Source organism: Enhydra lutris, unplaced genomic scaffold, assembly GCF_002288905.1.
Source record: "Enhydra lutris kenyoni isolate GAN:26980312 unplaced genomic scaffold, ASM228890v2 scaffoldscaffold82, whole genome shotgun sequence".
Lineage (NCBI taxonomy): Eukaryota > Metazoa > Chordata > Mammalia > Carnivora > Mustelidae > Enhydra > Enhydra lutris.
In genome coordinates, this window is record NW_019154166.1 from 1,801,872 (window position 1) to 1,868,719 (window position 66,848).

At 55.6% G+C, this 66,848-nt stretch overlaps 6 protein-coding genes across 9 annotated transcripts; 5 read left to right on the forward strand and 1 right to left on the reverse strand.

Moving 5' to 3' along the window:
* Positions 1 to 20,055: 20,055 nt before the first annotated feature.
* LOC111161172 (arachidonate 12-lipoxygenase, 12S type) lies at positions 20,056 to 31,235 on the forward strand. The gene is made up of 14 exons (XM_022524717.1): positions 20,056 to 20,190; positions 20,658 to 20,859; positions 21,756 to 21,837; positions 21,940 to 22,062; positions 22,177 to 22,280; positions 22,527 to 22,687; positions 23,543 to 23,686; positions 24,472 to 24,681; positions 27,015 to 27,101; positions 27,334 to 27,503; positions 27,988 to 28,109; positions 30,225 to 30,325; positions 30,447 to 30,617; positions 30,738 to 31,235. The coding sequence occupies exons 1-14, from the start codon at positions 20,056 to 20,058 to the stop codon at positions 30,915 to 30,917; spliced, it is 1,992 nt and encodes a 663-aa protein (XP_022380425.1). The 3' UTR covers positions 30,918 to 31,235.
* A 1,234-nt stretch (positions 31,236 to 32,469) lies between these two features.
* Positions 32,470 to 34,444, forward strand: LOC111161173 (ribonuclease K). The gene is made up of 3 exons (XM_022524718.1): positions 32,470 to 33,102; positions 33,729 to 33,805; positions 34,166 to 34,444. The coding sequence occupies exons 1-3, from the start codon at positions 33,025 to 33,027 to the stop codon at positions 34,305 to 34,307; spliced, it is 297 nt and encodes a 98-aa protein (XP_022380426.1). The 5' UTR covers positions 32,470 to 33,024; the 3' UTR covers positions 34,308 to 34,444.
* A 124-nt stretch (positions 34,445 to 34,568) lies between these two features.
* LOC111161126 (chromosome unknown C17orf49 homolog) lies at positions 34,569 to 37,404 on the forward strand. 4 transcript variants are annotated; one of them, XM_022524621.1, is made up of 6 exons: positions 34,570 to 34,822; positions 35,018 to 35,112; positions 35,609 to 35,710; positions 36,375 to 36,565; positions 36,771 to 36,875; positions 37,127 to 37,403. In XM_022524621.1, exons 1-6 carry the CDS (start codon positions 34,802 to 34,804, stop codon positions 37,189 to 37,191), a joined length of 579 nt encoding a protein of 192 aa, XP_022380329.1. In that variant the 5' UTR covers positions 34,570 to 34,801; the 3' UTR covers positions 37,192 to 37,403. The 4 variants fall into 4 exon arrangements, with proteins under 4 accessions (XP_022380332.1, XP_022380329.1, XP_022380331.1 ...); XM_022524623.1 differs by having other exon boundaries at positions 34,572 to 34,822; positions 37,131 to 37,404; XM_022524624.1 differs by lacking the exon at positions 35,609 to 35,710 and having other exon boundaries at positions 34,569 to 34,822.
* A 5,651-nt stretch (positions 37,405 to 43,055) lies between these two features.
* LOC111161199 (B-cell CLL/lymphoma 6B) lies at positions 43,056 to 46,996 on the forward strand. Its single transcript, XM_022524776.1, has 9 exons — positions 43,056 to 43,150; positions 43,627 to 43,817; positions 44,061 to 44,282; positions 44,393 to 44,740; positions 45,000 to 45,124; positions 45,900 to 46,064; positions 46,148 to 46,278; positions 46,395 to 46,532; positions 46,880 to 46,996. The coding sequence occupies exons 1-9, from the start codon at positions 43,148 to 43,150 to the stop codon at positions 46,994 to 46,996; spliced, it is 1,440 nt and encodes a 479-aa protein (XP_022380484.1). The 5' UTR covers positions 43,056 to 43,147.
* A 4,719-nt stretch (positions 46,997 to 51,715) lies between these two features.
* On the forward strand, positions 51,716 to 54,741 carry LOC111161200 (solute carrier family 16 member 13). The gene is made up of 4 exons (XM_022524777.1): positions 51,716 to 51,914; positions 52,058 to 52,201; positions 52,816 to 53,553; positions 54,261 to 54,741. The coding sequence occupies exons 1-4, from the start codon at positions 51,716 to 51,718 to the stop codon at positions 54,455 to 54,457; spliced, it is 1,278 nt and encodes a 425-aa protein (XP_022380485.1). The 3' UTR covers positions 54,458 to 54,741.
* Positions 54,742 to 55,597: 856 nt separating this feature from the next.
* LOC111161245 (solute carrier family 16 member 11) lies at positions 55,598 to 57,510 on the reverse strand. Its single transcript, XM_022524842.1, has 4 exons — positions 57,294 to 57,510; positions 56,898 to 57,041; positions 55,914 to 56,681; positions 55,598 to 55,827 (listed from the first exon to the last, which is right to left on the reverse strand). Exons 1-4 carry the CDS (start codon positions 57,493 to 57,495, stop codon positions 55,598 to 55,600), a joined length of 1,344 nt encoding a protein of 447 aa, XP_022380550.1. The 5' UTR covers positions 57,496 to 57,510.
* Positions 57,511 to 66,848: the final 9,338 nt, after the last annotated feature.

The following is a 66,848-nucleotide window of genomic DNA, read 5'->3' on the forward strand; positions in this document are numbered from 1 at the left end:
CCTGCCTATCTCCGTAATGGCACCCTCCTACTGTCTTCGACCATGAATCCTACACCGCATCCCACAGACCACTTACCATCTACCACGAGCATGTGACGTATCAAACTTCTCCATCTTTGCACTTGGACTTTTCTCTGTCAAGGACACTCTTTTCTCCTTATGTGGCTGGTGAGCTATGATCATTCTTCAAGAGTCCGTCCAAACATAAACTCCCCTCTGAAGACTCCCCCTGACTCCCCCATCTCTGTGCTTTGACACCTTTATTAGAACTCTTGGGCATTTTATTTTCGTTGTCACTATCGGGCTGCTTCCCCCAGTAGACAATGGTCATAACAATGTCTCATCACGTGCTAACCCAGTGCTTACTAGTCACGAGTCCCGTCACTTCACATATACTGACCTTTGATCCTTAAGGAAAGTCATAATGTAGCTGCTGTAATTTCCCCAGTTCTACAAAGGAAGAAATGGAAGCACAAAGGAGATGAAACAGCTTTCCTCGAGCCACATCCAGTAATAATGGTAGAGCAGACGCAGATAATCTGGACAGTCCGCACCTTTATGCTCAACTCTCCCAAGACTGCTCTTTACTACAGTGTTCTCCAAACTGCTTTTTGTGATGCAACTGTTTCAAAGCCTAGGTCCCTATACATTCCTTTATGTTTTTTTTAATTTTTTAACTTTTTAGGGGCGCCTGGGTAGCTCAGTGGGTTAAAGCCTCTGCCTTCAGCTCGGGTCATGATCCCAGAGTCCTGGGATCAAGCCCCGCATCGGGCTCTCTGCTCAGCAGGGAGCCTGCTTCCCTTCCTCTCTCTCTCTCTCTCTCTGCCTGCCTCTCTGCCTACTTGTGATCTCTGCCTGTCAAATAAATAAATAAAATCTTTAAAAAATAAATTTTTTAACTTTTTAAAGTAATGTCTACACTCAACGAGGGGCTCAAACTCACAACCCCACGATCAAGAGTTGCATCTCTACCAACTCAGCCAGCCAGGTGCCCCTCTTCATTGTGTTTTCATCTGCTGATTGATGTGTGCCCTGGTGGGGAGCCAAGCTACAGCCCACCCTGCCTTATGTGGCTATCCTCTGCCGCCAGAAGGCCAAAGCTCACAAGCTGGTGGGGCTGTCAGTGGAGAAGACCCACATGTTCCTTAATTCTAAAGAACTCTGTAATGGCCAGGGACATTGTAAGAAATACGTAACGGATAATCTCTAATCTCGTTAAATACTTTTATCCCCTCTATCATTAGGTAGCATCTGTTTCTCTCCAACCTGAAATTCTCCTGGGACTGCAGCCTTGGATCTCCAACTGCCTGCTGGATCTCCTTGCCTACTCCTTGCCTTGTATCTCTACTGCCTACATTTGGATCTCAAAATAACAGTTGTTGATTGTCTCCCAAAAATGCAATCGGAGAGGGGCACCTGGGTGGCTCAATGCTTAAGCGGCTGACTCTTGATTTCAGCTCAGGTCATGATCTCAGGGTCATGGGATCAAGCCCCATGTTGGGCTCTGCCCTCAGTGCACAGTCTGAGAGTCTCTCTCTCCCTCTCCCTCTGCTCCTCCCCCAACAACTATAAATAAATAAATAAATAAATAAATAGGCACGCAATCCGAGAGATTCCTGAGTCGTGGCTGGGCACACAGACCCATCAGCCTCCCCTGCAGGGAACTGTGGTCATATGGCAGAGTGCCCACTCCTAACAGTGATCCCACACTGCCTCTCCCACAGGAGCAACCTCCACGGGCTCCGGTGTGAGGCTTCCCGGATGTGTCTATCTACAGAACACATTGTCAGTTTTAAGAAATTCATGAAATGACCACAGGATTCAAGATGTGTACTACATGGCCAAATTTCTAAAGGAAAAAGGAATTAAAGGCCAAAAGGAAGGGAGAAGTGAAAGAAACACAGGGAGGAAGGAGGAAGGGAGAGATAAAGAGGGACAGACAGAGTGAGGAAGGAAAAGAAGGAAAACTGGTCCCAAAATGCAAGAAAGGACCAAATCTGAAAATTAAAATCTACAAAATATTGTGTGCAACATTACCTAAATGAAGAGGTATACCACGTTGAGAGCTCAGAAGACTCAGTATAGTGATGTCAATTCCCCCAAATTGATCTATAGATTAACACAATGCCCATAAAATACCAGACAGCTGTTTGTTAGTTTGTTTGTTTAAATATTTTATTTATTTATTTGATGGACAGAGATCACAAGTAGGCAGAGAGACAGGCAGAGAGAGAGGAGGAAGCAGGGTCCCCGCCGAGCAGAGAACCCGATGTGGGGCTCGATCCCAGGACCCTGGGATCACAACCCGAGCCGAAGGCAGTGGCTTTAACCCACTGAGCCACCCAGGCACCCCAGACGGCTGTTTTGAAGAACCAGACAGCCTGAATCTCAAATTTAAATAGAAAAGCAAAGCATCTAGAATGTTCAAACAATCTGGAAAAATAAGAGCAAAGTTGGAGCACATATACTACCTGACTTTGAAGACTCACTACAGAACTGGCTAACCATAAAGCTAATCTACTCTGTTATTATGTATTAACATAAGTTCATGTACGGAATAATAATATATATCATTAGCAATGTGATATAGGCACAAGGATGGAAGAGAGTCCAGAAATAGACTACACAAAAATAGTCAATTGATCATCAACTAAGTCTCCAAGGTAATAAGAGTTACCTTTGCAACAAGAGGTGCTAGAATTATTGGATATTCAAATGCAAAAGAGTGGATCTCACCCTTACCTCATACCACATGCAAAGATAACTCAAATTAAAAAACCTCAACGCAAGAGTTTAAACTATAATACTTTTACACAAAAAATATAAGAGAAAATTTTTTAAACTTTGATTTGGGTGAAGTTTTCATAGGACAAAAAATATCAACAATAAGAAAAAAAAACTGATAAACCAGACTTCATCAAAATTTTAAAAACCTGCTCTCTTCAAAAGACACTGTTGAGACAATGAAAAGCCACACCACAGACTGGGAGAAAATATTTGTAAAACGTATATCAAATAAAAGAATTGTCTCCAGAAAATACAAAGAACTTTTACAACTCCATAATAACAAGACAAACAACTCAATAAAACAAAATGGGCCAAATATTTTAATAGACACATTACCAAAGAAGATCTGTGAATGGCAAATGAGCACATGAAAAGACGTTCCACGTCGTCAGTTACCAGGGAAATCAAATTAAAACCAGAATGACTAAAACTTAAAAGCCTGTCAATACCCAGTCTTGGTGAGGATGGACAGCAACTAGAGCATGGCTGGTGGGAAAGGAAAATGGCACAACTGCTTTGGAAAACAGTTTGACAGTTTCTTGTAAAGTTAAACATACAATTACCATATGATTCAGCACTTGTACCCCGAGGTGTTTATCCTGAGAAATGAAAACATATGCCCACACAAAGACTTGACGATGTATGTTAACAGAAGCAGTAAATCACGTTCAAAGCCAAACACTGGAAACAATCCAAATCTGTGTCAACAGGTAATCAGATAAACAAATTGTGGTATTTCTATACAATAGAATATTACTCCCCCCCCAAAAGGAATGGACTAAAGATGAAATAGAAATAGATACACATGTCCCTGTTCTTCCCACTAAGTATGAACATTATCTAGAAAACACACATGCACAGACTCTAAAAGGTAGAGATAAGAAGAAAGACTGGCTAGGGACCTCGGGACCTCAGAAATGACATGGTAGTGAGTTCTGGGGGTTTTGTCTCATGTATCTGAGTCTGGATGCTGGAGAAACTGCCAACCTGGGAACACCAACAGATACAAACAAAAAAAATCCCCAAGAAATTTCTCTGGCCAACGGAAAAAGAAAGGGGCAAACTAGCAAGATGGAAAACTTCTAGACACAATTGGTCTACGCCAGCCGAACACCATGAAAAGGACCACAGCCCCATCACCACCCCCATCAGCAAATGCTGAATGGACAGCCCCAACCTCTACTCTTGTCTGGCTGTCACAAGCCATCTCTAACATCCCCTCCTGTTGGGGTATCAGACAAAACTGGGTGGAGAGTGGGGACTTTCATCCCTACTTGGTGTTGATAAGATTGCCCTTCAAAAACATCAGGGGAGACCACATGGGGATCCTAGACTTCCACCCCCACCCAGCCTTAACAAGGTGCCACTCCCACCCCACCAAGTCCGAGGAGGCCGACTGGATTGGCGGCGTGGATGAAAACACATGCCACAGAACCACACAGACCCATTGTACCAGCGTCAGCTTCCTTTGTGAAACTGTCCTGTAGCTAACATCAATATGTACATGGGACCACTTTGTCCCATCTTTGCAATTTCCTATGAATCTATAAATATTTCAAAATAAGAAAGCCTTTTTAAAGAAATGAACAACTGATACCCATAATAAAGTGGATAAATCACAAAGACATTATGTTGAGTGGATACAAAAGGATATATGAGGGCGCCTGGGTGGCTCAGTGGGTTAAGCCTCTGCCCTCAGCTCAGGTCATGATCCTGGGGTCCTGGGATCGAGCCCCACATCGAGCTCTCTGCTCAGTGGGGATCCTGCTTCTCCCTCTCTCTCTGCCTGCCTCTCCACCTACTTGTGATCTCTCTCTCTCTGTCAAATAAATAAAATCTTTAAAAAAAAAACCCAAAAGGATATATGATATATGATTCCACTTACATATAACCCTAGATACGACAAATCAAATCTATGGTGACAGAAGGCAAACCAGTTATTGCCTAGGGCCAGGGAGGTTGGCTGGTATGGGGCACAAAGAAAGAGAAACATTTTGAAGTAATGAAAACATTCCAGTGTTTATGTGATCATAGATATAAGAATGTGTAAGTCTTTCAAAACTCATGGGAATTACAATACCTGCATTTTATTGTACATAAACTATACCTCACCAAAGTTGACTTAAAATTACTTCACAGTAAGACAAAAACATCCTGTCATAATTTCATGAAGAAAAGAAAAAAATTCTAATATACAGTAAAATATGTAATTGTACATTTTTGTTATAAAATACAGCATACTTGGCCATGTGAGTACCAACCGGCTGAGAAATTCAAGTCCAACTGTAATATCCCATATGCCACAGAAGCCTTACTAACATAGGTAATTGGTCTGTAATACCCTTCAAAGTCTCATCCATACACTGGATACCCTCCTGTTATCCTCGAAGACTGACAGGTGGACATTTAATGGCCCATTTGCGTAGAGGGGCATGCAGACGTGTACCCCACCAGACACCAGAAGGTGACCACAGCTGCAAACACAAGGAGGGCGAAAGGATTCCTCAATATGAATATTTCTCATACAATCCGCTCAGATCACAAGAGACTGAGATCCCACTACTGCTTGAAGTATTCTACTTATCCAGTATACAAAAGTACAGGGTCACCACACCAAGTAACTCCAGAGAAAACCCCCAACCTAAAAAATTTCAAACAAGTTTCAAAATATGGGGGACAGATTCTCTGTACTATCTTTGTGATTTTTCTGTAAATCTGAAACTATTTTAAAATTTAAAGTTTATTTTTAAAAAAGAAAAAATTCTTGGGGTGCCAATTCTTGGGTGGCTCAGTGGGTTAAGCCTCTGCCTTTGGCTCAGGTCATGATCCCAGGGTCCTGGGATCGAGCCTCGAATTGGGCTCTCTGCTCAGCAGGGAGCCTGCTTCTCCCCCGCCCCACCTGCCTCTTTGCCTACTTGTGATCTCTGTCTGCCAAATAAATGAATAAAATCTTTTAAAAAATAAAATAAAATAAATTTAAAAAGAAACAATTCCTTTGTGGGTTTTTTAAAAGATTTTGTTTATTTTAAAGAGAGAGTTGGGGGAGAGGCAGAGGGAGAGGGTCTCAGTCAGACTGTGCACTGAGCACAGAGCCCGATGTGGGGCTGGGTCCCACATCCCTGACCTGACCTGACCAGCTCCCTGACCTGAGCTGAAACCAAGAGTCAGGTGCTTAACTGAATGTGCCACCCAGGCACCCCAAGAAATGATTCCTTTGTAAAATAAACCGCTGAGTTGTCTTTTCGTTGTTTGTTTTTTTTTTTATGTTGGTGACACTGTGGCCTGAGCAGGAGTTGTGACATTTCTGGAACACACATCAGTGGAACCTTAATAATGTCACTGACTTCACATGCCACTTTTTGATGCTAGGTGGAAACCACAACTGCTCACGGATGGATGCTTTCGAGTGGATTTGTGAGAAGGAGATTTGGAAAACTGTACCCAAAATACACCCCCAAAAACATACCGGTTAGCTACTGCCACTGCTCACAAAAACACTTCCAGATGCCAGGAACAATGGAAAAGGCAACAAATGTTACTACAGAATTAACATAAAGGAGTTGGCCAGTGGACAGGTGCTCTCTTCCTAGAGATGTCTTTATCTGTGCACAAATACAAACCGAATGGGAGAAGCCAGATCAAGGTGACCTACTTTGTTTTTTTAAAAGATTTTATTTATTTATTTGACAGACAGAGATCACAAGTAGGTGGAGAGGCAGGCAGGGAGAAGGGGAAGCAGGCTCCCCACTGAGCAGAGAGCCCAATGCAGGGCTCGATCCCAGGACCCCGAGATCACAACCTGGGCCGAAGGCAGACACTTAACCATCTGAGCCACCCAGGCGCCCCAACGTGACCTACTTTAAATGACCTCCTCTAGGAGAGCAGATGGACACCCTTCCCAAGCTTGCGGGGGCAGGAAGCAGGACAAAACTTGACCCCCAAAAAACAATTCTTCAGGGGGAAAAAAAACAACACAGGATTTCTCCTTCCAAATACATAAAGAAAAAAAAGTGAAAATTTAAGGCCAATCACTGGGCAAACAGTTTTCTCAGACCCAAATGCACTGTCCTTTAAATGCCCCAACTCACCCAGAGAGGTTCTAGAAACATAAAAAAGCCAGCAGATGCCAAATTCCTGCCCCTGAGAGAAGTTCCCAAGCAACTAAGAGAAGAGAACCGTCAGGAAAAGGACGGCAGGAAGATAGCAAGAAGTTCACTTCACGTCCAGACTCACATAGACCCCAGGGCCGTCTGGGGAGAGTACTGCTCACAGGCTGGCACACTGTTTTAAGTCTGATTTCTAGGACCCAGGACCCCAGTCCAGAAATTCTGCCCCTGCCTTACCCCTTGCATTATTCAGGATTCTTTTTCACATGTAACAGAAAGTCAATTCAAAGTGGCTTTAAAAAAAGAAAAGAGATTTATTGGTTCCCATAATTTAGAAAGTCAGAAGTAGTCTGACCTCAGATGTGGGTGGATCAAAGGGTTCAAATAATATCATGAGGACTCAGTCTTTCTCATCCATGACCCAGCTCTGCTTTCCTCTACGTCAGCTTTCTTCTCTACAAGTCTCCCTCCGAGTGGAAGGCACTGTGGTCGGCTGGCCTGGAGTCTAAAAGCTCTGTGGAAACACGAAGACTTCATTCCTCCTATTTCCATCAAAGTCTCAGAAGCCTCAATGGCTCCAAGGAGCCCATCCTGGGCCATGTGTCCCCCTCTTGGCCAATCCTGGTCTTGGAGGACACGGGACTATCACTGACTGGTGTTCAGTGACTCGGTTACCAGTAGACAAGGAGCAAAACCATCGGACACCCTGAGATCTGCCAGCCATCCACATTCCAGGAAAGGCAGCAAGAGTCCGAAAACAAAACAAAAACAAGCAAACACACGAATCTCTGGCAGACGAGTAGGTTTCCGGATTTGTTCTCCTCGAGAAGAGAGTAACAAGCACTGACACGTTAAACGTCGTAAGCTCCTTTGAGGAGTCTGGAATTATGGGTTCAGATGTAGAAAAAGTGCACAGATGAACGTGTGGCCTGGGGTCTGGGAGGAACATCATCAATGTGAGCGTTACGGAACTGTTAACTAACATCGCAGAAGCATCTAGAGAAGAAAGGAGACCATACCCTAACAGGTAGGGTGGAGGTGAAAAATAGTTTGATCCAAATATTTAAAGAAATGTACATCAATTTTGTAACAAACTGGTGAAGCAGGATATATTAGTTGAACTGCTTTTGCTTCTTTGATTCATAGTTTGAGAATCATAAGATGGTTTCAAAATATCTTTTCAGTCCCCAGTACGAGGGGGGTTGGTAAGGAGGAAATATCACTGGCGATGACAAATTGGCAGGCTCAAAGAAATGGGGGTCTACCTGCTACACCGAATTCTAACCAGGGACACAACAGGAAATATATTATAGATAAATAAATACCTATGCTCCAAAATTGGAAAGTGAATGGCTGGTGGGGAAGAGAGGGACAACTTGCTAAAACACAGAAGTCAAACTAGCTTGAAAGGGAAAAGCAGCCTAGAACATCAACAAGAATACAGAGAGAGGCGTAGAGTCCTTTCCCCCGGGGAGGAAACAAGACTGGTGCCCTGAAGTGTGGGAGCCGTGTGGAAGCCGCCATAGGGAAAATGGAGCAGTCATGCTCTGCACCTCACCAGCAGCACATCCATCCACTTCAGCTTCCAGTGGAAACAAATATGGAGTGCCACCCTGACAGCGACACCAGCCCCTCCCCCCAGCTGGTCTGTGAAAACCAAGACAGCACGCAATGGAGTAGATGCCATCAACTGTGAAGAGGACTGCACAGAGAAAGAATTAGCAGGCGGTTGAGAAGCTTCTAGCCTCAGGAGACACACACTCGAAAACCGGGAGAACTCACCGAACTCTACCTCTGAAACTAATACACTAAATGTCAATGAATTGACTTTAAAGAAGATAAAATTTTTTAAAAAAATTGGAAGAACTTAAACCCAATGAAATACAATTAATAAAGTGTCAGAATGGGACTTCAAAATAAGTGTAAACGGTATCTTCAGAGAAATACGGGTGGGTGATGCAGTCACAAAACAGGAACTGAAAACTACTAAATGGAGCAAGTAGCAGAGCTGGAAATAAAAAAGTGTCATTGAGATTGCAAGTCAGTGGCAGAACGGACAGAGCTGAAGACTGGCTTTGTGAGTTGGAAGACTCAGCCAAGGAATTCTCTTAAAGTACAAAACTCAGTAATATCACTTTTATTACAAAGTAAAGAAGAAATATTAAGGAACATGGAGAATAAATCCAGAAGTTCTAACATCCACCCAAAAGTTCAAGAAGGAGAGGTGAGAAAAAAATGGAAGAGTGGCACTATTTAAAGGAAAAAATGTTCTTGTAAGCAATCATGAAGGACAGGAGTTCTTCCCCCTCTCTTTGCTCTCATTCCTTTCTCCACTAAAATGCCAGTTAAGGGACATTTTTAAAAGCATAATAATGGGATGCCTGGGTGACTTAGTTGGTTAAGCGGCCACCTTCGGCTCGGGTCATGATCCCAGGGTCCTGGGATCAAGTCCCGCATCAGGATCCTTGCTTGGCAGGGAGCCTGATTCTCTCTCTTCCTTTGCTGCTGCTCTGCCTGCTTGCACTCACTCTCTCTCTCTCTCTCTCTCTCTCTCTCTGTCAAATAAAATCTTTAAAAATAAATAAATAAAAGCATAAGTACAAAAGGAACAGGAGATTGCTGGTTTGCCAACTGTATGCAGAGGGGACAGGGAGAGACAGAAAAAAGAGGTAGTTTACCCTAGATTGGTAGGTGGCAGTTTTAATAAGCAAGGGAACTTACTTACGAGGCTTGTCTTGGGTGGCAGCAAGATGAGCAGATCTCCACACCCCGCTGCCAAATCTTAAAAGTTTATAAAGAAGCCGTAAGTGGGTTCAGTCCCGTATACTCCCCAGATGGCGTCAACAACACATTACTCTCTGTGTCCCTGAAAATGGCTCCCCCCACAGGAGTGGTCGGGAGAATATTCATTCCAGGGGAGGTGGGAGGAATCTCTGATTGCCTGAGTCCAGCTCTTGGGGGAACTGTGATCACATCTCTCGATCACCTCTCCCAACAGAGATGATGCAAGGGTAGATAAGAGACACTTATAGCTTGGAAGCCGAAAGCACATGGACAGGTGATAACCAGGTTGGCAGAATAGAGAAAGTTGAAAGTCAAATGCCTACCGGGTGGGGGTGGGCCCATCAGCACCGATCCCCCAGAAAGGCTCAGGAACTGGAATACCAAGGAACCTTGCCGTTATGGGTGTAGGTGAGCCTAAGCACAGCTGAAATGCCTGAAAATCTGCATGGGAAACAAGCAAATGGCCTCCCCAGTCCTTCATCAGCCCCCTCGGGCAATTCTCTCTCCTTCTCCCCAAGAGAAGACTAGAAGTTTACCCTCTTATAGGACAACAGGACTCTGGACTTGGGACACCAGGTGGGTGTGCCCTACTGAAAACAGAAAATCTAAGAGAAAGCCAACATGCCAAACGGTGAGTTCCCCATCCTCTTTCTCCAAATGCTGCCAAGACTGCTGATGGCCAGGCTTCCACACCCCAAACAGGAAACTGGAACACTGCTCTCCGGAGGAGCCAAGCATCCCACTAGTGAATGTCTAAAGATAATGATGCTGAGGTCCCACTCCAATGGCCAGGTCTCTGCTCCTTCCTTTGAAAGCCCCACAGTGGGCACATTGACTTTCTTAGTGCCTCAGACTTAAATGTGAAGAGAAAGCCAAGGATCACCAGACATTTAAAAAGAGAAAGGGACCCAAAAAACAGGAATAGTACAGGAATAGAAGGGTTTTTTTTTTTCAACTATAATTACCCTGTTCAGAAATGTTAGTGACTTAGCATCCTTGAAACAAGAGGAGGGTGGGTTTTCTTAAAGTTTTATTTAACTTCCACTTAGTTAACATACAGTGTAATGCTAGTTCCAGCTGCACAATATGATGATTCAGCACTTCTACACACCCAGCGCTCATCACAAGTGCACTCCTTACTCCCCATCACCTCTTTCACCCGTCCCTCCCCCACAGCCCCCCCCCAACCGTCAGTTTGTTCTCTACAGTTAAGAATCTGTTTCTCGGGGCACCTGGGGGGCTCAGTCGTTAACCATCTGCTTTCAGCTCAGGTCATGATCCCAGGGTCCTGGGATCAAGTCCCGAATCAGGCTCCCTGCTCGGCGGGAAGCCTGCTTCCCCCTCTCCCACTGCCCTGCTTGTGTTCCCTCTCTCGCTGTGTCTCTCTCTGTCAAATAAATAAATAACATCTTTTAAAAAAAAGTCTGTTTCTTGGTTTCTCTCTCTCTCTCTCTTTTTCCCTTTGCTCGTTTGTTTTGCTTCTTAAATTCTGCTATGAGTGAAATCACGTGGTATTTGTCTCTCTCTGACTGACTGACTTAGCATAATACTCTCTAGCTCCATCCAGGTCACTGTGAGATTTCATTGTTCTTAACAGCTTTGTAATACTCTACTGTAGCTGTATCCTGCATCTTCTTTACCCACTCACCAGCTGCTGGGCACTTGGGCTGTTTCCGTAATGCGGCTGTTGTAGGTAACGCTGCCATAAGCATCAGGGAGTGTGTAGCCCTCAGAACCAGTATTTTGTACATTTGGGTAAACACCCAGTAGTGTGATTGCTGGGTCCTGAGGTAGCTCTATTTCTAACTTTTTGAGGAGCCTCCACACTGTTTCCCACAGTTGCCGCGCCAGTGTGCACTCCCACCAACAGGGCACAAAGGTTCCTTTCTCTCCGCAGCCCTGCTAACACCTGTTCTTCCTTGTGCTGTTGATCTCTTCCGTTCTGACAGGCGTGAGGTGACACGCATTGTGGTTTTGATGTGCATCTCCTTGATGACAAGGGATGGTGAGCATCTCCTCACGTGTCTGTTGGCCCTCTGGATGCCTCCTTTGGGAGAATGTCTTGTCATGTCTTCTGCCCATTTTCTAACTGGATTATCCATTTTTTGGTGTTGAGTTTTATACATTCTTTATATACTTTGGATACTACCCTTTATCAGATGTGTCACTTATCAATATCTTCTCCCACTGCATAGGTTGCCTCCTAATTGTGTTGTTTCCTTTGCTGTGCAGAAGATTTTATTTTGATAAAATCCCAATGGTTTATTTTTGCTTTTGTTTCCCTCACCTCAAGAGACACGTCTAGAAAGAAGTTGCTACAGCCGATGTCAAAAAATTACTGTGTTCTCTTCTAGGAGTTTCATGGTTTCAGGTGTCACATTTGGGTCTTTAATCCACATTGAATATATTTTTAACGTATGTGTAAGAGAGTAGTTCAGTTTCATTCTTCTGCACGTTGCTGTCATGTTTACCCAACATCATGTGTTGAGGAGACAGTCTTTTTCCCATTGGACATTCTTTCCTGCTTTGTCCAAGATTAGCTGACCATAGAGCTGTGGGTCCATTTCTGGGCTTTTAAATTCTGCTCCATGGCTGTGTATTTTTGTGCCAGGGCCGTACTGCTCTGACAACTGCAGCTCTGTAGCAGAGCTTGAAGTTGGAACTGTGATGCCACCAGTTTTGCTTTTTTTTTTCAAGGTTGCTTTGCCCAAGGGGTTTCTGGAGTTCCACACAGACTTTAGGATTGTTTTTCCTAGCTCTGCGAAAAATGCTGATGGTATTTTGATAGGGGTTGCACTGAATCTGTAGATTGCTTTGGGGAGTACGGACATTTTAGCACTATTTGTTCTTCTAATCCATGAGCATGGGATGTCTTTCCATGAAATTTCTTTCATCAGTGTTTTATGGCTTTCAGAGAATAGGAGTTTCACCTCTTTGGCTGGATTTATTTCTAGGTATCCCTGTTTTTGGTGGAGCAAAGTGCTTTTTAACAGTAACAAAGAACAAGACAGAAAAGATTCAATAGGAAAAACATTTTTAGTTTAATAGAAAAAGTGGAGATGAAGTTGAGGAGAGCTCCAGGAGATCAGTAAAAAAGAGCTAGAAATTAGAAGAGGCAATATGTGGACTATTTCCTTTTTCTTTTCTTTTCTTTTCTTTTTTTAAGTAGGCTCCACACCCATCCAGTGTGGAGCCCAATAGACAGACTATTAATTGAATGTTTAAGTCACTGTATTTGGAGATTTCTTTGTTATGGAAATTAGCCTATACTTATACTAACAAAAATACCTTCCAAAATCTAAGGAAGTTCATTTCCCATCCTGGAGTCTAGTCCTAGGCAAATTACCAAGCAAGTGTGAGTTGAATAAAGACATTTTCAAATATGCAAGATATAAAAAAAAATGTACCTTGCGAGTCCTCCTTCTCAGAAAGCCCCTGATGCCAGATTCCGTGTGCACTGGCCGCCCAGTAAATAAACATGGAAGGACTGTCTCACTAACCACGATTCCATATATCACTGAGAAACCACCCTATCCTAACCGGGCCCATGAATTCTGGAATACATTTTTAATCAAATCATCTATACAGATTGTGGGCCTGCAGAAAAGTATTTCCTTGAGACCCTGCACCCCCCAGAGGCAGCCCTAATGGAGACTTTTACAACATTGAGGTTGTAAGTAATCTTTGGGGAGGGATTCATGACAGGGATCAGGGCGGAAGGCGACACTGAAAGGTCGAAGAGAATGGGTGATGAGCCTGTCAATCATGCCATGACTGTTCCGGGGCTGTTCCACCTGCTCGTTACATGTGTGTGGCTTTGAGGACATCCCTTCCCCAACTGAGCCTTACTTAGTACCTTCATTTACGAAAGAGGAGCAATGACACCGACTTCTCAGAGTCTTGTAGGACTGATTAGACGCATGCCTTTTCTTACGTTCTTCAAACACACACACACACACACACACACCCTGATTGTAGCCAATTGTCTGGGGCCGGGGAGGGCAAGGCATGAATCTTAAGAGGGTTGGTCTCTGCACTCTTCAGTTTACAGACACTCATGGTAAAGACAACGATACCTGAGAATTCCACCTGGGGAAGTCATTTAGGTACGTGGAAAAAGAAGCAGATGGACTGTTAGTTACAAAACACCTTGAAGACGCATTTGGTTTCAGAAAGCCAGGAGGCAGAGCAGAGTCTGAAGAGGAGGTGAGACTATGAGAAAAAAGTGTTTTACACAGTAAGAAAAATGGGGATTTTTCCTCAAGCACGCCATTGCGGAGGAGAGGGTGGAAGTGGGGAGAGGAGGTAAGAGGGCCTGTGAATAAACAGAAATAAGATCAAGTAAGAAAATTCCAGAACAAGATACCTGTGGGTTGGGTATGGGGGTGCCAAGGATCAGGTCAGTCCAAGAGAAGTTTCTAGTGGAAGGAATGACTGCAAAAAGGGTTAAGAATATAGATGACTAATACTAAGTCTTACAGGTGATCCTGGCTTTATTTAAAATGTTGATAAATTTTGATTTAAAATTTGATAAAATTTCGATAAATTTTGATTTGTGTTCATCCCATATTTTTTCTTTGCATTCCTTTTGATCTTTTAAAATACTGTATCAAGAGGCACCTGGGTGGCTCAGTGGGTTAAAGCCTCTGCCTTCGGCTCAGGTCATGATCTCAGGGTCCTGGGATCAAGCCCTGCATCGGGCTCTCTGCTCAGCAGGGAGCCTGCTTCCCATCCCCTCTCTCTGCCTCTCTGCCTACTTGTGATCTCTCTCTCTCTCTCTGTGTCAAATAAGTAAATAAAATCTTTAAAAAAATAAAATAAAATACAGTATCAAAATATATTATATCTTGATTACTGAGTCTTGGGGGGGCCCTGAAATGTTGTGCCCAAGGTGAGAGTCTCACTCGCCTCACCCTGGTCCCTGCCCTGGCTGTTACTGTTCAAAGCTTCAGTACCAGTCTGTTACATGGAAGGAACACCTGAAAGCCCAGGGACAGAAACCATCAGGCAAGACATGAAAACTTTCTGGGAATCAGCGAGTAAGAAATTTGAATAATGTAGGATTACACGATAAACATTAGAACCAAGAGAAAGGCAAGCAGTGGCTGGGATCCCAGAGAAGGAGCGGGATTTCCGTATCCCCCACGGCAGACCCCACACTCATTTGTCCTCTACCCTTTGTTTCTCTGAGACGGAGCGGAGGGTGCAACATGCATGGGGGTGACCCTCCAGGGACGTCCTGAAAAGATCAGCCAGGAATCGGAGTTTGGTGTTCTAAGAAACCAAAAGTAGCAGTTAGGGGTGGAGAGGGGTCCCAGGATTAACTTCTCAACCTCTTTACAGAAATGCAGAGAAGAGCCAGCTTTGGACCAAGTAAATCCAAGCAGTTTAAGAGATGCCAGTCTCATTAAAGTGGGCCCAGGAAGCTACCTTGACCCCACGTTTGCTTAAAATGCAAGTTGACAACATGTGAGAATGGGGCCCGGTGTCCACGCCTGCTGCCTACCACTGACGCAGGAGCGGGAAGAGTGAGGGAGGGGCTCACGTCAGCCTGTGACAGAGCCTCGGGATCCCTGTTCCAATGATTAACAATCTGGATGATTGCAACCTTTTCTCTTCCTTGTGTCTAGCAACCAAGCAGTGAGCACTGCTGAGGAAATCACAGCCCTGAGTCACGTTTCTCTACCTTCTCCATTACCACCCCCTGACAAAACCCAGAAGACATTGGTTTCTTCATTGCTCTTTGTCCCTACTGCTTGAAATGTTCATACCTTCACGTATCTGTTCACCCATGTGGTCCCTTGGAGGGCCACAAACCACCGTTAACATCTGAGACGTCGCGTGGGCCCGCATGAGCACGCAGCGTCCACGCCGTGTCCTCCGCGTCTTGCCCGGATTTTATCTGCCCTCTCTGGGTCTTCCAGAGCAAATGTCAGATGAGCCACCACTGATCTCCAGAGGCTTCCATGAGCAACATGTCTTAAGTGAGAACCGCAAGCTGCAGGAAGTGTGGACAGTAGGGCAGAGATCTTTCTAAACAACCCAAACCAAGCACCCCTCGAAGCATATTCATGATCGCAGATGATTCTCGAACACACAGAAACCTGAGCAGACCCTTGGGGCTCACCGCGGGCGTCCCTGCTGGGATTGGGGTAGTGAAATCAGTGGGAAAGGAGGCAGCTAAAGGGTAAAAATATGCCAGCTTTTTTCCTCTCTGAATGGACACGGCTCCCTGAGAGCAAACCATCTTTGACTCTTCTCTGAGCCTAGAGCGTCCCCCTCTCTGGCCCCCTCTGAGGTCCCCCAAAGGCTTGTCCTTCCTGGCCACACCCTCCCCATCTCCCATGCCACCCCAATCTCCCTTGGTCTGCAGAATGGGTAGGTGGGGAGGAGGGGGTAAATTTGCCTAAAGGGCCCAAGACACTACCTGAAAGAAAAGAGACTGATTCAGAATTTGTTTTACACGATTCAATAGTACTCAAGTCCTCTGTGGAAGCCTGAGAAGGTTCTACCACAGATCTACCAGCAGGAAGGAACACAAGGGGTCCCAAAAGGGGCCCTCTGTGAGGAAAGTGGCCGCTCAAATGACCAAGCTCAATGCCAAGACCTGACAGTTTCAGAGGCTAAAGCTGGACACAGCCTTGTTTCAGTCCCCTCGCACCAGAGTCACTCTTGGGGACAGTGCCCGAGCCCGTGTGAACTAAGAGCTTGGAAAGCCCAAGCGTCTATCACTATCGGTGGCCTATGCGGGGATCCCCGCACCCTTTAGACGGTGCAGGACAGAGTTTCCACAGCTACAGCCCCGCACAAGGACAGAAACAAGCGATGACACCCAGAGAGAAGTGCCGGGCGTGAGCGAGTCCTCAAGGGACTGACTGGAAAACCGGGTATCGTTCCTCCCCTGCAGTCAGGTCCTATATCTGCACAGCCTAACGTGACATGGTTTATAACATGACGTCCGCATGTCCCAGTCACCCTCGAGGAACAAAGAGACATGTCTAGAGCCCTGTGCTGAGTACGGGCTCAGACACTGCTGTGCCGGGCGCAGTGGGGTTACCCTCTCGGGGGGCTGCAGCTAGGACCATGCCGGCACACAAGAAAGGAAGGGGATGAAATCATTCCTCAGTTTAGAAAAACACTTGCACAAGCCTTTCTGGCCATAAAACCTCAGGGCGACCCCCCACCCCCAGGCCCTGGCGGTGACCTAGTGAGGGAAGCTTTGATCAGGAAGTTGGCTGCCCTGCTAGGAGAGGTCACGGGAACGTGGGAGCCGCTTGGCTGCTGGCGCGGGGAATGGGGTCTGGGAGTCTGGAAGAGGGGGCGAGCTCAGCCTCGGGGTGCTCATGGGGCTGATGAGACCTTCCTTCCCGCTGACAGCGAGGCAAAACCCAGCGTTTGGCCCTTCCAGCAGCATGCGGAACAGAATGGTCACATAAGGAAAAAAAAAATTAAGTAAGAGGTTTAATTCTCTGTATTGAAACAAGAGACCGCTCCCCAGTGCCCTTGTCTGAGGACATTTACGTTACAAAACATGTCATTTGGGGCAGTTCATCGTCTGCCTTGGGCTCAGGTTCCGCTTTGGGCTCCCTGCTCAGTGGGGAGCCTGCTTCTCCTCTCCTTCTGCCCCTGCTCGTGTTCCCTCTCTCACGATGTCTCTGTCAAATAAATAAAATATTTTTTTAAAAAAAGAAAACATGCAATTTTACACTCTTTCTCTGTCTCTTTGAAATGTGTGTGAATCTTCTTAGAAGCTAAACAAGCTTCTTGTCTGCTTTATGATCCAGGAATGTCTTTCCCAAGGGCCTGGGATCTACCTCTTTGAAATGTTCACATCAAAGGAGATAGTGCCCCTCTCTCCTGCTTCTGTGGGAGCCCAGGAGCCTAACCCAGGGGGGCTCCATGCTCCAAGCTGCAAAACCGCCTGTCATCGTAAAGATACAAGAACTCTGGGGCGCCTGGGTGGCTCAGTGGGTTAAGCCTCTGCCTTCGCCTCAGGTCATGATCTCAGGGTCCTGGGATCGAGCCCCGCATCGGGCTCTCTGCTCGGCGGGGAGCCTGCCTCCCCCTCTCCCTCTGCCTGCCTCTCTGCCTACTTGTAATCTCTGTCTGTCAAATAAATAAATAAAATCTTTAAAAAAAAGATACAAGAACTCTGTGCTTCTCATGATCAAGCCTAGCAATCACATGGACGGTCATACATTACCAGGCGATGGCAGGATGAACGGTGCAAAAGGTGCCGTCAAGCCTCTTCCTTGAGGGCCGGTTCCTGGTTATCTTGAGGGGGTGGAGCGGGCTGCGCCTGCCTGTCCATAGGGAAGGGGGAAGGTGTCTTTCTGTCTTTGCGGTCTCATCGTGGGTTACCTGGGAGGCACGTCCCATTCTGGTTTAATGCTTCTTCAGAAAGAAAACTGTTTTTCTCCGCTACCTTTGTTGGAGAGGTTTTTCGGGGCCAGGAATTGTATTCCCGCAACATGACGCAAGTGCTTAAAAAGGAAAAAGAAAAGAAGTGGGAGGAAGGTTCTAGAGGAGTATGACCCCTAGTGGGAGTCTGGGGTCTCTGGAGGGACCTGGAGAAACTGTGTGGTGGTAAGGCAGAGGAATTTCTAGAAGGGACGCAGACATTCAAGTGGAAATTGTTTCCCATGAGTAAATAACAGCATAATCGCAGATAAAACACACCGGCTTCAGCTAAGTGTTTTAAACATACTAACTCACTTCACATATGCACTAACTAGGGTGATTCTCGATTATTCCTTCCCCCTCTGCCATGTGACCCTGCTGTGCACTAGACAGGGCAGAAAAGGTGTCACAAAACAGCGGGGAAGCAGGTTCAAGGGTGGACTGATTTGGCGAGTAGGTCTCAAACAGCCTCTCCTACAGGCAAAAGCAACCTTTTGGGGTCTGTGTGGGAAAGGTCAGATACAGCTACTACATAGGGGTAATGTGAGCCATTTTACTGGGTGAGCCCCAAAACTGCGAGAACTGGCAGACACCCAGTCCTGAGCGCAGACGATGTAGGGAGGGGTCGGCCTGGGAATATAAAAGGGAATGGCAGCCTGGAAAGGACCAGACACTTCTGTGAGGTTGGGAGGCTGTCCTGCGGGCCTAGAAGCCCTCTTATCCCCAGTAACCACCATGCCATATCATTTTGAGGTTCAGGCTCAAGAAAGAAGCTTTAACTTGCCCTGCCCTAGTGCTACCATGCATAACCTGGGAACCAAATATTTCTAAGGGACCTGGAGCAGGGCCTAGACAGGGACCTGCCGGAGGCTTTCTCAGATTCCTGGGCAGGGGTGAGCGTGACAAAGCCTGAGCCCGGAATTGGCCTCCCAGAGTTTACAAAGTCCCTAACCAGCACTGGCCCCCCGTTTCCTGCCCTTAGAGCCCCGCAGGAAATATCTGGGGGGAGGGGAGAGATAAGGACAACCAGGCTGATGAAAGAAGTGGGATTCAAGGCCCAGTGAAAGCTATTTACATATAACTTTTCAGGAGAAAACAATTTGGGTAGGGGAAGAACTCATCAGGGTCAGTGAGACAAATTAATCTCAAACCGCAGGGCACGGGGCTGCATTCACCTGGCAAGGACAAAGGTCATGGGAATCACCCTTGTATGCTGGGTTCCTACCTGACTCCGTGCGGCAGGCACCCTAACACTTGAGTCCCTAATATTTTCTGCACCCACTGAACGCCGGACAAAAGGAGCTTTGACTGCCCTACCTGTCAGGCCTGTTTCCGGTGTATCTAGGATGTGCGAAACTGGGCTGCAGGACAGAGGGGAGCAAGTCCCTGAGCTGCTACTTTTCCAGGCTCTAGGGAGCCCCTGGTCGTTTCCTGCAGGGCTGGGCTCCGGTGTGGTAGAAATTAGGGACCCGAGGTCTTATGGGGGGAATGAGGGTGGGTCTACGGGAGCCCAGCACGGCCTTCCAGGGCAGCCTTCCCCAGATGCCAGCCCAAGAGAAGGGGCGACTTCCTCCTCCTTTGGAAGACCCACTCACCCTCTCTTCCTCCCGCCTCCCCAGAGGCCAGTATCCTCAGCCTCGCTCCCAATAACCCCGGGGCCACCGCGACCGCCGACCCCCGCCCCTAAGCCCAGGCGGGGCGCCTCCATCCTCTCGGCCCCGCCCAGGCCCGGACCCCTTTATCTTCCCGCAGCTACGCCCTACCCGGGGCAAGGCCCTGCCCACAGCCCGCCACCGCAGGTTCGGGCTAGTCCCGGGCGGGGAAAGGGCAGCGCCGGAAAATCGTGAGGAGGGCGGGCACGCAGAGCATCTTTAAAGGCCCACGACTCCCCGGAGGCGCCTCGACAGCCGCCGGCGGCCCCGGGCGATCCCCACCAGCGCGCAGGACCCGGCTCCGCGCCCGAGCTGCCGGGGGCGCCATGGGCCGCTACCGCATCCGCGTGGCCACCGGGGCCTGGCTCTTCTCCGGGTCGCACAACCGCGTGCAGCTGTGGCTGGTCGGGACGCGCGGGGAGGCGGAGCTGCAGCTGCGGCTGCGGCCGGCCCGGGGCCAGGTCAGCGGACGGGGAAGGGGACCCCCGACCTTGGCCCGGCCTGGGTTCGCGGCGGTGGGGCGGCGGGGGTCGCGGGGGCGGGGGGGGGGGGCGGACGAGGGACAGCCCCAGCGCGCCGGAGAGGACTTGCCGGGGCAGGGAGAGGATCCAGAGCCAAGGCCCGGGCTGGACTCCAGCCCCTCCTCCCTTCCGCCCGGGTCCTCACAGCCTCCACGGCTTCCCCAAGTGACCCCAGGGCCAAGGTCGATGCCGGAGGAGGGGTCTGGTCAGAGGCTGCTCAGGAGAGCACCTTGCAGGGACAGCTCAGGGATGGACCGAGCTCGGTGACGTCGGACCCTGGGGCGCAGGTGTCCAGAGGAGGGAACAGGTGTTGTCTCTAGAGGCCTTCGGCAGTGGAGGCTCAAGCGCACCAAAACGGCCTCTCCGGGGCCCCTGGTGCTCAGTGTCGTGGGCTGTGGTCCCCACAGGAGGAGGAGTTTGATCGCGATGTCCCCAAGGACTTGGGGCCCCTACAGTTTGTGAAGTTGTGCAAACACCACTCCCTGGTGGACGACGCATGGTTCTGCGACCTCATCACGGTGCGGGGCCCGGGAGCCTGCGAGGAGGCCGCCTTCCCCTGCTACCGCTGGGTGCAGGGCCAGGGCGTGCTGAGCCTGCCCGAGGGCACCGGTGAGGGCTAGGGGGGCAGAGGGGTGGGGACGCGGGTGAAGTGGTGGTCCGAGCTGGGCACAGTGGGTGCTGGGCACATGAGGTGGGGACAAGACAGGGGTCAGGGCAAGGTCCCTCATTTCCGGAAGTTACAGCCAGGATGAAGGGCTGCCAGGGAGGCTGGAAGGGAAGGTCGCGATCTGGAGACGCCCTCTTCCAAGAAGAGGACGGGCCTGGGGTCCCAGCAGTAACGGAAAACGGGAGAGCAGAGAGAGGGGAAAGGAGATCCGTGCGTAGCCAGATTAATGGGGGGGGGCTGTAAGGGTGGCAGGTGCAGCAGGAGACAGGGACCCCTGGGCAGGTGGCAGCTAAGGGAAGAGGATAAACGCTCCGAGCCGTGAGCCCAGAGCGGGTGTGGTTGGGGAAGCATGGGAGGAGACTGTGAGGGACAGGGAGCATCCCGACAGCAGGGCAGGGACCTAATGTGGGAAACAGGAGATAAATCGGGAGACACACGAGGGCAGTAAGGATGGAAACGTGGAAGATACGGCTTTGACACAGGCAGGGACGGGCCCAGAGAGCAGGAGCAAGTCAACAAGGACTGTGGTGGGAAGTCTAAGGAGGGCGGCCCCGGGAAAGACAGCCGGCACCGCTGCGCTCAGCAGCTCTCGAGGACAGTGGAAGGTGTGACAGGCGAGGCTGGAAACCTGAAATCGAGCCAGGCGGTACGTGGTAGAAACAGGTGTGATCCCATGGGTCATTAAGACGGTCTCAGACTGATGAAGGGGATGAATCCGACCACAGGTAGGATGATTAGGATCCGGTAGGGACAGACAAATCGAGGAAGAAAGGGGACATAGAGGGGAGAGCAAGGGCCACACAGAACCGTGCAATCATCTTAATGCCCGACCCTCCAGCACGCCTGCCAGAAGACAATGCCCTGGACGTATTCCAGAAGCATCGAGAGAAAGAACTGAAGGAAAGACAAATGCTGTACTGGTGAGCACTGGCCCGCGAGCCCCCCAAAGGTCCCCCCTTCCCTGGCCCTGCCCCCCTCGCTGACCTACACACCCTCCCTGAAGCCTGGGCCCCATCTCCTAGCTGGGACACCTGGAAGGAGGGGCTACCCCTGACGATAGCGGCCGGGTGTCAAGATGATCTGCCTCCGAACATGAGGTTCCATGAGGACAAGAGGCTAGACTTCGAGTGGGCGCTGAAGGCAGGGTGAGGAAAAGCCTGGGGCTCAGAGAGGAAGAGGGCCAGGAGACCCAGGAACGGGGGCGACAAGGGAGGGGCCGAGGGCTCGGCGACTGGGTTCACATCTCCACGCTTGTTTAGGGCGCTGGAGATGGTCCTCAAACGTGTTTACACCCTCCTGAGCCCCTGGAACCGCCTGGAGGATTTTGATCAGATCTTCTGGGGCCAGAAGAGCGCCCTGGCTGGTCAGTGGTTCCCCAAGATCCCTATAGACCCCTAAGGGCCCCTTTGGATGACTTGACTGCCACACCCCAGAGTCCCCCATGACTCCTTCCCTTAGGAGGCCTGAACATCTCACAGAGGCCTCCGGAATGAAAAGCCAGGGGCTGGAGATAGGGTGGTTGTGTGCCGGAACCGCTGGGCTAGGGCCTGGGGGAGAGGGACCTCTGGGCTGTGATAAGCACCCCCTCCTCCCCCACCTGACCCCACAGAGAAGGTCCACCAGTGCTGGCGGGATGACGAGATTTTCGGCTACCAGTTCCTCAACGGGGCCAACCCCATGCTGCTGAGACGCTCCGTGTCCCTGCCCTCCCGGCTGGTGCTGACCCCAGGGCTGGAGGCACTGAGGGCCCAGCTGGAGAGCGAACTCCAGGTACTGCCTCCCATCCTGCTGGTTCCCCTGGCCATACAGCGAGGAGACGTGCTGAACGGGGGGTGGGGGGGCACCAAAGATGAGTTGGGGGAGGGAGGCTGTGGGCATCCGCCCTGCCTGGGTGCAGAGTCCCGTGCTGGAAAAACCTACAGGTGACAAAGCGTGCAGGGGAAACTGTGAGGCGCTCCCAGGGTGAAGGGCAATGGCGTGGGTTCCCAGGGCACAGGTGGGGCCAGCGATGGTAACAGGGACAAGGACATTCGCTGGCTGCTGTCCAGACTCCTGACCCAGCGACTCAGGCAGGGGGGAAGGTGAAGGAGGCGCTGCCAGGGGTGGAGAGCGGGGAGGTCTCTTGGAAGAGAGCTGGGTTCGGAGGAGAGAAGCCAGGTGTGAGCGTGCGCGGGCCTGGGCGGGTGTGTGCTGGATTCCGCGACAGTGGACACTAGGGACCCTGGGGGTGGCCGGCAGTAGAGCAGAGGTTTGGACACGTGGGGAAAGAACTCAGTTTGCTGAGCTGGGGGGTCGCTGGGGGCAAACACAGGGAGCAGCCATGGAAGGGTGATGGCAAGGGGGCCGGCCAGCCTGGCTGAAGGACGGCTTCCAGCACCGGCACTGTGGACAGCACTGTGCACAGGCTGGGTCCTGACCCCGGGGCTGCTCCCGCACACGGGGCACTGTTTGTCCGTTCACGTCTATAAACCAAGAGGTGCTGGCCCAGATGCTCTAGTCCCGCCAACAGGACGCTGGTACTGACACAGGATGGCGGCCAGAAGCTACATCAACGTGTCCCCCTTGGTCCTGGCCCTGGAGGCGTGCTTTCCACTCGAACCACGGGCACCTTCCTCCTCTCCCCAGAACGGTTCCCTGTTTGAGGCCGACTTCATCCTGCTGGATGGAATTCCAGCCAACGTGATCCGGGGCGAGAAGCAGTACGTGGCCGCCCCCCTCGTCCTGCTGAAGATGGAACCCGACGGGAAGCTGCTGCCCATGGCCATCCAGGTGAGGCGCCCTGGGCGCGCCCCACCCCGCACTGCTCTCTGTTCGCCCCAACCTCCGCTCCTGGGGATGCAGCCCCCACTCCTTGGCTCGCAAGCGCTCCTCCTCACACAATGAGACCTGCCTCCTGTCACTGTGTGTGCCTGCAGTCTGCTTTCCCCTGACTCACCCAACTGGGAGTTCTTGTTCTGCTCCAGAGCCACAATGGCCTTTTGGATTCTCACCCTGGACCGGCTGGTTCTCAGACTTTAGAGGGCATCGCAGTCACCGGCGGGCCCGTTAGCGTACGCGGCTGGGGCCCACCGCCGGACTTCCTGATTCCGTAGGTCTGGGCTGGGGACGGAGCGTGTGTATTTCTAACAAGCCCCCGAGTGATGCTGGTTTGGGAACATACTTCAAGAAACACCCTAATCCCCCTGGAGCCTTTCTGACTCCAAACACCCACCATCAGATGAACACCCTTTCTCCCGCGGTTCTCAGCAGCTACAAGTACTGTCCACTGTCTCACCCATCCGGCTTCCTTTCCCACTGGCCAGCCCCCCCACCCCAGCAGCATCTCCTCCCTGCAGCCCCCGCTTTGATGCTCCTGCCTTCACCCCTCCATCCGGGCACTGGTGTGGCGACACAGCCAGCGAGAGGCAGGGCAGAAGATGGCCTCAGCCCTCCCCCTGGATTGTAACCCCTGGGGAGCAACCGTCTTCCTCACTCCCCTGCCGTCCCCACCGACCCCCCACCACCCACCAAAGAAAAGCAAAGGCTTGATAACGGGCTTGATTTCCTGCTTACAGATCCAGCCCCCCAGCCCCAGATCCCCGACCCCACCGCTGTTCCTGCCCTCGGATCCCCCACTTGCCTGGCTCCTGGCAAAGACCTGGGTCCGAAACTCTGACTTCCAGCTCCACCAGCTCCAGTACCACCTCCTCAACACTCACCTGGTGGCCGAGGTCATCGCTGTGGCCACCATGAGGCGCCTCCCGGGGCTGCACCCCGTCTTCAAGGTACGTGCTACGCTCTACCCTCTGTGTCCCCAGGGACAGGAAACAGCCCGAGAGCCAACGACATGGCAACCACAAAAATGTTTCTGTCAGTTTGTGAGAGCAAGAAGGGAGACAAGACGGAAGACTGCCTTCCCCCCAAATCCCCATTCAATCGCGTCATTTAGGGTTCCTTGAGGACATCTTACTGAAGGAGCCCCCTGAAATTCTCAGAGAGCTGCCAACCTAGCAATGGGTCTGGATTCTAGCAGGAGTGTTGTTAGTAAAACAGCAGCCTTGATCCTGCCTTAGGAGCCTCTCTGTGCAGCCAGAAGGACACGTGATGCCCATGAGACCATCCAGAGACCAGTGTCTGGAACTAGAAATTACAAGAGACAAGCCACAGACACCAGAGAACTGATGGGAGAATGTTCTACCCCAGCCAAGGAGTTTGCTAAGTAGGAACAGATCAGAAGGCAAGGGACACCCCGGGAGGCAGGTGGAGAAAGACGCACGTTGGAAAGTTGGTGATCTGGAAGAGAAGTAAAAAGAAACCAAGGACTTGGCTGGGGGTGGGGAGCCACAGTGCACCTGGGCACCAGACCGGAGAAAGAAAGGCAAGAGGGCCGTGCTGTGGCAGCATCCAGCAACCCACAAGCTGTGGGTGTGCTAAAGACCTAGAAATACCGAAATTTGATAAAAGAGAGAGCTCAGTATCCACTGCTAAGCAGAAGGCAACAAAATAAGACTCACAGTTGTGTAAAAATGTCCTCAACATCTTGCACAGGGACATGGCCGAGAAGGGACAAATCCAGGGGTAATTGCCAGAAACAGCCCACTCGGAAGGAGAGCCAGTCTGGAAGCAAAGAGCAGGGCTTCCATTTTAGGTGCCAGGAGTGGAAATGTTGGCAAGATATGCACACGAGTTCCAGCGCTGGGGTTTCAGCTGGGGGCTTCCCGGCACCCCCACCCCTAAGCCTGGCCCCCAGTAGCTATGGCCCCTCTGAGTCTAGGGTAACACAGACCAGACGGATTTACGGCTCTCAGGGTGCTCCTGCATCACAATCTTCTGGTCTTCGGGAACAGGTCAGGCTTCTCTTCAGGCTCACGCTCCCCCATCATGAGGTCAGCCCTGTCCCCACCTATGTCAGCCTTGACCCAGGGCAGACGGCTGGGCTGTGATCAGTCCCACGGGGGAGCAAAGTCTGCTCACTCACAAAGATTCCGTGCGCGGGCTGGCTCTGGCCTCGGCTGCTGGGGTGCGCATCCAGAATCCTGACCTCCTGAGTCCAGAATCCTGAGCGCCACGGCGGGGTTGTAAAAGGACAGAATGACAGAACACAACCCCATGACACTGGCTAAAAGCTATGAAAGTCCTTCGTTCCTGCAAGGACCACTCCTGTCATTAGGGGCTGCTTGTCCTCAGGTGGCCGCTCTGCTCCCGTGGACTCTGGGCTTTCTAGGACACTCGGCGTCTCTCGGGAACTTTCTGGAAAGTTTTGGGCCAGTGCGAACTGCCTTCACATCTTGACCCCGGAGGTCCCACTTGGGTCGTTCCCTGAGCATGGCACCTACACGTCAGACAGACAGCAGCACTGCACGACGGCCGCACATACGCTGGGTGCAAATAAGACAAGACAGTCGGGGGTCAAAGGCCTTCCTGCAAGGACCAGACGGCCTTTTTCCATAGCTAGCACGAGTGTTTGCTAAAGCTATACAACAGAGGGATCTGACCGCCCAGCTCAGGGTGGCACAGGTCTGATGTCAGTCCCTCTGTGGGGTCAGCAGGAGGCTCAGTGGGGTCCCCCTAAGTGACTCACAGCACCCACCCCGAAAAGGGGCCTCGCATCACAGCCCCCAGCAGGGAAGCGGCCAGAAGACAGCTTCAGCTGTGAGGACGTGAAAGACAGAAACATAAAGGCCATCACAGGGGATGGTTCTTGACACCAGCACTCAAGGTGGGAACAGAGACAAATGGGAACGGCTCCAGCACAAGGGGCTCCGGGGGGCCTGATGGCCAGCGCGCTGCAGCCCCAGAGACGGGAGGCCCCGTCATCACCCCCAGTCCACAGATGCAGGGAGGGACGGGAACTGACACAGGTCAACACTCAGAGGGCCCGTGACCCTGGACGAGCACGGAAGCCAGTGGTTTAGTACAGCGTGATGGGCAGCAGGGGGCAGGGAGAGCAGGAGAGGGAGCTACGGGAGTGACAGGAGCAGCGGAAAACCAGACCTGCGGGGCAGGCGGGGCAGCAAGGAGAGCCTCCAGCGGGGAGAGGCCACGAGGCTGGGCGCCATGCCCCGTGAGGCAGGACCCCGCGTGGACTCCATAACCACCCCCACCCCCTCCACCCCAGCTCCTGATCCCGCACATCCGCTATACCTTGGAGATCAACACCCGGGCCAGATCCCAGCTCATCTCGGAAGGAGGGATATTTGATAAGGTGAGGAGGTAACAGGGCCTTGCGGGGGCGGGGCCGCTCGTCACCTGGCTCTCCGTGACCTCCTGCCACTTTCAAGATCCCAGACCAACCCGGGGGAGTGTCCTGGCCCTTAAACCCACGAGCCTGTCCCTTCCTCCCATGTCTGTCAATGAGCAACCCCACCTCGGAGCCCCTTGCTCGGCTCCATCCTGTCGTTCAGGGCCTCCCCTCTCTGCCCTCTCTGCCATCGCAGGTGGTGAGCACGGGTGGCGGGGGCCACGTGCACTTGCTGCGTCGGGCCATGGCTCAGCTGACCTACTGCTCCCTCTGTCCCCCCGACGACCTGGCTGACCGGGGCCTGCTGGGAATCCCAAGTGCTCTCTACGCCCATGACGCTTTACAGCTCTGGGGGATCATCGCCCGGTGGGTGACGGTGGGAGCGGAGGGGGAGAGTGGGGAGAGGGGGCTCCCACCTGACTTCAGCATGGGCCCAAACCCCACGTGGAAGCAAGAAGGGCCGGACAGGAGGGGCAGGAACTCAGTCCTGGGCAGAGAAGGAAGAGTCAGGAGGCAGCAGGGAGGGTCTGAAGCCGGGGAGACCGAGACAGGAAGTGCGGGGAGGTGAAGCCGACGGTGGCTAAACCACAGGGTCCCAGGGCCTGGATGGGGTCAGGGGAGTTTGTCAGGAAGAACACCTTTCAGCCATGGGGCCAAAATTCATTTAAAAAAAACTTAAAATGTTTCCTTCCTTTCTAAACCCATGTTTTGAAAGAGCTAAGGGATGTCCCCAAAGACAAGTCTTGTAAAATCTGTCCCCAGACACAGCGGGAGTCACCTGGGCCCAGGCCGCCGGAAAGCAGTCGAGGCTCTTCTCGTGGGAAGCTCACCTCCCTTCTTCCCCGGGCAGGTACGTGGAAGGCATCGTCCACCTCTTCTACCACAGGGACGACGTTGTGAGAGGGGACCCGGAGCTGCAGGCCTGGTGTCGGGAGATCACCGAGGTGGGGCTGTGCCAGGCGCAGGACCGAGGTAGGACCCTTCCCCAGGGATGGGGGCCGTTGGGCCGCTCTGCCCCTCTCGGTTCAGGACCCCAACCCCGCATCCCACCTCCCTCTCCAGCCACGTGTATAGCATCTCATTCCCATTCCCACCTGCTAAGACCACTTCTAGACACACCCAGGGGCTGTCCTCCTCAGAGACCCTGGCCATCACCCTCTACTGCCATCCCCAAGCCCCAGGCACATAGTGGGGCCCAAGCATGGGGCCCCATAAGACCAGAACCACAGCCAGGGCGGGATCTGCCCAGGCCCTGCTGGGGCTCCTGTTCTCCTCCTGGTTGTCTGTTTTCTCACATGAGGATAGAGATACATGGGAAGAGCTTCCAGCAAGGGCCATGATGTCCCACACTGCTTTCCCTCCCTGCCTCTCCCACCTGCCACTGTCCAGCACACACACATGTCCAGGGAGCACAGCGCATGTCCCACACTGCCCTAGTCCCATCCTCTCCCATCCCAACTTAGTACTGTACAGGTTCATGCCAACTGGGACCCCGCGCACGGCCCCTTGGGGCCACATTTCTGGGGCCAGTCCAGTTCCCCCTCCCCTCGGCTAGGATCTGGCTAGACCTGGGGCACCCCAACCTGCATTTTAACCTCTGGGGGAAGGAACAGCCTTTCTCGAGCTCTTGCTAGGTTCGTCCTCCCCTCTCTAGCACACATGGGCCTGCGGGGGCTGCTTTAGATCATTCTTGGGGTACATGCCAGCACCTCTGGCTCTCTGGGACAACTCCAGATGTTTACTGGGGAGAGCCAGGCCCCAGGGATGCGGCCAACACTCACATTCACCCTTCCGGGCCCAAACTTTGTCTTGGACACCTCAGAACTGTCTCTCAGATCCCCCAGGCCCCTGGAAGACCCTTCCTCTCTCTCCCTGCTCAGCTTCTCCCCAACCACTCTCTACATTGGGAAAACAAAAATAAACATTCACGTGTCAGCTTTAATCTCCACCAACTGCCTCTCATCCTCTCTTCCTCCGCTCGCCTCGGTTCTCATCACACACTTTGCCTAATTTTCCCAACAGCCTTTTTAGAGGAAGTGTGCTAAAATTAAAAACAGCTTGAGAGCAGCAGTCAGGAACCCGAGTTCAAGGTCAGCCTCTGCCTCTTCCGGACCATGTGATCCTGACAAGTAGTTCTCTCTCTTTGGTCTTTGATTTTTTTTTTAATTGATAGAAAGGGAGTGATTATATTTGTTCCACTTAACGCATAGGCTTAGTGGCTCTAAGTCACCATCTCCACTGTAGAATCAGTGGCCTGAGATAACCTTTGTGGAAAGCCTCTCTTGGCCGTGACACTATAAATACACGACTTCTTCTGTTCCTCCCTTTATAACTCAGGCATTTACAACTCTCTATTGGGGAACAGGAGGAAAAGTCCCTAAATTCCTAACCACTTTTTGAGGCAGAAGATATTCAAGCACTCAGCGTTTTTCAGACCCAATAATAACAATTCCCTAATAATTCCATAATAACAATAATCATTATTTACCGAGCCTTTGTCACATATGAGGTGATTTCAATATGTTATCACCCACATTTTATAAGTGAAAAAATGGAAATTCAGAGAGATTAAGTAATCAGCCTAAGACACCCAGATTATATTGCTTGAACCTGAAGTGAAACTTAGGTCTAATGCCAATGTATTTGAATAAATAAATGAATAGACACCCATCAAAGCCAAAATACAGTGGACCCTCAAATGGGGTGGGGGGGGTAGGGACGCTGACCCTCCCCCATATACACCGAGCAGTCAAAAATCTGCCTATAACTTTTGACTCCTGAAAAACTTAACTACTAAGAGTCTACTGTTGACTGGAAGCCTTCCCAATGACATAAAGAGTCAATTTACCCCATCCTGTGTGCCGTATGCGTTGTACGCTATATTCTGACAGTAAAGCGAACTAGAAAAGAGAAAACATGAAGAAAACCATACAAAGGAGTAAATACATGTCTGTACCCACTATAAAAAAGCCACACCTAAACGGACCCACGCAGTTCGAGCACGACTAGTGTAGACACCCCCAAGACGACCACCTGCATTTCTCTCCTCTCGCACTGGAGCCCCTAAATCCTGTTCCTCTCTGGCAGGTTTCCCCGTCTCCTTCCAGTCCCAGAAGCAACTCTGCCATTTCCTTACCATGTGTGTCTTCACATGCACTGCTCAGCACGGGGCCATCAACCAGGGCCAGGTATGAGAGCCGAAAGCCCAGGTCCCTGAAGGCAGGCGTCTGGACCTTGGGATTCCTAAGGGAGAGACAGGGGTTCAAAGCATAAGTCTCAGGATCCTAGGGTTGCAGTTTCTTCCCCCAGCTGGACTGGTATGCCTGGGTCCCTAACGCCCCATGCACAATGCGGATGCCCCCGCCCACCTCCAAGGAAGAAATAACAATGGCCACGGTGATGGCTTCACTACCTGATATCAGACAGGCCTGTCTTCAAATGACCATCACGTGGCATCTGGGTCGCCGCCAGCCAGACATGGTAAGAGGGGACTCTGGGAAAGGGAAATGACAGTTGGAAGGGAAACATCGGAACAGAGGCTAGGCCCTCCGTGCTTCTGCCTCTAGACTGGAAACTGATGCATCCTTTGTCCTTTCCTAGGTGCCTCTGGGGCATCACAAAGAAAAGTATTTCTCAAGTCCCAAGGCCAAGGCGGTATTAAACCAATTCCAAACAGATTTGGAAAACCTAGAGAGAGAGATCACAGCCCGGAATGCGCGACTTGACCTGCCGTATGACTACCTGAAACCCAGCCGCATAGAGAACAGCGTCACTATCTGAGGCCTGTGGCATCCCCACCTCCAAGACTTCAAATCAGCTCCAGGACTAATATTTCCAGTTTGAATGTCATGGTTTCCAGAGTCTCTGAGGCTAAAGCTCTATTTTCTCCCCCAACCAAATCCCCAACGTCGGTATCCCCTCCGTCCAGGGAGGGCAACAAACCTTTTCTGTAAAGGCCAGACGATAAATATTTTAGGCTTTGTAAGGCTGCGTCATCTCTGTCCCAACTACTTAGCTTTCCCGATAGAGCACAGAAGCAGCCACCAGATGATAAGGAAGGAGTGTGACCGTGTCCCCATAAAAAATTACTTAAGAACAGTGAAATATGTCACAAAATTCTCTTCTTCCTTTGGTTGGCTCCACCGTTTAAATATGCAAAGAGGATCTGTGCTTTGCGAATGGGACAGGCACAGGCTGTGGGCTGGATCTGACCCTCGGGGGCCATCCTCACACCAGGTAACCCCGCATTAGCCTGAGGCACTGACCCTACTTGCCAAACAGCCAGAGGATGCTCTGAGGGGGGATGGGGAAGATTTCCTGCATAAATCAACTACCTCAACTAATTCTCCTTTCCCAGGAGCTAGATCCCCTACACCGGTGGCCAAACTAAACCTTTATGACTCTGTGCTTTGATAACATTCCCTCCACCCTGTTCCCCCTCTTCACGCGCCGACCCCAAAAGTCCTCCAGTAAGAATGGTGTTCCTGGGGAGAAGAAAAACCTGCCATTCCTGGATGGCTCCCTGCCCCCCTGGCAGCCTCGAGCTAAGAAGACCTGAGATTCCTGTCCCAGGGCCCCATTTCCCAGCTCCTGCAATAGTATTCCCAAGTCTGTCTGTGTTTCCCTGGGTCTGAGTTCTCTGTCACAAGCTGTTTAAGAACAATAAGCATAAAATAAATGGGAAAAAGTGTTACAGAGTCATGTCCACTGCTGACCAGTGTGTCTTTGTGTGGTTCTGGGGTCTTGGGATCCAAATGACCCCTCTCGATTATGCTGCAATCGCTGTCCTCACTAGAATGTGTACAGACAGCTCAGTGCAGAACTGAATTCTTCCAACGCCCGATTTCCCTAAATGACCATCACAAAGCTGCCTCTCACCGCTGAAGCATACAAACTTTTTTCCCCCCAGAGGGTGACCTATTCATGTTTTTAAAAACCGTGTACCCTCCCTTATCCAAAGGACCTAGGGTCAGTCTCCTTGGTGTACACGGGGAGGCAAAGCGACACCGTTGCGTCCTCACTCCTCTGTCCAACACGGCCGGCAGGACGGCTCTCCCTCACCACCGGTTCTCTGGCTCTGCTCCCCTCGCACTCTTCCGAGCGCCCGCATTCTTCTGGACTCGGCCTCCAAGACCATGCAGCATGCTGTGCTCGGGAACAAAATGGCACTTCGTGGGGCACCCCCGGGGCGAGGGACCCGCGGCCACTTGAAGGCGTCCTGGCCACGGCGGTCCTCGGGAAGGGGCTCCTAACCCCCACTCCCTGTCGGTACAGCTCTGCGCCAAGGCGGGGTGAGAAGACAGGAGACAGGGGCGTTCTTTCTCGCTGTCAGTCTCCGTGTCTCACTTACCACAACCCCGTCCAGGGCAGCACCCGAAACTAAGGCATCTGCGGGCAAAACCGGCGAGCTGCAAGCCTCCGCACCCAGCAGCCCATCGCCAGGGTAACCAGGCCGCCGAGCCCCTCCCTCCCCACGCCGGGCGCCTGCGGGCTCCTCGTCACGTGACTTGCCTGGTTGGTCACGTGGTGCGCCGGGTCCTCCCATTCCAGCCTGAAAGGGGGGGACCAGAAACGGGAGGCGTTGCTGCTGCAACACTGCGCCCCGGTTACAAGGGTCCTAAGGGGCTTCTGAGGGGCTGCTTCGGCCTCACACACCGCCTGCCCCTTCCGGAGATCAGGGAGGGCCTGGAGGCGCCCCGCGATCCCCGGCGGACCCCCCGGCGCGATGGTTGGGGCCTGAGGCCACGCCCCCTTGGCGGCGCTCCCGGCGGCCCGTCCTCCACGGCGCGAGTCCGGGTCCAGCTTGCTCTCCCCGGGCGCATCTGGGCCTTCCTCTCGCCGCCTTCCCGCTCCGCCCGCAGCTAGGCGATCCCCGACCCCCTTCTTCATGGCGTCGCTTCTGTGCTGTGGGCCCAAGCTGGCCGCCTGCGGCATCGTCCTCAGCGCCTGGGGGGTGATCATGTTGGTGAGGGACCGCCCGGCGACGGCCGGACAGGGCCCGAGGGGCCCCGGTGTTGGAGGGCTGTGAGGCTGGGGGACTTCGGGCCTTAGAAGGCAGCAGGCAGGCCGGAGGGAGTGGTCGATGCGCCGTTGGAGAAGGAGACAGCTGAGATAGAGAAATGGGGAACTCGAGCGGGTCGGGGGTGGGGGGAGCCCTCGAGGTAAGAGGGAGAGGAGCTGGGCCCTTGAGAGATGCCTGCGCTGAGCGGAGGGCAGTGGGGAGGGGGAGCGCTGCTTCCCGAAATGGGCAGCTGCGGCCTTGTTTCCCCGGGGTGACCCGCCCCGCTCCGGGAAGAAATAGTACGTGATTTCCCCGACCCCCTCCTCCTTGTCCCGTGACAACGACGCCTCTGGAGAGGAGGACAGTCTGGCTTGCTCACTGTTCTGCCCTTGCACTGCCCCAGTCGTCTCTCCCGGCTCCCACCCCAGTCCTGGTGACGGAGTCCGAGCCCCGCAGCGGCCAGCCCAGTCCCAGCGCGTTCCGGTGGCTCCCAGACCCGGGCGTTGTGGCAACATTAGAAGTGGGAGGGGCTTGGAGAGCGACCCGGTTGGGGGCCGGGGCCAGGGAACCCGTCCGCTGCCTCTTTGCAGATCATGCTCGGAATCTTTTTCAATGTCCATTCGGCCGTGCTGATCGAAGACGTCCCTTTCACCGAGAAAGATTTTGAGTAAGTAGTCAGGTGGCAGAGGCGGGCCGGGGGCAGGGGGAGAGGCGAGTCGTAGGCGGGAGCTGCTGGTGGCGGGGTGCCTGGGCCCCGAGGCTGGAGAACTGAGCTTTTCGCCTTAGCGCGCTCGGAGTCGGGCCCCGCGGCCCTCCGCAGCCCAGGTGCGGCTGCTTCGGTATTTTACTCGACTGCCCTGGGCCGCAGTCCCCCTCCCGCCAGGAGCTCGCGATCCTGAAACTCGCCCCAGAGGGTTGGAGGAAGCTTGAGTAACGCGAGTAAAAGCGCTAAGGCGGAGCCCGGCGCCCGGGAAAGGCCGGCCGCCGCGAGTGCTGCTGACCATTGTCTACCCCATGCCCGCCGCAGGAAGGACCCCCAGAAGATATATGACCTGTACGAGCGAGTCAGCTACAACTGCTTCATCGCCGCGGGCCTCTACCTCCTGCTCGGAGGCTTCTCTTTCTGCCAAGTCCGGCTCAACAAGCGCAAGGAGTACATGGTGCGCTAGCGCTCCGCCGGCCCCCCGTCCGCCCCCCTCTAGTTAACTAAAGACTCTCCCCAGGGGCCAGCGTCCGGGCCCCGCGCGGGGAGGCTGGGGTCGGCCGTCCTCGGTCCCTCCACAATAAAGCGGAACTGCCCTCCTGAGCCGTGTGTCTGTGCTTGGGGCCGGACCGGGGCGGGCGCGGGGCGGGCGTGGGGGCGGGAGGGCGGCCGCGCGCCGCGAGCCTACCCGCCGGCGGAAGTGGAGGGAAGCCGGGCCGGAAGTGAGGCGGTGTCCGGCCCTCGGGCCTCGCTCGGCGGGCGCCGCCGGAGCCACCGCGGCTGGCGAGGCGGGGAGCGGCCGCCGGGGAGCCAATCGGCCGTGGGGAGGGGCGGGACTTCCTGCGCGGGGGGCCCCAGCGGCTCGGTTGCCCGGCTCCGTGGTCCCCGGCTCGGCGGCGGCGGCGGCGGCGGCGGCGGCGGCGGCGGCGGCGTCTCCTCCGTGGGGAGGCGCGCGGGGCCATGACGTCAGCGTCCACCAAGGTTCGGCCTCGCTCGCGGACAGCGCTCCCTGGCGGCCGCGGGCGGGCGGACCCATCCCCCTGCCGGCGGCGCCGGCTCTTCCGCCTGGAGCGGGGGGCGGGGGCCGGGCGGGAGCCGCGCTGGGGTGGGGCCAGGGGCTCCGGGCGGGACGGCGCGGGGTGTGCGCGGCCCCCCGTGACGCCGCCCCGCCCCCAGGTCGGAGAGATCTTCTCGGCGGCGGGCGCCGCCTTCACGAAGCTCGGGGAGCTGACGATGCAGCTGCATCCCGTGGCCGACTCTTCCCCCGCGGGGTACGTGAGCCGGGCGGGCGCGCCGACTCGGCCACCGGCGCGGACGCTCTGGGCAGGGACAGGTGGCGGAGTGCCCTGCGCCGGGCACCGCGCTGAGCGGGCGCGGAGACGCGTGGGTCGCGGGAGGCAAGGCGGGTGCCCCCGCAGCCTGCGGCTCCCGACCCGGGCCCTGCGGGCTGACCTGAGCGCCGCTCGCTGCGATCGCGGTTCTGAGAGCCCCGCGGGTGGGGTTGCTTCCAGCGGGCCCCTCACGGCCGCGGCCGCCCGGGGCTCGGGCACAGGCAGGCTTTCTTCGATCGTGGCTGTCGGGACAGGTGTGGTTGGGGTCCTCAGGATGCCCACAAGGCGTTAAGGGGGAGGAAACCCTCTTTAGGGACCCACGGAAGGGACCCCAGGGACTGGGGGGAGGAGGCTGGCGGCTGTGGAATGCACAGCCTGTGGGCTGGCTGCACACCCCCCTCTTCCCACTTTCCTGTCCCCTTCTCCCCCCTGACAGTGCCAAGTGGACGGAGACGGAGATAGAGATGCTGAGGGCTGCCGTGAAGCGGTTTGGGGACGATCTTAATCACATCAGCTGTGTCATCAAGGAACGGACAGTGTGAGGGAGGGTGGCCGGCAGAGGAAGGGGGGTGGGCACCGTGTCTTCCTGCACACCCGCGGTCCATCTTCCTGCGAACCCCCTTCCAGCTTAACGGCCTTTCCTGCCTCGCTGCTAGCTGTGTTAGCGCGAGCTCGAAGACTGAGAATAAAAGAGTGGGTCAGAAGTTACTGAAATGCTGTCCTAATCAGGACCTTCCGAGAGTTTTATTTCGGGTTGCCTGAGATGCCCAGCCCCCAAGTTCGGTGATGGGAGTCCCCTGGCGGTTTACACAGCTCCTTCGAGCTGCTGCTGCGGTGTTTCTGGGGGTGCCATGACACTGAACTAACTGATTGGAGTCTACTCCTAAGTCTCGGTCTGCCTGCCGGTCACCAGAGCTCACCTGGTAGCTTTGCGCGCCCGCACATCTGTCCCACAAGAGAAGTAGGACGCGGGCCTTCCCCACTGCACGGTTGAGGTGGTCCACTCTTCACATCCCATCTGCCCCAAGTGTGTGCGAAGCTTCAGGAGAACACGAGAACCCTACCAATGGCTGGCGCCCTAACCTCAGTGCTCACGAAGGGCTCCCCAGTATTCCTTCACAGTGGCCCGTCAGCCCTGCCCTTCCCCTCTCTTCTTCCCTCCCGTGCTCTGATGACTCCCTAACCTGCTCTCTTCTCTTCAGGGCCCAGATAAAAGCCACCGTGAAGCGAAAGGTATACGAAGACTCTGGCATCCCCCTTCCTGCTGAGTCGCCCAAGAAAGGACCCAAGAAGGTGCCTTCCGGTGTCTTGTCACCTCCTCCAGCTGCCCCTCCGCCAAGCAGCTCCAGTGTCCCTGAGGCCGGGGGTCCCCCCGTAAAGAAACAGAAGGCCGGTGAGGGCTGCTGAGTGGCTACCTGGGGGCTCGAGTCCTGTCTGAGGTTCAGGGAAAGAATCGGGTGGGTCAGAGAAGGACCCATCTCTCTTCCTTTCCCTGTCAGGGTTCCCTGAGAGTGGCTCAGGTGGCCGAGGGAGTGGGAGCTGGGGGGCAGTCAGAGAACCTAGAACCTAGCTTATGCCGTGCCCCCCCCCCTCCCCAGATGTGACACTCAGTGCTCTGAACGACTCGGATGCCAACAGCGACCTGGTGGATATTGAAGGGCTGGGAGAAACTCCTCCAGCCAAGAAACTCAACTTCGACCAGGGTAGGAGTCCTCCTCCTCCCACTCCCACACCAGCTGGAGGCGTGGGGGATGGACTCCGCAGGAGCCCCCTCCCCCGGTACAGAGGCTTGGGAAGAGCAGGTTCCCTGGTACCCTGTGCAGGGTCAGCAAGGAGCCAGGGGCTCGGGGGAGGTGGGAGTGGTCTTGGAAGCCAGTGCTGGGTGGGGGGGGGGTGGTCTTGGAAGCGTACTTGGGGCTCGCTCCATCTCGGCCCATTTTGCTTCCTGTTCCAGACAGCCTGACCCTGGATTCTGGCCTTCTCATGACCTCTGCTGACCCTCCTCTACTCTCTCGCTGAGCCTCCCACCTCTGACCCCTCTCACTGTTCCCCCTGGACCTGTGGATCGCCCGGGACTCTGAGCAAGCCTGCACGAGAGGGACGGTCACAAGGCTGCTGGGGCCATACCGGCCATGCCGTTCCTGTACGCGCATCTGCCCCCGAACCCCTCTGACCTCCACCTGATGGACTTTTTTATACAGAAAACAATAAAGATTGCCCTTTCCGCCTGGTGCCTGTAGCGTCACGTGATTGGGGCACGGTGGGCGACAGCCTCCCTCCTGAGGCCCCGGGGCTCGGCCCCTCCTCACAGGTCTCACCACCCTGCCTGGAGCAGCACAGCCCATATTGGCAGACTCTGTGCCCAGTGCCAATATTTCTGTGCTGCTAGAGCCAGGGGAGCTGGGTGTGGGCAACAAAGACTCCAGTCCACTCTCCAGAGGCCGAGCCTAATCCCAGGACCTCTGGCAGTCCGTATTCCTGAGGCCGCCCCAGGGAGTTGAGAGGGGCCATTTCCAGTGCTCCCAGCACCCCCCCGCACCCCCCACCTCACAAGAAGGCCCAGATGTTTTCTGTGTCGCTTCTCCAGGGTGGCCTCCTGGGGCCAGGCCTCGGCGGTGCCTCCCCCACCCTCGCTCTAACACCACAGTGTGGTTTGGACGTGGCCACAGAGCCGTGCAAACCACAGTGTGCTGCTGGGGCGGGAGCAGGACTGGGGTGGCTTGAGAGGAAGGGAGCACAAGATGGTGCTGTGAAGACCCCCACCACCAGGAGCGGGGACCTAGAGAAGGCTCAGAAGGCAAACACGGCCCCAAGAAGGGTTGCAGGGGCAACGAGGAACCGGGGCGAGTTGCTGGCAGGCCACAGGAGGGAGAGGGGCCTAAGGGCTGAGCCCGCCGTGGGATACGACTGGAACCACCTTCCCTCCGTAGCAACTCTGCTCAGGGGACCCCTCGGGTGGGGTCAGAGGCAGAGGAAATGGGATGACTGGGGGGGCCACACGCTGCCTCCCGACTCAGCAAGGGCAGAGACCCAAGGCTTCCTGTGTCCGTTCCTCCCCTCCCTGGGTCAGAACCCAAGAGAAAGCAAGGAGAGACAGAAGGCCAAGGACAGCAGGGTTGGGAGTTGGCAGTCCAGAGGTGGTGGGGCCGGAACATGGTGGGGAGAGGGGGGCCGGAAGTCGCCCTGGGCCCTGGGCCTGCCACAAGATGGAGGCCAAAGGCAGGAAATGGAGGCCAGGGGGAAAGGGGAGCAGCAGGGCCCAGGAAGAGGGCTGTCTGGACCTGGGGGCCAGGTACTCAACCCCCAGCACTGTTCCCACTCCCCACTGCCCCCCAGGGCCCACACCCGACCCCCCGCGACAACCCCCATCAGCCCATCCACCAGGCCCAGGAAGGCGGGCCCACCCCAGAAAGCCACGTTTAAGCTGAGACAAACATGGCTCTCCCCACCCCCACCCTAGGCCTTCCCTCAGCCTTTTCCTCCTGTCCAGGACGTGATTTTTTTAAAAGCACCCCACAGAAAGCAAAATCCAAGGGCCAAAATCCCTTCCACAAATCAAAATAACACCTTCTGCAAACCAAAAGTTTTCCTCCTACCTCCCATGCCGCCCTCTACCACCCCCCTGCCGACACACCCCCCAAAACTCTTAGCAATCAGAAAGATCTAAGATGGTGGGTGTAAGCAGTCTTTTTAGGCCCCGGGGGAACGCCGGACCCCCTCCCTCAAGACCCCTGTCTGTCCTGCCCCAAAGCCTGCCAAGGCCTCCTGCTCCTGACTCCAACCTCCACGGCGCCCCCAAACTCAGCAGCTGCCCCCAGCTCCCAATCTCGGCAGAGCCTTTGTGGGGGTGAGACAGAGATGAAACACTGTGCTAACGGCTGGGGATGTTGGGGGGGCTTCTGGTCTCAGCCTTTGGTTTCTATCTGGGGGACTGCGGTTCGGGGCATAAGGGAAAGCCTCTCCGATCATCCCCCCAGTTCCAAGACTGACAAAGCCCAACCCCACCCCAGCACGCACCTCCAAGCCTCCCCCCCAACCGCCACGTCTCTCCTGAAAACAGGGGACACTTTCCTCCCCACTTACCTCAGCTACTCTCCCCTGAGATCCTGGTCCCCTATTTTGAAGGGAGCAAAATTTGGGGTGCATCCCTCACATTTGGGGTGCAGGAGAAAGGAGCCGCCCCAGTCGCATCGCTGGCCTCCTTCCTCTCGGCTGGCTCAGGGAGTGGGGAGTGCCCTAGGGAGGGGGGACCCCCACAAGAGAGCTCAGAAGGGGGTTCCACAATTCCCAGTCAGAATTGGGGACACCCCCCCAAACCCGTCCCAGCCCATCCGTCTCCAACTCGGCGGGAGAGGCAGCTGCAATGCCCCAGTCAGATTCCCCCAACACTACATTCCTCACCCCATCTAGAGGGGTCCCGGGGGCCCCAAAAAATCCCAAAAAAATCTAGGATGTTGGCAGGACGGTCCTGGACTAGCACCCCAAATTTGGGGTCCTCAGATACCCCCGTTTTTTCAGGAAAATTCCATCTTTCACCTGCCTCCCGCCAGCCCTGCTCTGTCCCGATGCCAATTTTGGAAGTCACTCCCTCCTTCCTCCTCCCCGTCTCTCCAGGCCCCCCCGCTCGGGGGCGAGGGTCCAGGAAACCTGGCTTCCAGACCGGGGGTTACTCCTCGAAGGGCCAGGGGCCAGGAGGTCAAGCTCATAGCCCCAGTCTTAGGGAAGCAGGAAAGCCCGATCCTCCCCTCCCCTCCCCCCTGGCTGGTCTCCGTGGTGGTTTAAGGAAAGCCTGGAGGATTGGAATCTGCCATTGCTGTTGCACAGGCAGGTTTTTTGCCTTGGGTTGGGGGGGTGGGCGGTGGGAGGGAGGGAGGGGAGGAGAGCGAAGAGAGCAGGGACCCAGGCGTGCAGAGCTGGCCTGGCTTACCCCCTCGCCCCTACTGCCGTGGGGCACCCCTCCCCCCACCCACCTCACCCGCATTCCCAGTCCTCCGTCTGCTTTCTGTTTGGGGCTCTTATCCTAGAAACTCAGGGTACAAGAATCACCTCCTCGCACCCCTGCCACCACCTCTCCTTGCCAAAGTTCCAATAGCACTGTCCTAGTCAGGGGTGTTCCCGTTACCACGGGCTACCCCATTCCCCCCCCCCACCTTCCCAGAAAGTGAGGTGTGCTCCCTTAAGAAATTGGGGTTCAGAGTCTGAAACTGCCTTCTCTCCGTCAGATCTATCCAGGTCACATAGAAATAAGAGGAGATACACTAACCTTTCCAAATTTCTCCCTTCAAGTCCTGGGCATAATTGGGGGTTCAGTAAAGAAAGAGACTCCTAGAATCTGGTGTGAGAGGGAGCTAGCTATAGGCAAAGGACATCCCAAACCAGCATCATGCTCCAAATTAAGTGAACCCCCAAATCAGGCTCACCTTACGACCCATCCCTCGGCTTCATCAAATACATCCAAAAAGATACAAAACACCCCCAAATAATGACACCCCAAAACTTTAGTCTCCTACCCTGCACCCTCACCTTGTTTCTCCCCCTGGGAAAAGCTTCGTGGCTATCTATGTATACACAGGCCACTGTGCCTTCAAAGTAAGTTTCCACAACATTCAAGTACAAAGGTCTGTTTCCCCTCAACGACCCACAATCACACACAAGGCCTTCAAACCTGCTCCCAGCTTCCTATTACGTTCCACCTCAAGCTAATAAAAAACTCCAGATTGAATTTCATGTCCCCCCAAATCTAACCCCAGCCTTGAGACGTACATGGCTTCCCAAAACAGACTGTACCCCAAAACCAGCATGACTACTCTACTTGAAATCAGACTGTCCATACACACCAGTGACTATGAATCCGCAACACAAAACCCTCATCGACCTCCTGAAGCACGCCTAGCAGGTTGTCCTGACATTCCAAGATGACAATCTCCAAATTATGGGGGTCAGAGTCCCCAAAACTAACGCAGCTTCAAAATCAGCTCCCTGCCTCAAACGTACCACTGGCGCTCAGGCTCAGGCCTTCTGAGTGCAGCCCCCAGTGCCCAGAACGACCCAACTAACTCAACACCCCATAAAAAACATATACTCCACAGCAGACCAGGTTACCCAAAATCAACTCCATCCTGATACCAAAGGGAGCCCCCAGCCGGACTCCCTCCTCCGGACTCAGCAGAGGACACAGTAACCCTCACATACAAAAGCCACATCGCCGTCCTGAATCCCGAGGGGTCCCGGATTCCCAATTTCTCCGCAGTTCTTTCCTGCACCCAAATAAAGACACCCTCGGGTCAGATAAAGACACCGCCGGCCCGTAGGCAGCTCCATGGATAATGGCCAGTCATTCCCGGGCACCTGTGGACTCTCTTGAACCCAATGCAAGTCCTGCTTTGCAGCTAGAACTCAGCTCTGCACCCCTCCTCCAAAAAAACATTGTGTCCCCCCAACCTCTCCCCAAACAAAATATGAGGGTGGGACCCGTGCCCATCTCCCAGATCAGGGACCTCCAATTAGGGTTATCGGTTATCGGGCCCCTCCTGCCCTCTCTCCCTCCTTTTACCCCCGAGGCCCTCCCTGTTTTTCCTTCTCTCTGTCCACCCCACCCAACCCTCAGATTAATGTTCGCTAAAAATTCACCTCTACCGACAGATAACAGGGTCTAGCTTCATGAGAAAAGAGAACCCTGAGCTCCCAGGTCTCAGACCCCACTCCTGGTCCCACCAGTTCCCTTGCTCCCAGAGCCCGCGGATTTCTCACCCCAGATTAGGAACCCCAGCCTTGGAGGGAAGTCCCCTCTGTCACCTAACTCTCCCTCCCTCCGCCCAGCCTTCGTCCCCCCCACCCCACCCCCCAGGAGACAGAGGGACAAAATCAACCAGCGCAAAGGGGAGGAGGACGAAGGCGTCCGCCTCTGAGACCGAATGGATCCTGCGACCCGGTCCGAGTGGACCCCAGTCGGGTGGAGACGGCGAGGCGAGGCTAGTGCTCGTCCGCCCCCTCGTGGAAGGAGTCGAGCATTGCGGGGGGTTTGCCTACTTGCCGCGCTGGACCGGGGCGTCCCGCCAGCCTCCGAGCGTAGCCGACGGGCGGGTGCCCGAGGCCCTTAGTGAGCTGGGACTGGGGGAGGGCGAGCGGGCTGTGGGCGGGAGTCTGTATCTCTGGATCCCTACAAGGATTCAGAAGGGAGTCGGGAGCGAGAGTCCGGACGCCCAGGTCTCCTGAGCGTCTCTCGGCCCCCACCCGGGGCTTTCCCCACCTCCTCGAGGGGAAGCAGCTGGCGGAGCCGTCCGGTCGCAGGACAATGGAAGGAAACGACTAGAAATCATATCCGTCCCCTTCCCGCCCCGCCCGATCAGAGCCCCCCTTTCTACTGGCCCTGCTAGAGGACCCTGTCATTCGCACCGCGCCCTCCCGCTGTCTGGGACCCCACGCGAGTGCGCCGGGGCCTCTCCAAACCGGGTGCCTCGCTGGGTTCCCCTTTATCTCCCCTGACACCGTCTGTGGGAAGGGGGAATTCTGCTGTATTCACTCTCCAGTTGACAGGCACCCCCCCCCCTTTCAAAAGCCAACACACGGATTTTCGCTGCCCCAGGCCCCTCGACGACCCGGGTCGCCCCTATTTCCAATATCGCTATCCCCAGCCTCCTCCCCAATGCCAGTGTCCCCTCGCCGGTCCCACTTTCAGTGGCCCGAGACCCCTTACGTTACGACCACCCAGGGTTTCTCAGGTCCCGCCCTCGGGCCGGAGACCCCGCCCCGGGCTCGCCATCTGGAGAGCGAGGGAGGAAGGAAGGATACAGACCCAGGCGTTCACCCCACCTCCACCCCCGCCCCCGCCATCCCGGCCAGATAAAGGAGCCGACGCCAGGAGGGGAGCGAGACCCCGCCCCCCCCCAGAAGAGCCGCCGCAGCCCCTGCGGGACGGGGGTAAGAACGACGGACCGAGGGAGCCGGACTCCTGGGTTCCCGAAAAGGGTTGCTGATGGTAGGAAGACTGAGGCCCGGTGCTTGGACTGAACTAGGGGTCCGGGACCAGACAGGAGTGGAATTCCGTGCTTCAGAGAGGGTGCCTGGGTGGGATTTGGAGGAGTGTGGACGCGGGCCGTCCTGGGTTCCCCGGGCAGGTCGGACACCTGAGATTGAGGCGCGCGGTGAGGCCGAGGGCAGCGGGGTGCTGCTGCGGCACGAGCAGTCGAGCCGAGGGCGCCGCAGGCCGGACTCCCCACGCTGGCCGTCGACGCCGCGGCGTGGGAACACCCACCCCGCGCCGGCACCGTGGAGTCTAGCCGGGAGGCGAGCGCCGGTGGGCTGGGGGCGGAAAGCACTAGACGGACCCCAAGAGGCTGCGCGAGCCGGGCGGGGGGCTCGGCCCGGGCTGCACGTCGGCCCGAGGGGAGAACTGCGGAGGGAAGGTGTCTGAGCACCGCCCGGGTCGCTGAGCCCTTTCCCGGGCACCCTCAGGCCTGCGTCGCCATGGGTTCCACCGGCGCCCCGGAGGGCTCGCTGGGCTACGTGCGCGAGTTCACCCGCCACTCCTCCGACGTGCTGGGCAACCTGAACGAGCTGCGCCTGCGCGGGATCCTCACCGACGTCACCCTGCTGGTCGGCGGGCAGCCCCTGCGAGCTCACAAGGCGGTTCTTATCGCCTGCAGGTTCGAGGAGGGTCTCGGGGGGCGTGGGACGGGACCAATGGGAAAGGGGTGGTATCATAAGGTCCTCGGGAGGGGATCTGGGAGGGGATCCGGAGCCAAGCCTTCGGAGAGCAGGAGGCTGAGTGTCGAGTGGAGCGCGTCGGGGAGCTGGGGGGGATGATGGGGAGGAGGTGGGGCTTCCTCGTGCTGCGTGTGTCGGTGGGTTCCCCAGGCCCTGACGTAGCCTATCTGCCTTCTCTGCAGTGGCTTCTTCTATTCGATTTTTCGAGGCCGCGCAGGCGTGGGGGTGGACGTGCTCTCCCTGCCCGGGGGCCCCGAAGCCGGAGGCTTTGCTCCTCTCCTGGATTTCATGTACACGTCACGCCTACGCCTCTCTCCTGCCACTGCACCGGCCGTCCTCGCGGCCGCCACCTACTTACAGATGGAACACGTGGTCCAGGCCTGCCACCGTTTCATCCAGGCCAGGTGAGGGGACCCCCGCTCGGTGTCCTCCGTTGGGTGAGGTGGCATCCCAGGTGTCACGGGTAGAGGCCAAGATCAGGAAAGAGCACTAATATCCATCACACTTTTCCCAGCTATGAACCTCTAGGCATCTCTTTGCGGCCTTTGGAGGCGGAACCCCCGAGGCCCCCAACGGCCCCTCCACCAGGCAGCCCCAGGTGCTCTGAAGGGCATCCAGACCCACCTACTGAGTCTCGCAGCTGCAGTCAAAGGCCCCCCAGCCCAGGCAGCCCAGACCCCAAGGCCTGCAACTGGAAAAAGTACAAGTTCATCGTGCTAAACTCTCAGGCCGCCCAAGCAGGGAGCCTGGTGGGGGAGAGGAGTGCTGGTCGACTGTGCCCCCAAGCCAGGCTCCCCAGTGGCGACGAGGCTTCCAGCAGCAGCGGCAGTGAAGAAGGACCCATTCCCGGTCCCCAGAGCAGGTACAGACCCTGGAACCTCAAGAATTGGCAGAGGCCGGCCTCAGCTGGGAGGCAGGGCCACCAGGCCTGGGTGGTCAGGAGCGGGGAGGGAGGGGGTGGGACTTCCCAGGCACCACCGGTTCTGGCTCACTGGTCAGTGTTGGCTAACCTCCAGAGGGTAAGCCAGCCTCTGGCTCCGAATTCTCCAGGCCAGAACGCCCCCCCACCCACCCAAAAATATCTCTCCTAATCCTTTTCTCTGGGCTTGCCACCTGCCTAGGCTCTCTCCATCTGCTGTCACGGGACACTTCAAATGTGGGGCTCCAGTCAATAGCCCCCACCTCCTCACAGCCCCGACTCAAGAGACCCCTGCATCGCAGTCTGGGCGGGCTTGTCCGCCACCAGGTCAGAGCCCTTCCTTTTACCACTGCCCTTGGCTTTTCTCCTTAGGCTGCTCAAGGCCAGTTCGGGCCAAAAGGAAAGGCCGGTCCCAATTACTGCAAACTGGAATCACCTCGGGAGCTCTTAACAACCCCATTGCCCAAGTCACACCCCACAGATCAGAGTGTCTGGAAGTGGGAGCCAGGAATCAGTATTTCTTTTAAAGCTTCCAATGAGCCGCCAAGTTTGGGAACTTCTGGCCTATTCCCATCAGGGCTGAGTGGTGGGCCCAGGGCTTGGCAGGGCCTCTCTGGCAAGCTGTCGAGCAGAGCAGTGGTCCAAGAGAGGAGAGAGAACAGAATCTTCACCCAGCACCTGGGACCTCTACCTACCACCACCACTATTTTTTTTTTAAGATTTTATTTATTTATTTGACAGAGATCACAAGTAGGTAGAGAGGCAGGCAGAGAGAGGAAGGGAAGCAGGCTTCCTGCTGACCAGAGAGCCCGATGCGGGGCTCGATCCCAGGACTCTGGGATCATGACCTGAGCGGAAGGCAGAGGCTTTAACCCACTGAGCCACCCAAGCGCCCCCACCACCACTACTGAAGAGATTAGCAGAGTAGTCTGAAGTCAGACAGACATGAAGTCAGATCCTGGCTTGGCCTCTTATGAACCATGGGACCTTGAGTAAGTCGAATGAGCTCTAGAGCCTTAACAGTAAATTGGGGGGAAAGAAAACCCACTAGGAGTGTGGCTTGAGGACTCACTGGAATTGTCATTACCCACCTTCCTCCCAGGAAGTGAACCGTTCAGCTGCCAGAACTGTGAGGCAGTGGCTGGGTGCTCGTCGGGGCTGGACCCCTTGGCTCCCGGGGATGAGGACAAGCCCTACAAATGTCAGCTCTGCCGGTCTGCCTTCCGCTACAAAGGCAACCTGGCCAGTCACCGCACGGTGCACACAGGTAAGGGAGGAGAGGGTCCTGGCCTTCGTGCCCGCGGGCGTCCTAGGGCCGAGTCCCTGACCTCCAGGCCTCCCTGCCCTCAGGGGAGAAGCCCTACCACTGTTCCATCTGCGGAGCCCGCTTTAACCGGCCGGCCAACCTGAAGACGCACAGCCGCATCCATTCGGGAGAGAAGCCCTACAAGTGTGAGACCTGCGGCTCGCGCTTCGTGCAGGTGCGGGGCGCGTCTGGGAGCCGGCTCCGGGCAGATCTGCCAGAGGGCGGGGCGTGCCGTCGGGGACGGGGGTGTGCCTCCCGGACGCGCGGTCTGAGGTCCCCCTGCCTTCCCAGGTAGCGCATCTGCGCGCGCACGTGCTGATCCACACCGGGGAGAAGCCCTATCCTTGCCCTACCTGCGGCACTCGCTTCCGCCACCTACAAACCCTCAAGAGCCACGTTCGCATCCACACGGGGGAGAAGCCCTACCACGTGAGTGCCGAATCTGGCCTGGCGCTTACCTGGGGGCGGGGCTCTGGGAGGAGCGGGCCTGGGGTTCCCGGAGCTCTCCGAAGTGGGCGGAGTCATGGAAGATAAGGGGCGGGGCCGGAGTTGGGAAGCGCGCGCGCGCGCGCAAAGAAGTTAGGCTCCGGACTGGGCGCCGTCCGCGGGGCGGAGCTAGGTATGGAAGGGGCGGGGCCTAGCTCTGCGGCCCCAGCGAGGACCTAGGGAGACGCGGGGACGGAGGATCCTCTCTCCCGCGGAGAGCTGGACGGGACCGCTGTCCCTCGGGGGTGGTTGGGGAGGGGGCGGGAGCTGACCTGGCTGTCCCCCCACAGTGCGACCCCTGTGGCCTGCATTTCCGGCACAAGAGTCAGCTGCGCCTGCATCTGCGCCAGAAGCATGGAGCGGCGACCAACACCAAAGTGCACTATCACATTTTGGGGGGGCCCTAGCTGCGCGCGCCGCCCGGATCCCACGAGCTTCCCGGACACCCGGAGAGCTGCGTGCTTGGGCGTGGGGGGCGTGCAAGGCCCCTCGGGTGTCAGAAACGGCCACCACCTTGAATTCTCGCTGGGGAGAGCAGGGGTGGCAGGTCCGCGCTCGATCTGCCTCCGTTTTGCTGGTCAAAACCTCTTCCCCACAATCCAAGTTGTTTCCGAGGAGAGAGCCAGCTGGGAGCTGCGGGTGGCGGGGCGGGCGGGCGGGAGGGGGAGGGCGGGCGGGAGGGGGAGGGCGGGTGGGAGGCTGGAGGGAACGGCCCTCCACCTGCAGCGCCCCTCTCCTTTGGTTTCTCTGTAAATATAATTTATTGAGGCCTGTGGGTGGCACCAGGGCCTTCATTCCATGGCATTTCCCACATCCCCCTTCCAGAAGTGTGATCCAAGGTGGCCTGAAGCACAAGTGTGTGGGGTCACAGCTCTGCTGGCAGAGATGAGCCCTTGGCTGTCTCCTTTGGCTTGACTGTTTCATGTGTTTGCTTGTCGTAACTTCATCTTCAGAGTTGTTTCTCCTGTCTGTGTGCTTGTCCGTGCATTGGGAATGGAGAAAGGGTCTCTCTGTGTCCTGTCCCTCCCAGTCCTAGGTCTGGAACTTTATTTCTTCTAGGGTGGCTCTGGGGACGTGTGGGGTTGTGGAATTGGGTCAGGAACCCTCTTTGGTATTCTGGGTATTGTAGGTTCTCTAGCGGGCTAGAACTGCATATAGACTCCCCTCTAGTTCCAAGACTTAGAGGACCATTTTTTGTTTTTGTTTTTGTTTTTGTTTTTGTTTTTGTCTTTGTTTGGTGAGCTGGAAATAGAGGTCTGGTCACCTCAGTTTGGCTCCACTGTGTCGATCTGCTATGCGCTGGGCTTTAGTTGAGCCCAGAATCCTCCTCCGGGGCCTGTTCTCAGCACTGGGTTGATCCCTTCCTTATCAGAGATGACACAGCCTTTTCTGATTCTGCCCAGACTCAAAGAATGCTATGATCTATGGGAGAATTATCAAACTCTATCTTGACTAAGAGATAAAGAGCCATGACCAGTCCTTAACTGTAGAGGTGTCTGGGTTCCAATATTCCTTGGGGTTCTCTCTACCTGAGACAAGTTCCTTCTTCGTTTAGTGGGTTTTTGGACATCATCTGGCAAGTGTCCAGATTCCAGAAACTTCTTTCCCTCTAGAAATTACAGGCACCTGGTATCTTTCTTACCTTAGAAAAGCTAGGTCTGTGACCTGGCCTTCCTGTCACTGCATTCCTGTCTGGAACTGGTGAATGCACTAGAACCTTCCACAGGGAGAGAAAAGGGGCTGAGTTCCTTTCTGGATTTGCTGTAGTTTGTGATTATGATTGGGATTACTGTTGGGATTAGAGATTTACAAGATTTAGACGAGTAATGACAGGTGGTCCTTCTAGTTGACCAAGTATGTCAGGGTAGGATTAAGAGGTTGGTTGAGGGGCACAGTCTCCATTGTAGGTCAGGTAAGTAGAAAGTTGGGAATGGGGTTGCCTCTTAACTAGATGGAATGTCTGGAATGTGAGATGATACTCTGAAGCCTTCATTTACAGTCCTTCCCCTGCTGTCTTGGGACCTGTTTGATTGTGGGGTATGGATGGAGGGTAAGGAGCACTTTGAAATTTGCGAGGTGGGCTTCCACGAGCTGGGTCAGGACTAATCGCCACCACTTGAGGACCAGCGAGAAAGCAACTTTTCTTTTTCATTCCCTCTTCCTCCCCACTGCAGAATGGAAGCAGGGAGAGATCGCAACAGAGAGATATTAGAAGGAACCATGATTGATTTCTTTTTTCCCCCAATTGGATGGGCAGGTGGAGGTCGCTCGTAGGGGTGGAAATGTTAGATCTTGCAAGATCTGAATCTTGGAATAAAGATGACTCTCTGTGCTGCCTACTGTGTCCCGGGTTCTTGCCTGGGAGGATCTGGGAATGGGGTGAAACGGGGCCGGGGGTGGGGGGGGTAGGGTTCTTCCCTCCTAGATTCCGTCTCGTGTTCTGTGCTGATTCGACCGCCCCATCCCATCAGACACTTCAAATGGCCCTTGTTCTCCCCTGCCCTGCCCTTGCCTTCCAGCTCATTGTGTAGGAACCGGTGACTTCATGAAGTTTCTCCGGAGCCACCTGCATCCTGCGGCTCTGAAGTCACTTCCTGCCCGAGGTGTGGAGGCAGCAGGGAGAAACCAGGAAGCCACTAATAATACCAGGAGCCTGGGGGATGCATCCGTGCAGGGATCTGAATGCTTGGGACACCCCCTGCAACACCACCACTAGCACCCCCCCCCAAGGAAAATGGACAGGACTTGGGTCCCCTGAGGACAGAAGAGCATGCAGATGGCAGAGAGAAGGTGAAGCCTGTGGTCAGGCCCCTCTGCCCCTCCCCCCCAGGCCCTTCTGCCCCTCCCCCAGCAATGGGGCCTTGGAATCTACCCAGCGCCCAGGCAGTGCTTCTCTCCCACTCTTTCCCTGTCCCGTTGTGTCCTGGGTGTGCAGCTCTGTTTTGCCGGGGGCAGAGGGTCACAATTTTGTTAAGTTCCCTCCCTTTTCGGACTTGAAATTCCTCATCTGGGGGATAAGTCCATTAACGTGGTCTTCAGTTCCTGCCCACATTTACAGTGTGGGGTTTCATTTCTCCATCTTAAAACTCATGACCTAGATTAGAGCTATTTCTAAGTAAAACATAAAACAAAAAGCCTACACTAAAACCTCCCTCCCCACCCGGACCCCGGCCACTTCAGCTTATGCCCCGTTGAAAATGAAACCAGCTAATATTACTTAACCCGCAGTACCCATCAGGTCCTAAACTAAGCATTCTTGTGCATGGCCTTTTGAATTCCGCTCCCCTGATAACCCTCAAGAGTAGGTACCATTATTATCCCCAATTTACAGTCGGAAAACCAACTGAGAGGCTCGACATCTTGGTGATCCTATGTCTTCTGTGTACTTAGTGTCCCTGAATACAGCCACATTGACAGCCTCGTCTTGGCCTATTTCCCACCACCCAACATGTTGACCCCACTTAACAAAGTTTGGGGGGGGTATGATAATTTTTATTTCCCACATATAAAATTATAGGGCTCAATATGCTTCTTTAAAATTACACAGCCCAGGGGTGCCTGGGTGGCTCAGTTGGTTACGCCCCAGAGATGTCATCTCAGCTCTGGTCATGATCTCAGGATGGTGAGAGAGAGAGAGCCCCATGTCAGGCTCTACACTCTGCAAGGAGCCTGCTTAAGACTCTCTCTGCCCCCAGGTCCCTCCCTAGGTACCCCCCCCCAACTTTCGAGTGCACATGCACACTCTCTGTAAACAAACAGACAAAAAAACAGCCTCCCATTTGTCACTTGTCTGGATATGAGCCCTTGAGCCCAAGTTGCAAGGTCAAGGTCCTGGGGGGCAGGAATTATAAGGAAGAAACAAAGCCAAGCCATTAGTGTTATGTAAAGTGGAGAGACTGGATACTGGTTGAATAGGAGGGGCTGACCACCCCGTGATAAGAGCGTCCCTCTTTCGACAACTCCCTCAGGAGATCAGAACCTGCTGTTAGGAAATAGTTTTACCAGAGGGCTGAGGAAAAGGTTTCAGCCCCACTGAGGAAGGGGTGTAGTGGTGCTGGGAGGCCCTGAGTGTGTCCACGGCCGCCCTTCCTCTCCCGAGTTATTTTTGGTCTCTGTGACTTGTAGATTTCCTGTTAGCGAGGACAGAAGCAACAGGAACCGAGTCGCCACTGCAGACACAAGTGCCCGCAGTCCAACAGTCCGTTTCCCCGTCTCTTCCTCGGCCCCAGAGCCCCTCAGAGATCCGGGCATCGGGGTTCTAGTGTGCCCGGGCGCTGGGACAGGTATTTCGTTTGAGTCTCAGGGCAGAACCCCTACACTCACCCCGACCTGACCTTGCCACTGGGCCCCTCATTTAGCAAGTTGGTGTCCTCCTCTCCTGAACCGGTTTACCCCCCCACACACACACCCCCAACCCCATGAGCTCCCTCCGTGAGGGTCTTGGTGCGGTATCCTGGACTGATCCGCTGGTGAGGTGGACGGGAGACGCAACAGCCTCCGAGCAGGTCCCTCCGTCACGCGGGGCCCATCGAGTCGGCCTCCCACGGGCCCCCTCCTGACGCATGCGCCCCACTCACTGTCCGGGTCCAGAACCGAGCTCTAAGCCCCGCCCTGCCCTCCTGGCTCCACCCCCCCGGCTCCGGGGGGTCCCGCTTCCCCACTGGCCAGCGGTGGACAGGCATGACGGCCGGGACTGGCAGGTAGCTGATGACCTCAGGGATCGCAGCGATAAGGCAGAGGGATAACCCGCACCGAGGCTGGCGCTCTGCAGAACCGGCGCCCAACCCCAGGGCCGCCTCCCGGCTCCAGGCTGAACGTCTGGGCCCCGCCCGGGCCCGTCCCGCCCAGGCCTCCACCCGCTGCGCGCGGCCCACGGAGCCCCGCCCCCGGGAGCCGCTGGCGCGGAGGCCGCCGGCTCTTCCCACCTAGGCTGCCCGGCCCGGGGAGAGGCGCAGGCGTCCGCCGCAGCCTCCCTGCCTCCCGGGCTCATCGGTGCCTTCCTCTGCAGCGGCAGCAGCCTGGCCTCCGCCGCGCGGCTGGGTGGCCCGGGGGGCAGAGGTGGGGGGGTCCCGCGCCCTGCTCCCAACCGGGCTGCGCGGAGTGGCGGCAGCCCGGTGCCCTCGCCTATGGCGCCTAGGGCCGAGCCCCCCGACGGGGGCTGGGGGTGGATGGTGGTGCTCTCCGCGTTCTTCCAGTCGGCGCTGGTGTTCGGGGTGCTCCGCTCCTTCGGCGTCTTCTTCGTGGAGCTGGTGGCGGCGTTTGAAGAGCAGGCGGCGCGGGTCTCCTGGGTCGCCTCCATAGGGATCGCCGTGCAGCAGTTCGGCAGTGAGTGCCGCGCCCGGGTCCGCCTCGCTCCGTGGGACCGGGAGGGGGATGCGGGCCCGCTGGGGAGGAAAGGGCGGGGCTGGGGAGGCTACTGGCCAAGGACGCTGGAGAGATCCTCGCACGACTGTCTTCCTCTTTCTCAGGTCCCGTGGGCAGTGCCCTGAGCACGAAATACGGGCCCAGGCCCGTGGTGATGGCAGGGGGCATCTTGGCTGCGTCGGGAATGCTGCTCGCCTCCCTTGCTACCTCCTTGACCCACCTGTACCTCAGTATCGGGCTGCTCTCAGGTGAGACCCTGGACAAGGGCAGGAGAGGCCAGCTGCCTCTGGACTTTCACCTTCTTCCTGCCAGCTCTAAGTTGCTAAGGAGGAGCCGATGGAAGGTTTTGGCGAGCGCCTGTGCCCAGAAGGGAAGGACGTCTTGAGAGCGTTGACTAAAGTGATCAGCGTGTGCAGGGATATTGAGAAATTCAGAGATGTTGAGGCCAGAATTTGCAAGCCCGGGGCTGGTGGGGCTGGAGTGTCAGAGGGCAATGACCATGAAGTTGTGCCAGGCACCGTGGCTGCAGAGTAGATGCCATAATCCTAGTTTACAAACAAAGAAAGGTTCTCGAAGCTTGTATAACTTGGCAGATGGAGATCACACAGCCAGAAGTGGTATAGCCCGAGGTATAGATCCGAAGTTGGGATCTAGTTACTGTGCATGCAGTATTTCTAAGCCTCCACAGTCCCATTGGGTGTCTTACGCCTGTCTTGCAGAAGAGGAGACCGAGGCTGGGAGAGGAAATAAAATACACAGGGTCATACTGCTTGAAAACAAGGCCTGTGCTACCGTGGTGGGATTACCCAGTGCCCTGGAAGCCCTTAGAGTCCCCCAACCCCTCTCTCTTCCTTTTTGACAGGCTCTGGCTGGGCCTTGACCTTCACTCCGACCCTGGCTTGCCTGTCCCGTTACTTCTCTCGACGGCGATCCCTGGCCACAGGGCTGGCACTGACTGGTGTGGGCCTCTCTTCCTTTGCCTTTGCCCCACTTTTCCAGTGGCTGGTCAGCCGCTATGCCTGGAGGGGGGCTCTACTGCTGGTGTCTGCCCTGTCCTTGCACCTGGTGGCCTGTGGTGCTCTCCTCCGCCCGCTCTCCCTGAGGGAGGACCCTATTGTGGGCGGCCCTGCAGCCCAGCTCACCTCCCTGCTGCATCACGGCCCCTTCCTCCGTTATACGGCTGCCATAACGCTCATCAACACTGGCTACTTCATTCCCTATGTGCACCTGCTGGCCCACCTCCAGGACCTGGATTGGGACCCACTGTCTGCTGCCTTCCTACTCTCAGTGGTGGCTGTCTCTGACCTCGTGGGACGTGTGGTTTCTGGGTGGCTAGGAGATGCGGTCCCAGGACCCGTGGCACGAATGCTGATGCTCTGGACTGCCCTGACGGGGGTGTCCCTGGCCCTGTTCCCTGTGGCTCGTGCTCCCACGGCCCTAATGACTCTGGCCGTGGCCTACGGCTTCACATCAGGGGCCCTGACCCCGGTGGCCTTCTCCGTGTTGCCTGAACTGGTGGGGACTGGAAGGATATACTGTGCCCTGGGACTGGTGCAGATGGTTGAGAGCATTGGGGGACTGCTGGGGGCTCCCCTGTCAGGTAAGGAGGATTGGGTTTCCCGGGGGGGGGGGTGCCTCATAGCCATGTCATGCAATTTGGGGAGGGGACTAGTGACGTTATAATGTGCATGAATATTGTCCTTGGGGATGGCACAGAACACGGCCTCCATGGCCAATCTGAGCAGCCCCGAAGTGGGTCCGGGGGCAAGGAAATGGGGGCCGTGGAAAGACTCTGAGGAGCTATGAGGACCCCGTGGCCGGGTATCTAAAGCTTGGGTGCTCAGTGGACCTGGCTGGACCCAGCCAGATGTAGCCTGCAGGTGTCTGGCCCTTCCCTTGGCCTACTGGCCCCCCGCCAGCTGTCTGAGCTGTCGGGTCAAAGTTCTCCATGACCCAGATGCCAAAACCTTCAGACCCTTAACTTTCTCCTCTTAACTATTAACTGAAAGTGTAGACAGGAGGGCCACAGTTGCTTGAAAGAAAGGCGCAGGTGCGCCAGCCCCGTCTGGATACCCAAGTCTCTGCTGGCTGGCTTGGAGGCCCTTCCTGAAGGCAGGAAGGAGGTTGAAATTTCCCTCCAAAAATGACATGTAGAAACCTTGGGACGCCGGAGTTCTCGAGCTCATCCCGTCCTGTCTAAGTGAGTTCGAACTCTTCCAAGATGACGGGCTCAGGAGTACGCTCTTCCCTTCATCAGTCTCAGGAAGTGGGGTGCCCATGTGTGTTCTTTTTCTCTCTTGGACCTAGGCTACCTCCGGGATGTGACAGGCGACTACACAGTTTCTTTCGTGGTGGCCGGGGCCTTCCTTCTGGTGGGAAGTGGCATACTCATCACTCTGCCTCACTTCTGCTCCCCGGCCTCTGCCTCTAAGCCCCGGGACCTTGTCACAGAGGGAGTGGACACCACAGTCTCTGGGACCAGGGATGGGCTGGGAGAGGACTGAACTGCACAAAGGGGCTCTCAGACCAAGAGGCCAGAGCTCGGCAGCTCCAGATTCTCCTCCTCTGGCCCATCCTGGTGCCCACAGAACCACACTGCCTTAAGCATCTTGATCGGCTCCCCCACAGGGCAGGCCTGGGGTGGGCGGTGGTCCTACATGGTGTGCGCCAACCCCCTAGTATTTTGCTGAGGACTCTCATCTCTTCTTTGCTCCCACAACCTTTACGGAAGGATCCAGGAGCTCAGCCTGCTCCCTGGAGCTGTGAATCAGCTGTGACAACCAAAGGCTAAGAGACTTAATGTGTTTTACATGTGTCTCTAGTGTCGCCCACCAGCTTCCTTCTCTGCGGGCAGGTGCTTGGGAAAGGGGGATGCCCTTTTGAGATAAAACTGAATAAGGAAACGGGGTGATCGTCAGAACCTCAAAAAGACCTGGGGCCTGTATGCTTGGGTTGGCCGAGTGGGTTCGTGGTTAAGAAGTGGAGGGAAGGTCTCCACTTTAACCCTGGACTCTGCTGTCTGGACCACACCCCCTCTGTCTTGCCCGCAGACCTCCCCTTTCCTACTGTCTCCTGAGACTTGGAGGACAGTGGTGAGGACACGGGGATGGGAGGGTGGCTTGGGAGAAGGAGCTGCTACAGTGAGAGCTGAAGTCCCATCCAGCATTTCCCTCGGGCCAGGGGAAGGAGCCTGAAATGCAGGGAGGGGTTAGCTGGGGGGTCCGGATGGGGCAGATGGCCCCCTTCCTCCTGAGCCCTCACCCCAGCACACTGAAGCTGACAGGTAGGCAACTTCTCTGAGCTTCCCTGTGTTTTTATTGTTTTTTGAGAGAGAGAAAAAAAGAGTGACAGTGGAAGAGGGGCAGAGGGAGAGAGAGAGATGGAGAATCTTAAGCACGCCTCATGCCCCGCAGGGAGCCCACTGTGGGGGGGGGGGGTTAATCTCAGGACCCTGAGATCATGACCCTGAGATCATGACTTGAGCTGATGTCAAGAGTCAGAGGCTTAACTGATCGAGCCCCCCAGGGCCCCCTTGAATATCTTACATAGAAGGAATGTTTTCAGCCTCCCAGATTGGCTAACAGTTGGAACTTGCAGGAAACTGGATAGAAATTCTTTGCTGGGGGTGGGGCTCCAACTCGTGGTCAACAAGCAGTGTCCAGAGCGGACTGGGGGCCTCCAGGGGAAAGCAGGGCGACTTGAGGAGCGGGGAGCAGCTCCCCCCTCTCGGGGGGAGGCGTGGCCGGCCGGGAGGCTGGCCGGCAGGAGGGCAGCGCCCCGGGCAGCCCCATGTAGATGAAGCTGCCGGAGAGGATAAAAGAGCCGCACGCGAGGAATGAGGCGGTGAAATCTCCCGTCTCGTCCCTTAGGAAGCCTGTGAGGAAGGGGAAAGGAATTTAGGAGCTTGGGATCCCGGGGCAGAGGACGGTTGCGAGCAGATCTGTTCGCTCGGACCCTTACCTGACAGCGGAGGGCCCAGAAGCCCCCCGAGGCTCATCAGCATCATCACCAGCCCTGTGGCCTGGACCACGCCTCTGACGCCCACCAGCCCCGGGAGCACTCCGAACACCAAGGGCGCGTAACTTCCCACGCTGAGCCCGTAGGCCCCGGCCGCGACCAGCAGGGCCCCCTCGCAGCCCTCCTGGCTGCCCACCAAGGGCACCAGCCCCACGGCCAGCAGCCCCAGCCCGGTCAGGGCCCCGAACACCGCCAGCAGCCGCGAAAGGGGCACCCAGCCCTGGTCTGCCAGCCACCCGCTGATGAACCGCGCGCCCGCATCCCCCACCGCAGCCACCGCCAGCACCAACGCCGCCCCATACCCGCCCAGGCCCAGGTCTAAAGCGTGAGGGGCCAAGTGCACGTAGGGGACGAAGTAGCCGCCCCCGACCAGGGCTGTGCCCAGGGCGAACACCAAGAAGGCCCGGCGCGCGAAGAGGTCCAGGCCGAGGGCGGCTAAGGGCCCGCGGGGTGGGGCCGGGGGGTCGTCAGGGAGCACCAGGGGTCGCAGGAGGGCGCCACAGGGGGCGAGGTGGAGGGTGACGGCGCCGAGGAGGAGCAGGGCGCCCCGCCACCCGAAAGAATCGAGGAGGAGCTGCAGGGTGGGCGCCAGCAGCAGCGAGGAGGCCCCGTTGCCCGTGAGGGCCAGCCCCACGGCCAGGACTCGACGGCGGGAGAAGTAACGGGACAGGGTCCCGAGCGCCGGGGCGAACACCAGCGCCCAGCCAGAGCCTGCGGACGGACGGGACCAGGTGAGGACCGGGACCCGGAAAGCGGGCTCCGGCGATCCCGGCCCCGCCCCTCCGAGGCCCCGCCCATCACGGAGGCCCCACCCGTCGCGGGAGGCCCCGCCCCTCCGGAGGCCCCGCCCCCTCGGGCCTCCAGCCCCCAAGAAGCGCCCCTCTCCGGCATCACCCCTTGGGGGACCCGGTACCCGTCTCCCCTCACCGGCAAGGACGCCCAGGCCCAGGTAGAGGTGCAGCAGACTGCGGGCGAACGCCGAGAAGACGAAGCCCAGCGAGGTGAGGACGCCCCCGACCATCACCACGGGGCGCGCACCCCAGCGGGTGCTCAGGGCGCTGCCCACTGGGCCTGGAAGGGGGCGGAGTCAACGGAAGACACGCCTCTGCGCCCCAAACTTGATCCAACACTTCTCCTTGGAGGCTGGCCAGGCCTAAAACGTCTCCCCCAACCTAAGAGCTCCTCCCCTTGACCTCGAGACCCCCGTTTTCTGGGACTCGGTCCCACCGGGCGCCCTTTCCCAGGGAGTCCGGTCATCAGGTTGGTCATCCATCTCCGCCAATCCACCCGGGTTCCCGCCTCCCGCCTCAGGGCCCTCCTCACTGGCTGCCTGCTGCACCGCCAGGGCCAGGGCGCTGACCCACGCAGTGTCTTGAGTGCTTCGGTCAAAGTGCTCCGCGAGGTCAGGGAGGGCAAGGCCCAGCGAGCGTAACAGCCCGTAGGAGAGCCCATTCACCGCGAAGGCTGCGGCCGCCACCACCCAGCCCCAGCCCCCGTCCGGGGGTCCGGCCGGCTTGGGAGTCATCGCCGTCTGGGGAAGGGGGAACACACCACGTCTGTGCCTCCTCTAGGGTCCTGGGTATCCCTGAGATCCGGGTTCCGGCGGTTGGCCCGGGGTGGGCACGTCCCCGGGGCACGGTAGGGCGGGGCGGAAGGAGGGGGAGCTAGGCCTAGGGATACATCTCCAGGGTGCGCGCGAGCTCCCAGGCCCGGGTGACAGCCGGATCCCCCGGGCCTAGGACTCCCCCTCCCACACGCGTCCCTTCCCCCTTACCCGACCTCTCCGGGCGGTGGGGGGAGGGGAAGGACAAGGAGCAGCTGGGCCCGGTGTCCTCCCCGCTTGCTGCGCGGGCGGGGCCCCCGAGGGGAGTGAGCGCCGAGATGGAGCCCCACCTGGACCGGCTCTCTCGGTAAACAGAGATCGCCACTGGGGGCCTGTGCCGCCTGGGACGCGGGGATGCGGAGGGCGGGGAGCTGACACCGTCAGCCAATCAGTCGAGCCGCGGGTGAGGCCAGACTCTGAGTCCCACGGGGATTGAATTATACACACGCACACGCGCACACGCACACACACACACACACACACACACACAGCCCCGCGGAGGGAGAGGCGGCGGGGGGCGGGGGGTGAATGCAGGCGGCCCCTCCCGGCTCAAGTGCACGCACCTGCCGCTTGCTGCTCGCGGAGGAGACGCGGGGATCGCAATCCCCAGGAAACCCAGGGCCCGCAGGCAACAGTTGGAAAGAGGGGTGACCCCCCCCAAAGCCTGCCGCGAGGAGTAATTTTGTTATCACGGAACTTTGCTGGGGGACCAGGTCATTCTCGGGTATCGAATCGCTGACCTCCACCCCGGGCTTGTTCCTTGCTCAGCAATAACCGGCCGTCCAGGACAGACCGGGAAGAGGGCTCCCTCCGTATGAGGAGCTGGGATGTGCCAGCCATCGACCCACGTCACCTGTTCCTGCCCACGAGGAACCGCTCAAGAAGGTGTCCTGCCCATTTTCCAGATGAAGTCAGAAGGAATAGAGAGGTTAGATGCCTTGTCCCCAAAGCACCGAGGTTAAAGATGGTGAAGACATATGAATTTGGGTCTGTCCCACTGCGGAAGGTACAGGGAGACCAGACCCAGCAGGGAAACAGAATGCCCCCCACCCCCGGAGGAAATGGCCTGGGCACAGTGTGATACCTCACTGGCCTGGAAGGATCCCTGGGATTGGAATCGCTGAACACTTAGATTCAGCGTTGTAGAACAAGGTGGGAAATCCGGGATCGCACCCAGGCACTGGCTTCTTGAAGAAGTTGATTTGAAAGCACAGTTTCCACATTCGGAAGGCTTTACTTGAGCTGTTTGAGTAAGAGTGTTCTCGGGTTCAGCGATGACAATATCAGAGAATTTGACGGTGTGCGGCTGGGAGCCACGCGGTGGCAGTGTTTCCTAGTCGTTGAGAGCGCCTCTGCGAATGGGGGGGGGGCGGGAAACAGCCCATTTCTCTCCTTTGGCGATTAGGCCTTTCACCGCGGAAGGAACACTCCCTCCCCATTACACACACACACACACACACACACACACACACACACACACACACACACACACACACACACACACACACACACAAAGTCTCTGTCCCGAGTCCTTCCGCCAGCCTCAGCCAAAAACACCTCTCCTGCTCCAAGGACATGCCTAGCTTTTTCTCACTCCTGAATTTGTGCATCTGCTGTCCCCTCTCCCTGCAATGTCCTGGATGGGGAACAGGTGTCCTTGAAGGTAGCCGGTCCTGCCGTGGATGCCCTAGGAGAGTGGTCTCACTTGTTTCCCCCGCCTGGGCTGCTGTTGTGGGAGACAGCCGGCAGGGGAAGCTGGCCAGTCCTCAGCCACCGGGCGTGGAGAAGGAAGCCTACTTCCTGAGCCTGCAGCTGAGAACTCTGAAGCGAGCAGCCCCCCTCCCTGCCCCCGACCCCCAAACAGATCACACCCACAGCCAAAGAGGAAACTGGACCCCCTGTGTCTGGGAGTTGTACAAAGTAACGCTGGGCACCTTCTTATGAACCCAGAGGGCATCCCAGAACCTGGGACCAGGATGGTTGGTCGTCAAAGGGCACGGTCCTCCTATGCCTCATGCTTAGTACTCAGCCAAAACGACCATTACGGCTCCAACACAGCAGTGAGGCTGGGGGAACGCGCTCCTGAGCTCGACTCTCTGGGTTTCGCTCCCAGCTGTCACTTACCCTCCGTAGGGTTGTGAGCAAGTTACGTGCCTCACCTTCCTCATCTCTGAAATGGGCTCATAACAGCAGCACCACAAATGCGGGACCTAGCACAGGGCCTGCAATGCTGTGTGTGTCGCTCCCTTTTCTGGAATTGTCGGACGACCTGGCTGGACCCTCCAGCGCCCCGTACCCGCCCCCCACCTGGCCACTTCGATTACTGCCTTGACGGCAAAGAACCACGTGGGTCTGGTGAGTTCCCAGTAGAACAACACAGGTTACGAGATGTGACTGGCAACAAAAAGAGGTGGAGTTAATTTTTCTTCTTTATGATGAGTGGCTTTCTGAGCGTTTTCCAAAGTTGGTGAGAAAATGCTAGCATCCCTATCTGGGCTCCAAAGACAAAAAAGAAAGGCGTCAGAATAAGTTTTGTTCATTTGCTCCTTCAAATAAAGTATTTTTAGATGCCTCACCATTGCTGGAAGCTATGCTCAGGGCTGAGGAAATGACTATGAATGATCCTGCCTCTCCCCTCCGAGCCCCCACCATTAGATTAGGGGAAAGGTGAAATGCAGAGAGCCCCACACAAGGACGGGGACAGACACCGCTGCATGGAGGAGCTGACTCATTCCTCTGGGGCCTGCTGGGAAGGCTTCACAGAAGAGGAGCCCTTTACGTGGGGTCTTGAAGGATGAGTAGGAGTTTGCCAGATGGTTGCGTGGGCAGGGGCATTCCAGGCAAAGGGAGAAGCTTATGGAAAATCACAAAGGCACCAACCAGCTTGACATACTCTTTATTGTTTGGGGAGCTACGAAGAGCAGCTCTGTGGGGATGAGAGAGGGCATAGGAGGGTGGCATAGGGCAGAGGCTCCCGTCGTCACGGGTGTTGAAGGCCAGGCTAAGGAATTTAGATGTTTCTCCAGAGCCTGATGGTTCTCAAAAATTTCCACTGATGTAGTGTTCACTAGTATTCCGTAATATTTGATGCTGAACACAGAGGGTAAGGATTCACACCGGTCAGCAAGGGGCAGTGGGGGGTGGCAGGAGAGTCTGGGGTTAGACAGCTTTTCTCGATGTGAGAAATTTCTTTGAAACATCTTGTTTTACATTGAAAATTCATCTGGAAGTTTGCATCCTACTTCATTCTACTTTCTAATCTTTTTTATTTTTTTAAGTTTAATTTATTTACATAATCTCTATATCCAACACGGGGCTCAAACTCACGACACGGAGATCGCGAGTCTCACGCGCTTCCCGCGGAGCCAAGCGGGCACCCCTCTACTTCATGATCTTTGATGCGTAGGAAAATAATGTTTTAAATAACTACATAAATTATTTCCATTTTTCTGCCCAGGTCCCCACAGGAGGTGGGGGGTGGGACTCCCCCTGCGAGAAGTCATGCCCCATCCCCACCCACTGCCCCCCCTTACCCCTCTGGGAGCCCTCTCAGCCTGCAGGGACACCATCCGTCTTTGCCTTCTGTCCCTCGTCCCCACATAGCCCTGGAGGTGGAACCTTGTGGAACTGATCTCTGGGCAAAACTGGCTGAGACAGAATTGAGCCGGAGATTGGCAGACTGAGCAGACCCAGGGCCTGGTACTCCAGGGATGGGCCGGGATACTACAGAACTGTTCGGAGGCACTGGACTGCTAGTGGCTACCCACAGGGAGAAAGCTCCAGAAGCAGATGCTGGACCAGCTCAGGTCTCTAGGGAGATCAGAAGAGAGGTCAAACTCTGTCCATAATTTGCTTTGGGGACCCAGGGATGTGTGAGTGTGTCGCTGTCCGTGAGCTCTAAAATTGCTTTGGGACTTTTTCTTGGGAGCCCCTGCAGGAGGTCTTCAGCGGGGGAGGCCCTGAGCTGGGCCTGGCTATTCCTGGGGCCCACCTGCTAGGGGATGGGAGGTATACCCTCTGCAGAAGGTAGATGGGAAGGAAGGGGAAAGGGAAGGGAAAATGGCTCTACTTGAGGTACACAAAAATAGGAGGCTTTCCAGAGTTTGGCCCAGCTGACCTTGGGCTTCTATGTGCCCAATTAAGGGGCCTCTTAGCCCTCACCCCCAAAGTCTCCTTCTTCTTCAGCTCACCCAGAGACAAGGCTTTGGGAAGTCAGCAGAGACCTCCAGGGCCAGACCCTGGAAAAATGGAAGGAAACCGGGCACAAAGGTCGGATGTGTGTTTTGGGGTCCGGGAAGCAGAGATGCTGAGATGCTCTGGGAGGAGGAGGGGGTGGGGACGAGGTTCGGGAGAAAGGAACCCACTCAGGGCAGTGGGGCTCACTGCGTGCAGGGAACAAGTCTGCCTGGGTGACCACATAGGAATGAAGATCCGAGCCGGGTCCCCTGAACAGTGTCAGGGGACTGGGACAGGGTGAGGAGTTTGCTGAGTCTGCAGCTGGGGGAACCTGGTGATGGGGTCACAGGGCTGAGGCTAGAGCCGGGCTGGAGCTAGGACCTGGGCTGGGCTGCACCGGCCTGGGAGTCCGACCCCACTCCTTACTCTGCACTTACTCCCCCTACCAAGTTTGCCTCCTGTGCCTCTTCCAGGCCCCTTGCCACCACCCCCACCTCCCAAGACCCCTCCCCAAGGTCTGCAGTCTATGGCTGCTGGAACTCTCCCGACAGCCCAGTTTCCAAGGACGAGGATCAGGATGGCGGGAGCCCCCAGCAAAAGGCTCTGGGCCTGGGCCGTGTGCCTAAATACCCAAACGTGTCTGATCTGGCATCTTCGGGGACTTTGGCTAACGTCTGTGTCAAAATTCTGAATTACAGGCTGTGGGCACCAACTGTGACTTACTGAGGGACAGAAATGATGGATTCCAGGATGCTAGGCAGTGTCAGAATTACCCAGAGGGCTGCAGAACTGGGTTTGGCAGAACGTGGGCCTGCCACTGTTGTCCCCAGCAGACGCTAGACATCCCTTCCGACTCGCTGCCACCACTGCGCCTGGAAACAGTGGCTCGGCATGTTCTTTGCCCCACCCCCCATGATCTCCAGATTCAAGGCCAGGGTCGGGGCTCCTGACCACCTGAACCCCAGGCATGCACTCTCATCCTGGCTGGAAGGGACACCGGGGCAGAGCACCTGGGCTTTCAGCGTCCACAGATGGCTGGATTCTTCCTCCGTCAAAAGGAACCAGGGACATGTCAATCATATCTCAACAAAACACAGAACAAGTGTAGGTTCGCCTGCATTCTGTTTCCTCCCATTGTTCTGGACACACGCAGGCACCGCTGCATCTCCCCCCATCCAGTGTCTTCTCCAGCTCCCTGTGGGTCTCCTGTCTTGATTTGAGAAGGGGGAGTTGCACGAGAAAGGGCAGGGGTGAGGCCTGTCATTTCTCCTCTGCAGTAACCCAACCTCTTAGCTACCTCTGCGTTGCTGGGCCCATTGTCTGCCTACCCAGCCCCAGCCGGGGACCACACCCAGACTCAGAGGACCCAGACTCTTAGGGGACTCAGCTGACAACACCTGGACCTGCCCTCGGGCTGTCAGGACCCCAGAATCTGCTTCCCAGCTGAGCACTGTCAAATGGGACTAAAGCCAAGGTGGGAGGAGACACGGAGTCAAAGAACAGGTTTTCCCGCCCTTGGGGATGTAATTTAGACTTTCCAGATTGTGTCCTGTGTCAGGAGGAGTCTGGAAGGCCAAGTAAGGGCGAGGGAACCTGCTTTCTTTCCCCCTGGAAGAGCTCCTTGCGTGCACACTGGGAGGGGTGGGTGGGCAAGTCCCAACACTGCTGGAGGGTGTGTGGCCCCCAGAGTTCCAGAAGCCACATGACCTCTAAGTGTCTGTGCACAGGGTGGGAAAGACCTCCAAAAGAGCTCAGATTGTCGGCCCCAATCTCTGCCCCTCCCACACTGCCTGGTCCTTGCCTCTGCAAAGCCCTTTCCAGCATCTCCCTCCTCCCAAAGCATTTTCAGCCCCGAGCAGTCAGTCTCTCTCCCTAAGGGTCCCTTCCCTCTATCCTTTCAGGCAACCAGCTTTACCCAATTTTCTTCCCTGAGCCTCAAGTCTGGTCTTATCTCTCTTGATTTACAACCAGAACCTTTACAAGTGGGATGGATCCTAGCTTAAAGCACATTTGTGAGTCTAATAGCTCCTGTCTATTTGAAGGTGGTGGCGGCTGGCCCAGAGGAAGGTCATACCTGAATGGGCCAACAGAGGTGAAGGGGGGTCTGGCCAGCCGGCTGTCTAGCAGAGGCACCCTGATTTATGGGTTATGTCCCTACCCGCTCCTGGACCCAGATATCTGGGAGGCGGAAAGTTGGTGCTGAGAGCTGAGGGGCAGAGGTTCTGGGGGACAGTGGCCAGCAACTGCTGAGAGCAGTGAGCCACAGTGTGGGCTAAGATTGGGGCCCAAGCTCCATGGTACGTAAAGCCTGGCTGTTCTTGGGTGGATCATGGCTTCTGGGTTTATTTTCATGCCGTCCTTGAGGAGAGCTGATTTATCCCCTGAGTATATAGGGCTTAGGGCTAGAAGCTTTCCAAGTGCTTACAGATAGCTTACAGACCTAAGAAATTTTTATTGAGTCTAAAATACAAAAAGAAGGGGCTCCTGGGGGGCTCGGTTGGTTAAGCGTCTGCCTTGGGCTCAGGTCATGATCCCGGGGTCCCAAGATGGAGCCGAAAGTTGGGCTCCCTGCTCAGCGGGGAGTCTGCTTCTCCCTCTTCCTCTGCTTGCTCTCTCTCTCTCACTCAAAGAAAGAAAGAAAAACATTTAAAAATAAATAAAACACAAAAAGAAAACTATAAACACCTAAACTGATGTTTAAATAAATGTGCAAAACATCACATTAGTCAATCACCTTGTTAAATTTCATATTCCTAAAATTTCACGACACTGGGAAACAATTTGTGGGTAGGTTTTATTCACGTCCTAGAATTTCCTAAATATTCATGGGTTCAATCAGTTCCTTGTAGGCAAATTTTTTTAAGATTTTATTTATTTATTTGAGAGAGAACACAAGTAAGCAGAGGAGCAGGCAGAGGGAGAGAGAGAAGCAGAATCATGACCTGAGCTGAAGGCAGACGCTTAACCAACTGAGCCACCCAGGCGCCCCCCTTGTTGGCAATTCTAAAAAAAACTAAATCCTTTCAAAAATCTTAACAGCAAACGTATTTTGTAAGGAACATAAGTGTATGTTAGTACACAGGATTCTGACAGGGACCAGGGACCCTGTAACCAGACTGCCCAGGTTTAAATTCTGGTTTTGCCACCTTCCAGCTGTATGACCTAGAACAAACTATTTCACCCACCTGTGCAGTAGTTCCCTCCTCCCTAAAACAGGTGGTGGTAAGACAGCACCTACTTCGGAGAAGAAAAGGTGCCAGTAAGGCTGATGGTGATGGTCAGGGCAGCTCCTGGTGCTGCCAGCACAACTTCGTGGGACTGTTGTGGAAATTCAGTGGGTTAATATCTGCAAAGCATCTGGAACAATTCCGAGTAAGACGGAAGCTCTATTTAAGGAAGCTCTATTTAAATTGTTTGTTTAAAAAAGCAAACAAATGTGGGAGAGCTGTGGATTTCTCTGTGTTTGCTTATGTCTTTAAGAAAGTTCCGTCCGGGGCGCCTGGGCGGCTCAGTGGTTAAAGCCTCTGCCTTCGGCTCAGGTCATGATCTTAGGGTCCTGGGATCGAGTCCCGCGTCGGGCTCTCTGCTCAGCAGGGAGCCTGCCTCCTCCTCCTGTCTCTCTCTCTGCCTGCCTCTCTGCCTACTTGTGATCTGTCAAATAAATTAAAAAAAAAAAAAAGAAAAGAAAAGAAAAGAAAGTTCCATCCCAGGGGCGCCTGGGTGGCTCAGTGGGTTGAGTGTCTGACTCTTGATTTCGACTCAGGTCGTGATCTCAGGGTCGTGGGATTAAGCCCCCCATCGGGCTCCACAATAAGCAGTCTGCTTGGGACCCTCTCTCTGTCCCCCAAATAAGTTTATAAATAATCTTTAAAATATGAATAAAAAGGCAACTTAAAATTACTAGAAATATTTCCAGCTGAGAGAGCCCACAGCAGGAGTGAGCGTCCCCCACTCTGGGCACAACAGTGAGGCTGAGACCTGAGCTGGTCCCCTGCAGGGGCTACGTGTGTGGACCGTGTGTCACCAAGAGGGTGTGGATCTGGCCATGGTGGGTGGCTTCCCCTCAGAGGAGTGCAAGAGATGGGTTGAGTCCTCTCAGATCCCAAACAGATCAGGAGTTTGATTCATTGCCTGCCTTACCATAATTCTACAAAATGCACCATGTGGATGTGACCGTGTTGATACGAGCAGCTTCCAAGGGCCAGGTAAGGAAATGGGGTGACTCTCAAGCAGGAAGATGCAGAGGGCACGTAACCCAATCCTTCTTTGGCTTCACCGAATGTGATGGAGCAGACCTTACCTCGAAGAAAACAGACATCCTGAGAATCCAAGAAAAAACCTTTAGAGCAGTGCTGGAATGAGGACAGGGAAGGCAAGAGGGGGTTAATCCCAGCCCCTGCGGTTAATAGAGACCTGCTGGGCTCTTAGGACGGGCTGTGACTGGTGGTCAGTGAGGGACGCTGGGACTGGTCCCATGGGCCCTGCAGGCCGGCTCCCTCCCACTCCCCATTGCCCACCCCACCCCACCGCCCCGCCGGCTCCGCAGGGCCCAGGGATGCTGCGGCAGAGCAGAGCCGGACAGACGTGCTGCCCACGGAGGACAACCAGACGCAGCCTAGTGTCGCACACATCCGGTCCTCTCCGCCTTCCGGGGCGGCGCGACTCCCCGCCCGGCCGCGCGGTCAGGGCGTGAAGCCAGAGGGTCGCGCACGGACTCCCGACCTGGGTCACTGCAGGCAGCCGCGGCCGCGCCCCGGAGGGCAGGTGGTGTCGGGCCCCGATTCTCGGGCGCAGCCTGCGGAAGGCGATGGAGCCGGAGCTGCGCCCGCGGACCCAGCCACCGGACCGTCTCGCTCCCGCCCCGCAGCCGCTCCATCCCGCGGCAACGCCCGACCCGGCGGCCCCGCGCCGCAACCGAGCAGCACGCGGAGAAGCCGCGGCCAGAGCGGCCAGGTCGGGCCCCTCAGACACCCGCAATCCCAGTAACTGGGGCACCGCTGGTCGTCCCCCCCGGGCCCGCGGCCTTCGCCAGTAGGAGCCGGCGCGACGCCCGCAACCCCCGTCCCGCGCCGTCTCCCTCTTCCCACCCGGAAGACAAG

Excerpts from the sequence above, each read along its gene's own strand:
- LOC111161200 (XM_022524777.1), top strand. The coding sequence starts at position 51,716 with ATGGCGCCTAGGGCCGAGCCCCCCGACGGGGGCTGGGGGTGGATGGTG. Across the intron at positions 52,202-52,815 it reads CAGTATCGGGCTGCTCTCAG|GCTCTGGCTGGGCCTTGACC; the intron begins GTGAGACCCTGG and ends CCTTTTTGACAG. Across the intron at positions 53,554-54,260 it reads GCTGGGGGCTCCCCTGTCAG|GCTACCTCCGGGATGTGACA; the intron begins GTAAGGAGGATT and ends TCTTGGACCTAG.
- LOC111161245 (XM_022524842.1), bottom strand. The coding sequence starts at position 57,495 with ATGACTCCCAAGCCGGCCGGACCCCCGGACGGGGGCTGGGGCTGGGTG. Across the intron at positions 57,042-57,293 it reads GGCGGTGCAGCAGGCAGCCA|GCCCAGTGGGCAGCGCCCTG; the intron begins GTGAGGAGGGCC and ends GCCCCCTTCCAG. Across the intron at positions 55,828-55,913 it reads TCTGGGCCCTCCGCTGTCAG|GCTTCCTAAGGGACGAGACG; the intron begins GTAAGGGTCCGA and ends CCTTCCTCACAG.
- LOC111161173 (XM_022524718.1), top strand. The coding sequence starts at position 33,025 with ATGGCGTCGCTTCTGTGCTGTGGGCCCAAGCTGGCCGCCTGCGGCATC. Across the intron at positions 33,103-33,728 it reads CCTGGGGGGTGATCATGTTG|ATCATGCTCGGAATCTTTTT; the intron begins GTGAGGGACCGC and ends GCCTCTTTGCAG. Across the intron at positions 33,806-34,165 it reads TTCACCGAGAAAGATTTTGA|GAAGGACCCCCAGAAGATAT; the intron begins GTAAGTAGTCAG and ends TGCCCGCCGCAG.
- LOC111161172 (XM_022524717.1), top strand. The coding sequence starts at position 20,056 with ATGGGCCGCTACCGCATCCGCGTGGCCACCGGGGCCTGGCTCTTCTCC. Across the intron at positions 22,281-22,526 it reads CCAGAAGAGCGCCCTGGCTG|AGAAGGTCCACCAGTGCTGG; the intron begins GTCAGTGGTTCC and ends CTGACCCCACAG. Across the intron at positions 30,618-30,737 it reads GTCGCCGCCAGCCAGACATG|GTGCCTCTGGGGCATCACAA; the intron begins GTAAGAGGGGAC and ends GTCCTTTCCTAG.
- LOC111161126 (XM_022524621.1), top strand. The coding sequence starts at position 34,802 with ATGACGTCAGCGTCCACCAAG. Across the intron at positions 35,113-35,608 it reads GCCGACTCTTCCCCCGCGGG|TGCCAAGTGGACGGAGACGG; the intron begins GTACGTGAGCCG and ends CCCCCCTGACAG. Across the intron at positions 35,711-36,374 it reads GTCATCAAGGAACGGACAGT|GGCCCAGATAAAAGCCACCG; the intron begins GTGAGGGAGGGT and ends TCTTCTCTTCAG.
- LOC111161199 (XM_022524776.1), top strand. Across the intron at positions 44,741-44,999 it reads ATTCCCGGTCCCCAGAGCAG|GCTCTCTCCATCTGCTGTCA; the intron begins GTACAGACCCTG and ends CCACCTGCCTAG. Across the intron at positions 46,533-46,879 it reads CGGGGGAGAAGCCCTACCAC|TGCGACCCCTGTGGCCTGCA; the intron begins GTGAGTGCCGAA and ends GTCCCCCCACAG.